Here is a 52,732-nt window from a genome sequence, read left to right as displayed (position 1 = left end):
ATATCTTGTTTCCTAGCTGAGGTCTGTAAGGAACTGCAGCGCTTCTTAGTTGTAATCATACTTGCCAACCTTGAGACATCCGAATTCGGGAGATTGGGGAGGGCGGGGTTTGGTGGTAGCGGGGGGTGTATATTGTAGCGTCCCGGAAGAGTTAGTGCTGCAAGGGGTTCTGGGTATTTGTTCTGTTGTGTTTATGTTGTCTTACGGTGCGGATGTTCTCCCGAAATGTGTTTGTCATTCTTGTTTGGTGTGGGTTCACAGTGTGGCGCATATTTGTAACAGTGTTAAAGTTGTTTATACGGCCACCCTCAGTGTGACCTGTATGGCTGTTGACCAAGTATGATTTGCATTCATTTGTGTGTGTGTCTAAGCCGCATATATTATGTGACTGGGCCGGCACGCTGTTTGTATAGAGGAAAAGCGGACGTGACGACAGGTAGTAGAGGACGCTAAAGGCAGTGCCTCTAAGGCACGCCCCCAATATTGTTGTCCGGGTGGAAATCGGGAGAAATTCGGGAGAATGTTTGCCCCGGGAGATTTTCGGGAGGGGCACTGAAATTCGGGAGTCTCCCGGGAAAATCGGGATGGTTGGCAAGTATGGTTGTAATACACTTTCCCGCCACTTGTGGCGGGTAATGACAATCTCAAACAAACAGAAGAAGTCTGGAGTTATAGTCTTCCAAAACTTGTTTCCGCTAAAATGTCGTAAGGAGACCCTTGATCAAACATTTTTTTTTAAACGGTCTTGCTCCAATGCCACAATACTGGTCTCAAAACCTCATCTGGAGGCCCGACAAAACCCAAAAATGGCCAAAAATGTATATTTTTCCAAAACTTAATTTGCTCAAATGTAAAGGGGGACCCTTACCCAACAAATTTTAAAAACTGTCTTGCTTCAACGGCACAATACTGGTCCTGTAGCTGTTGGAGACGTCTCAAAACCTCATCATGAGTCCCGACAATGGCAGTAAATTTATATTTTTCCAAAACTTTTTTTCGCTTAAATGTCTAAAGCAGGGGTCCCCAAACTTTTTGACTCGGGGGCCGCATTGGGTTAAAACAATGGGGTGGTAGCGGGGGTGTATATTGTAGCGTCCCGGAAGAGTTAGTGCTGCAAGGGGTTCTGGGTATTTGTTCTGTTGCGCTTATGTTGTGTTACGGTGCGGATGTTCTCCCGAAATGTGTTTGTCATTCTTGTTTGGTGTGGCGCATATTTGCAACAGTGTTAAAGTTGTTTATACGGCCACCCTCAGTGTGACCTGTATGGCTGTTGACCAAATATGCTTTGCATTCATTTGTGTGTGTGTATAAGCCGCATATATTATGTGACTGGGCCGGCACGCTGTTTGTATAGAGGAAAAGCGGACGTGACGACAGGTAGTAGAGGACGCTAAAGGCAGGCCTGACAAAACCCAAAAATGGCCAAAAATGTATATTTTTCCAAAACTTTTTTTGCTCAAATGTAAAGGGGGACCCTTACCCAACAAATTTTAAAAACTATCTTGCTTCCACGGCACAATACCGGTCCTGTAGCTGTTGGAGACGTCCCAAAACCTCATCAGGAGTCCCGACAATGGCAGTAAATTAATATTTTTCCAAAACTTTTTTTCGCTTAAATGTCTAAAGCAGGGTGTGGAGAGGCGGGGCCAGCGGTCCGACACCGGGGCCCGCTCAAAGATGGCGGCGAGGGGGCGTGGCCTGCGGACCCGCGTCCAAATGGACTACAGGTGCGTGGGTCGGGCAGCTGGGCACAATCAGATAATCTGTCTGTGTATAAAAGGGTGACAGCCGAGAGAGACGGGAGGAGAGGTGGAGAGCCAGAGGCAAGACGCGGAGCACAGTACACCGCGAGAGCGAGACGGAGAAAAGGCAGCTGCTGAAAAGCACGCCAAAGGCGACGTGCTGCTGAAAAGCAGACGGCGGACGGGAGGAAACCATCCTCTGCTACCACGCGAACGACGGCGACGTGCTGCTGAAAAGTAGACGGCGAACGACGGCGACGTGCTGCTGAAAAGCAGACGGCGGACGGGAGGAAACCATCCTCTGCTACCACGCGAACGACGGCGACGTGCTGCTGAAAAGCAGACGGCGGACGGGAGGAAACCATCCTCTGCTACCACGCGAACGACGGCGACGTGCTGCTGAAAAGTAGACGGCGAACGACGGCGACGTGCGGCTGAAAAGCAGACGGCGGATGGAAGGAAACCATTCGTGTGCTCACGTAAGAAAAGGCAGCTGCTGAAAATCACGCCAAAGACTCTGTTCCCGAAAAATAAAGACGTCTAAACCATCTCACGGCAATGTCTTCCCTGGAATGGTCCTGAGAACTCACCTGGAAGCAAGGGTCGTCCACACAGGGGTCCCCAAACTTTTTGACTCGGGGGCCGCATTGGGTTAAAACAATTTGGCCGGGGGCCGGGCTGTATATATATATATATATATATATATATATATATATATATATATATAGATATATATAGATATGTATTGTATCGATGACGTCACGTTATCGATGAGAAAATTCATTTTTAGACAATATGATTTGCCTGAGCGGCTAGGAGACACCGTGAGTAGCAAGCGGTACAAAGTGAATAAGAAAAGACAGAAGAAAAAAAAATATATATATATTTTTTTATATACTTGGGACTTCCCGCGGGCCTAATTTTGGACGCTGGCGGGCTGGATGCGGCCCGCGGGCCGTAGTTTGGAGACCCCTGGTCTAAAGGGTTGTAGGAGATGTGCCAAAACCTCATCGGGAGGCACGACAAAACCCAAAAATGGCATAAAAATTATATATTTCCAAAACTTTTCTTGGCTTAAATTTTGTAAGGGGGAACCCTTACCCCCCAAAATTTTAAAAACTGTCTTGCTTCAACGGCACAATACTGGTCCTGTAGCTGTTGGAGACGTCTCAAAACCTCATTAGGAGTCCCGACAATGGCAGTAAATTAATATTTTTCCAAAACCTTTTTCGCTTAAATGTCTAAAGCAGGGGTCCCCAAACTTTTTGACTCGGGGGCCGCATTGGGTTAAAACAATTTGGCCGGGGGCCGGGCTGTATATACAGTGCCCTCCAAAAGTATTGGAACACTGAGTCCAATTCGTTTATTTTTGTTGTAGACTGAAAACATTTGGGTTTGACATCAAAAGATGAATATGGGACAAGAGATCAACATTTCAGCTTTCATTTCCAGGTATTTACATCTGGATCTGATACACAACTTAGAAGATAGCATCTTTTGTTTGAACCTACCCATTTTTTTAGGAGAGCAAAAGTATTGGAACATGTGACTGACAGGTGTGTTTTGTTGCCCAGGTGTCTCCAAATTACATTGATTATTCAAACAATAAATAGCACTGAATGTCTGAGCTCAGTTTCACATTGGGTAGGATAGGTTTGCCTGTGCAGACTGCATTTAGAGGTGGAACCAACATGAAAACCAGAGAGCTGTCTATGGGTGAAAAAGAAGCAATTGTGAATCTGAGAGAAGATGGACAATCAATCAGAGCCATTGCACAAACATTGGCCATAGCCAGTACAACCATTCGGAATGTCCTGAAGAAGAAAGAACCCACTGGTGTACTAAGCAACATACGTGGAACAGGTAGACCAAGGAAAACATCAGCACTTGATGACAGAAACATTGTGAGAGCTATAAAGAACAACTGTTAGTGACATCAGCAACGACCTCCAGAGGGCAGGAGTGAAGGTATCACAATCTAATGTTGGCAGAAGACTATCAACAGAAGTACAAAGGCTACACCAGAAGATGCAAACCACTCATTAGCAAAAAGAACAGGAAGGCCAGGCTGGAAATTGCCAAAAGGTACAGAGATGAGCCTCAAAAAGTCTGGAAAAAGTTTTATGGGACTGATGAGACAAAGATTAACTTCTTTCAAAGTGATGGAAAGGCGAACGTTTGGAGAAAGAAAAAATCTGCTCATGATCCCAAACATACAAGCTCATCTGTGAAACATGATGTCATGGCTTGGCCTTGCATGGCTTCTTCTGGTCATCTTCATTGATGATGTAACACATGATGGCAGCAGCAAAATGAACTCAGAAGTCTACAGAAACATTTTGTCTGCTAATTTAAAGAAAAATGCAACCAAATTGATTGGGAGATCCTTCATCATGCAGCAAGATAACGACCAAAACAACAAAGGAGTTCATCGGGGCAAGAAGTGGAAGGTTTTAGACTGGCCAAGTCAGTCTCCAGACTTAAACCCAATAGAGCATGCATTTTACCTGCTGAAGAGGAAACTGAAGGGAGTAACCCCCCAAAACAAACAACAACTGAAAGAGGCTGCGGTGAAAGCCTGGAAAAGCATCACAAAAGAAGAATGCAAAGGTTTGGTGATGTCAATGCTCACAGGCTTGATGCACTTATTGAAAGTAAAGGATTTGCAACTAAATATTAAGTCTTATTCATTTTAATCTATTTTAACTTTATATGTTCCAATACTTTTGCTCACCTAAAAATGTTGTGTTCCATTACAAATAATGCTATCTTCTAAGTTGTGTATCAGATTCAGATGCAAATACCTGGAAATGAAAGCTGAAATGTTGATCTCTTGTCTCATATTCATCTGTTGATGTCAAACCCAAATGTTTTCAGTCTACAACAAAAATAAAGGAACTGGCCTCACTGTTCCAATACTTTTGGAGGGCACTGTATATATATATATATATATATATATATATATATATATATATATATATATATATATATATACATATATATATATATATATATATATATATATATATATATATAGCGCGATGGCTAGGAGACACCGTGAGTAGCAAGTGGTACAAAGTGGATAAGAAAAGACAGAAATTATTTTTTTTTTTTTAAATACTTGGGACTTCCCGCAGGCCTGATTTTGGACGCTGTAGTTTGGGGACCCCTGGTCTAAAGGGTTGTAGGAGACGTGCCAAAACCTCATCGAGAGGCCCGACAAAACCCTAAAATGGCATGAAAATTATATATTTCCAAAACTTTTTTTTGCTTAAATTTTGTAAGGGGGGACCCTTACCCCAAAATTTTTAAAAACTGTCTTGCTTCAACGGCACAATACTGGTCCTTGAGTTGTGGGAGACGTCCCAAAACCTCATCAGGAGTTCACATTGATTCTTCAGGCAGGCCCGGCCACCAGGCGCTTGCCATTGAGCCCCATCTCCAGGTCTGGCTCCTGAGGGGGGCCCCCAGTGACCCGGCGAGGGAAAACTGTGTTCCTGTTCTTGTCTATTCATAAAAGTTTTTGAGCTGCTCTTTGTCTGGTTCCTCACCTAGAACCTGTTTGTCATGAGAGACCCTCCCAGGGGCGTAGAAGGTCCAGACAACATAGCTCCTAGGATCATTGGGACATGCAAAATCCTCTACCACGATAGCAGCTCAGAGAGGAGTAAAAATATACTGTTAACAAAATTTTGCACTTGAGTAAAAATCGCAATCAAAAGCAATAACATAGATTCTGTCTCTGTTAAGGAGTGGTTTGTGGACTCTCAAATATACACAACCGAAATAATAAATAAAATATCTAAATTAAGTATTGACAAACAAATTGTACTTCAATACTAAACATGTAGGCAGAGGTAGAGTTGTTCATTACTTAACTGACAATCAAGTTAGGACCTTTTTAAACAATAATGCAGAGAAACAATATAAACACAGTATAAGCAGATGTATTATCAGGCCATATGCAGAAAAACTTTGGTCTGGCAGATTCCGAGCGACGAACACCATCATAACATGACAATATGACAAATGTATGATAAATGATAAATGGGTTGTACTTATATAGCGCTTTTCTACCTTCAAGGTACTCAAAGCGCTTTGACACTACTTCCACATTTACCCATTCACACACACATTCACACACTGATGGAGGGAGCTGCCATGCAAGGCGCTAACCAGCACCCATCAGGAGCAAGGGTGAAGTGTCTTGCTCAGGACACAACGGACATGACGAGGTTGGTACTAGGTGGGGATTGAACCAGGGACCCTCGGGTCGCGCACGGCCATTCTTCCACTGCGCCACGCCGTTCATGTTAAACGTTTGCAGTGTTTTTCGACAGTATTAAATGGCAGTCTGAACAGTCGAGTTGAGATAGAGTCAATGTCCTGAGTTGGCTCAAAGATACTATATGTAAATATTGATTCGTATTAACAGTATTATGCATTGAAGAATGTTTAGTGTCAGAATAATTGTATCTAAGTTATCACAAAACTTTGTGTTTCAATGAGTTCCCGGCGAGAGGACAAAAGCTGTCTTTGATCTTACCAAGCAAAAGGCTTGTAAAACTCTACTGTGTACGATAGGAGGAGTCAGGAGGGGTTTGGTTTCTTTGATGTATTGTAATCCACAGGAAGATTTTGTCTTGACCCGAGATCTACAAAGCGGAGAGGAAGCAGGACCTGACTCCCCCCCAGGCACCTTTTCTTTGAACTGTTTTTTGATAAGGGCGACAACTGTTTATGACCCCCCTCCCTTAGAAACAGTTGTTGCCATTTAATCAGGGAAAGTCCAAAAAAAGAGGAGGCGTACAACCTTTCATCAGAGCGTGGTGAGACACTGTACAAGGGTACAGGTGTACGCGCTCTCCTCATTGAGCCAATTTTAATTCTGTCTCTGTTTGATTCCTTGCTTCTTGTCTTGTTTAATATATGTCATCAGTGTTTCAACCTGACATTTAGTCTGAGAGGAATTTTGATTTTAAGGTTATCAACTTAAAGGAGAACTGCACTTTGACGTGGCTGTTGTTCCTTTGTAACTCAGTAGTCCAAGCAGGATTAATTATTTGATATATTTCATTATGTCTGACCAAATAATGCTGTTTTGTCATACTCAAAACCTAATTATGTTATCAGCTGTCTAACATAAGGCCTGTGTGTAATCTGGAGCCCAGTCATAATCACATTGTTCATGTAGACTGCTCCAAATCTCAAACATCATTTGAGATACAATCATGCAATCACTTTCAATGTCTTGCTTCTTTAAAGCATGTCATGTTTGCTGCAGGACATACATTTGTATCTCCTATTGTGTGCTTTATTTTTATGCCTCGCTTCCAGATCCTGCACTCGAGGGGACAGAAGCTTTTTTTACGTATGACAAATTTGGACATTAGCGAGTTTAGTTAGCGATTATCAGCAATCAGAACTCTGGCTTTTCAAGAAGTTACAAAACCAGTGACGTTGGAATATTGTGTAAATCGTAAATAAAAACAATACAATGATTTGCAAATCATTTTCAACGTATATTCAATTGAATAGACTGCAAAGACAAGATACTTAACGTTTGAACTGGAAAACTTTGCTATTTTTTGCAAATATTAGCCCATTTGGAATTTGATGCCTGCAACATGTTTCAAAAAAGCTGGTACAAGTGGCAAAAAAGACTGAGAAAGTTGAGGAATGCTCATCAAACACTTTTTTGGTACATCCCACAGGTGAAGAGGCTAATTGGGTGCCATGATGAAATGCTCTGTCATTCACAAACAAGGATGGGGCGAGGGTCACCACTTTGTGAACAAATGCGTGGTGCAAATTGTCCAACAGTTTAAGAACGTTTCTCAACGAGCTATTGCAAAGAATTTAGAGATTTCACCATCTACGGTCCCTATCATCATCAAAAGGTTCAGAGAATCTGGAGAAATCACTGTACGTATGCAATGATATTACGGACCTTTCGATCCCTCAGGCGGTACTGCATCAAAAAGCGACATCAGTGTGTAAAGGATATCACCACATGAGCTCAGGAACACTTCAGAAAACCACTGTCAGTAACTACAGTTGGTCGCTACATTTGTAAGTGCAAGTTAAAACTCTACTATGCAAAGCGAAAGCCATTTATCAACAACACCCAGAAACACCGACGGCTTCGCTGGGCCCGAGCTCATCTAAGATGGACTGATGCAAAGTGGAAATGTGTTCTGTGGTCTGACGAGTCCACATTTCAAATTGTTTTTGGAAACTGTGGACGTTGTGTCCTCCGGAACAAAGAGGAAGAGAACCATCTGGATTGCTATAGGCTCAAAGTTTATAAGCCAGCATCTGTGATGGTATGGGGGTGTATTAGAAAGTATGTATTAAAAGTGCTAAAACAATCCAAAACTTCAAAATTCAGTCGAGAGCTCCTCTAAGTTCGTCCACAAAGTGAATGACATCGCAAAAACAAAGAAAAAAAAAGACATGTCAATAAAGAGCACTTTGTTTATTTCTGTAAAATTTCAACAACATTTGAACACATAAGTAGTACACTAAGGCACTAATGCTGGCCAGGTGTGTGGATGCAAACATGCTATGCTAGCAGCCTTGCCCTTTCACAATAAAGTGACTTCATATCAAGTTGATACACCATCATCAGAGATGTAAAACGCTCATAAAATGACATCTACTTCCTCCCAATAAATCAGGACACGTTTGATAACTTTCTGCCTTCTCACACACTGCAGACCAACATAGTGGTGTTTGCCATGGTGATACCCTTCTTTCAATTAAGTCACATTATGGGGGTTGTGGGTCTTCCTTGTAAGCTTTTCACCTTATTTTTAAAAAAAACTAGTCAATTAGAGCCGTGTGTGTTGTCAGCAGAGCAGGGACTTGAAGTCAGGAAGTCCACTTAGTTTTAAGTCCAGCAACATCTGAGCAAAGGCTTTTCCCTGCAGGAGGTGCACACATCAGGCTTTGACTGACAATCACCTTGTGTGTGTATGTATGTATGTATGTATGTGTGTGTGTGTGCGTGCACTTTACCTGGGGATCACTGCGCAGGGATGCCACTCCTCCCCCACCAAGAGAATTCTTGAGGACAAAGTTGAGAGCGTTGATGCCTGGCAGAGTGTATCTATGACACACACACACACACACACACACACACACACACACACACACACACTATATTGTGTTATGGGCAACCTTGAGCATACAACAAGCCGTTTGAGCCCATTTCCCAACAAATAAAACCCACCTAGAGCCGCAAACTCTGTTCTGTCCCTAAAATTATAATAACACCCCTTATAGTTTAATTACACTTATTCTATAGCAGGGGTGTCAAACTAATTTTAGATCGGGGGCCACACGGAGAAAAATCTACTCCCAAGTGGGCCGGACTGGTAAAATCATGGCACGATAATTAAAAATAAAGACAACTTCAGATTGTTTTCTTTGTTTAAAAATAGAACAAGCACATTCTGAAAATGTACAAATTAAAGTTAAAAGTTAAAGTACCAATGATTGTCACACACACACTAGGTGTGGCGAAATTATTCTCTGCATTTGACCCATCACCCTTGATCACCCCCTGGGAGGTGAGGGGAGCAATGGGCAGCAGCAGTGGCCGCGCCCGGGAATCATTTTTGGTGATTTAACCACCAATTCCAACCCTTGATGCTGAGTGCCAAGCAGGGAGATAATGGCTCCCATTTTTATAGTCTTTGGTATGACTCGGCCGAGGTTTGAACTCACAACCTACCGATCTCAGGGCGGACACACTAATCACTAGGCCACTGAGTAGGTCATAATGTTGGGTTTTTTTACACTCACATGTTGCGTTTAATAGTATTCTATCTTTATTTGTCGTTATTTACACTTTCTGAATAAATTATATGATAATGTTCATCAGTCAACTCATTAGTGTTCATTTTCAATCTATCAAGATAAAAAAAATAATATCAAAATCAAATTACAGGATGTTATTTATGTAGTTTGCTCATTTTCCTTGACTGGTGCACTAACATCATGTGGTTTATTTTTATTTTTTTACATACGTAGTATAATCTATGAAGATACAAAGAATTGCTGTTGCGACATCTAGTGGACACATTTAGAACAGCAGTTTCTTTCATTCAAAAATTTCGGCTAATTTTTATACGTAAAACTCATCCCGCGCGCCGGATAAAACCTGTTCGCGGGCCGTACGTTTGACACCCCTGTTCTATAGCATTTATGAAATCAAACACTAGACAAAAAACGACTCACATTTTCCCGTGCTCCTGAGCTGCTCCAAAACTAGCTGACGTACTTAAATTTGTAAACGTCATCCACCTCTTAAAAATATTTTTGCTCTGATCTGATTTCCGCAGCAGTTCCGAAATTGCCCTTTTTGGGTCATCTCCAGCTGGGTAGTTTTCCACTAATGCTGTGTTTATGTTCTAAAAATGTCTGATTTTTGTTTTCGCCGTTTGCTTTTTGCTCTCCACATATTAAGCACACAGGTGAACCAACACCCTCAACAGTAAAAGCAAATTAATCAAGCCATGAAGTAATAAATGTTGTTTTCATTAGAAATGTTTCTTTTTGTGACCTGTCCTTTGCTAACTTACCAGGTGTTGACCGCTAAAAACAATACAATTGCTTGGCAGCAAAAGATGACGCAAGCTATTAAAATACATTTTAATTATATATTAGAAGATCACCAAACCCTCCAAAATAACAACTGTTACATTAAAATAAGCTAACTAAATACAAGACCCAAAACCAGTGAAGTTGGCACGTTGTGTAAATCGTAAATAAAAACAGAATACAATGATTTGCTAATCCTTCTCAACCTATATTCAATTGAATAGACTGCAAAGACAAGATACTTAACGTTCAAACTGGAAAACATTGTTATTTTTTGCAAATATTAGCTCATTTGGAATTTGATGCAAAGTGTAAAAGTGTTCTGTGGTCTGCCACATTTCAAATTGTTTTTGGATACGGTGGACGTCGTGTCCTCCGGAACAAAGAGGAAAAGAACCATCCAGATTGTTATAGGCGCAAAGTTGAAAAGCCAGCATCTGTGATGGTATGGGGGTGTATTAGTGCCCAAGACATGGGTAACTTACACATCTGTGAAAGCACCATTAATGCTGAAAGGTACATACAGGTTTTGGAGCAACATATGTTGCCATCCAAGCAACGTTATCATGGACGCCCCTGCTTATTTCAGCAAGACAACGCCAAGCCACGTGTTACAACAGCGTGGCTTCGTAGTAAAAGAGTGCGGGTACTAGACTGGCCTGCCTGTAGTCCAGAACTGTTTCCCATTGAAAATATGTGGCGCATTATGAAGCCTAAAATACCACAACGGAGACCCCCGGACTGTTGAACTGCTGTACATCAAGCAAGAATGGCAAATAATTCCACCTGAAAAGCTTCAAAAATTGGTCTCCTCAGTTCCCAAACATTTACTGAGTGTTGTTAAAAGGAAAGGCCTTGTAACACAGTGGTAAAAATGCCCCTGTGCCAACTTTTTTGCAACGTGTTGCTGCCGTTAAATTCTAAGTTAATGATTATTTGCAAAAAAAAAATACATACGTTTCTCAGTTGGAACATTAAATATCTTGTCTTTGCAGTCTATTCAATTGAATATAAGTTGAAAAGGATTTGCAAGTCATTGTATTCTCTTTTTATTGATGAATTACACAACATCTTTATATGTTAATATAAAGATGGCACTAATGTCGCTATACTTTGCTGTTCTATGCGCCATGTTTGTTTGTGTTGGCATCACTATGTGACGTCACAGGAAAATGGACGGGTGTATATAACGATGGTTAAAATCAGGCACTTTGAAGCTTTCTTTTAGGGATATTGCGTGATGGGTAACATTTTGAAAAAAACTTCGAAAAATAAAATAAGCCACTGGGAACTGATTTTTAATGGTTTTAACCCTTCTGAAATTGTGATAATGTTCCCCTTTAAAAGATTAGCAAACTCTCCAAAATAAGTTACATTAAAATAAGCTATCCATCCATCTATTTCCTACCGCTTGTCCTAAATAGTCATTGCCCCAAAGGGAGCCAGGATGAAGGCATGCTTGGAACTCAGCATCAAGGGTTGGAATTGGGGGTTAAATCACCAAAAATGATTCCTGGGCGCAGCCACTGCTGCTGCTCACTGCTTCCCTCACCTCCCAGGGGGTGATCAAGGGGGATGGGTCAAATGCAGAGAATAATTTCGCCACACCTAATGTGTGTGTGACAATCATTGGTACTTTAACTTTAATTAACTTAAAGGAGTCGCAATTGACCCCTGTGTTAAACAGTCCTTTTATTAAGCGACTAGATAACATGTGGCTCGATACCTAGCACAGGATTTTGGCGGCGCTCAGAGGTTGTGTGCGGCAGTAAAGATATTTTGGACTACTTAGGCTGCCAGAAAGCTTTGTCTGAGTCATAACGCACTTAGTCATGATGGTTTTCTCTCCCTAATGACAGCGGGGGGCGTGTCTTGAACACCAACCACATAGTGCTATGTAAGCATGTTCACCGTGTGACGGCGCCGCTGAGGCCCGGCGGGAAGACATGGGCCAGGTACTCCTCCACCACAGAAGACGTCAGGTGTTTCTTCAGGTAGGGGAAGATGAGGCCGTGGCGAGCGATGACTCCTGCACAGGAACAGATAGCACAGGATGTTTGATGACACTTGTGATTTAGGGCTATATAAATAAACATTGATTGATTGATTGATAAGTTAATTAGCGAGTGGCCAGTTGCTCACCGATGTTGGCGGAGTCTCCTTTGTCTCCGCTTCTGGCGTAGGCCAGTTCTTCTAGTCTGTAGCAGTGAGAGCCAGCAGGCAGCTCTGCAAATCACAAAACGAATATTCAGGTTCAAAAAGAAAAATGACACAGCAAGCAAACCTGTATCAGGTGTGTCCTCCGTCCAGGTGGGAGGGGCTTCAAGCTCGCCGGCCTCGGGCCCCGTCTCCAAGAGGGACTCCATCAGTTGTCCATCCATGTGAATGTCCACCTGGAGGGAATATTTAGAACTTATGGTGTTGACAGACAGGTCAGGGGTCAGGCTGTCTCACCTTGACTTGACATTTAGGGTGGAAGAAGAAGAGCGGCTTCAGCACAGGTGACCTTGACCGAGAGCAAATGACAAGGTCACGCGAGGCTAAAATGCAGACAAGACGGAGGCGCCGCCGTGTGGGTCACACTCACACTCGGGGACGCCCGCCTACGATGCCGCACAGTCCAGGAGCTGCAAGTTAGGACATGAGTCACATGACACCCCACCATCTCGAACCATTTTATAGATTTTGTTTTTAAAGTCCAGTGCAAAAACAGAAAATTATAAATTGTATTTGGGCATCAATTCTATAACCCATAAATTATGGTTTAGGCACCTTATCAATTACAGGCTTTTAGCAGAGGCCCTTTACACAGTATACAGTGTTGCTGCTGACAAATGGATACACAAGCTTACATGCACGCACAAAGCTTATAGCAGACTGTATTGCTCCTCCACATAGCACAAACTTTCATTATAGAAAGCATTATAGTAAAGTAGGGGTGCAACGGTACACAAAAATTTCGGTTCGTTACGTACCTCGGTTCAGAGGTCACGGTTCGGTTCATTTTCGGTACAGTAAGAAAACAACAAAAGATACATTTTTTGGTTATTTATTTACCAAATTTGTAAACAATGGCTTTATCCTTTTATCATTGGGAACACTATAATAATTCTGCCCACGTTAATCAACATTAAACTGCCTCAAGTTGTTGCTCAGATTAAATAGAATGACAAAACTTTTCTTCTTCATATAAAAAGTGCAACATTAAAGTTTCAAGTCAACCTTTCATGCTTAATTTATTACAGCATTTGGGAAGCCTGTAGTTGAATTATTATGTAAATGTTATATTTTTATCAACATGTGATAGCAGGGACCCTGCCATTCAAAACTAGGCTGCTCCAGTACTAATGATTAATGTAACTAGCTGAAAAAAATAGTACAATAGGAGAGACCACACACACACACACACACACACACACACACACACACACACACACACACACACACACACACACACACACACACACACACACACACACACACACACACACACACACACACACACACACACACACACACACACACACACACACACACACACACACACACACACACACACACACACAGCAAAATGAGCTAACGTTACGCTAAAAGCTAATTAGCCTTCACCTCAAGCCAGGACTGTGAGCGAGCTGAGCTGCAGTTTAAGTTTCTAGAACGTCAACGGGCTCATAGTGATGTTACTAGTAGTTGACTGGGAGGTGTTTATTATAATTTGGGGAGAGTATGCTGCCTTATAATCACCTGCTAAACACCTATCTGCTCGACGCTGAAGCGGTGACTACATGCTATGGCGTCACATTAGTGCCAAAAATCCGAGCGCATAAAAACTGTTATCGCGCGCTGATTCTCCACTACGTGCGCGACACCCTTTTGCGCGCGCGTGGTGCCTTTTTGCGCGCGCACGGTGCCTTTCTGCGCGCGCGCGACGCCTTTCTGTGCGCTCTCTGTGTACTCCTGGCATCTCTCCTCGCGCTGTCATGTTTCTTTTTGGCACTTTGGGGGCGGGTATGCTTAGACGGCCCCTCCTTTCTGATTGGCTGTGAGCATTTTTCATATGACCAATCATTCTCCAGTGTAGCAACGTTGTAGCCATCTTACCTCGGACATCTAGCCTCAATCATTACATTGATGTCAATGGTACATGTACTAATTAAATTACCATAACTTGCTCGATTTTTGACCAATTTACAAACGGTTTGCCTTGTTACAAATCTTATTACATGTAGATATGACATAGGATGCTGTACCTGTTGAAATGACCTCTTTCGCTTAAAAAAAAAAAAAAGACTTAATTGTGCAACATAGTTGTGTAGGGTCTGTGTTAGTCAGTTCTCTGATTATTTTAAACTGTTTCAGAATACATTATTAAAAGCTATTTTTAACATTTTAAAATGTATGTTATTGCTGGTGGACCAGTTCTGGCTGAAAGATGTGATTATGGTGTTTGTTGTCTTATTATTTATTTGGGTCACATTTTGTATTACCCTGTATTGTGTTTATGTGGTATGAAATAACCTTCCTCAGCGCGCAACATTTTTTTTATCCACTTCTTCCTCCGTAAATCTTGATACATATTGACGATGACCCGCCCTGCTATACTTCTGATTGGCTCTGAGCATTTTTCAGCATTTTTCGCCTGACCAATCAGAAAGAAGGGGCCGTCTAAGCATACCCGCCCCCAAAGTGCCAAAAAGAAACATGACAGCGCGAGGAGAGATGCCAGGAGTACACAGAGAGCGTGCAGAAAGGCGTCGCGCGCGCGCAGAAAGGCACCGCGCGCGCGCAAAAAGGCACCACGCGCACGCAAAAGGGTGCCGCGCACGCGCACGAAGTGGAGAATCAGCGCGATAACAGTTTTTATGCGCTCGGATTTTTGGCACTAATGTGACGCCATAACATGCGCTCTGAATATGCACTGCTGATTGGCTGTTACCGCTTTGTGTGTATCAATCAGATGGTTGTGTGGGTGGGACAATGCTGGGTGCTGAGACAGAGGCAGAAGAAGCAAAGCAGCTTGTTAAGACTTTAGCTTAGAAACTCGTTCGGTACACCCCCGTACCGAAATGAAGCCCCCGTACCGAAACGGTTCAATACAAAACACGTACCGTTACACCCCTATAGCATACTTGCCAATCTTGAGACCTCTGATTTCGGGAGGTGGTGGGAGGGGGGCGTGGTTGGGGCGGGGGCGTGGTTAAGAGGGGAGGAGTATATTTACAGCTACAATTCACCAAGTCAAGTATGTCATACATATATATATATATATATATATATATAAGAAATACTTGACTTTCAGTGAATTCTAACTATATATATATATATATTTATTTTATTATATATATATATATATATATATATATATATATATATATATATATATATATATACATACATACATATATATATATATAAATAAGAGAAATACTTGAATTTAGTGTTCATTTATTTACACATATACACACACATAACACTCATCTACTCACTGTTGAGTTAAGGGTTGAATTGTCCATCCTTGTTCTATTCTGTCACTATTTTTCTAACCATGCTGAACACCCTCTCTGATGATGCATTCTGCTTCGTCTCCTTGTGTGCGCAGATGTTATTGTCACATATGCATGTACAGTAGATGGCAGTATTGTCCTGTTTCAGAGTGCCACAACATTGCTGTTTACGGCAGACGAACTGCTTTACGGTACACGAAAACGTGACTGCTGTTGTTGTGTGTTGTTGCCGCGCTGGGAGGACTTTAATGAAACTGCCTAACAATAAACCCACATAAGAAACCAAGAACTCGCCCTCGATCATTCTACAGTTATAACGTGATTGGGCAGGCACGCTGTTTATATTGTGGGAAAGCGGACGTGAAAACAGGCTGTCGACACGTCACTCAGGTTCGCATGGAGCTGGAGGGGGCGTGGCCTCCAGCTCCGCCTGAATTTCGGGAGATTTTCGGGAGAAAATTTGTCCCGGGAAGTTTTCGGAAGAGGCGCTGTATTTCGGGAGTCTCCCGGAAAAACCGAGAGGGTTGGCAAGTAGGCCCTATAGTAAAGACAAAAGTCAACAGGAGAGATGACAAATTGTAAACCATGAAGACAGAAATGGCATGCATGTAAACAAGATAAGGATACAACAGGGAATAGGAGTATTTTAGTTGTTTAGTAAAATGAATTTATATATACACCTTTGCAAATGATTTAAATTAATAAATTATTAAAATAAAATCAATTTGACCTTCTTTGGGGGAGCTGGTTCACTCCTATAATAAATAGTAAATGGGTTACACTTGTATAGCTCTTTGCTACCTTCAAGGTACTCAAAGCACTTTGACACTATTTTCACATTCACCCATTCACACACACATTCACACACTGACGGCGGGAGCTGCCATGCAAGGCCCTAACCACGACCCATCAGGAGCAAGGGTGAAGTGTCTTGCTCAAGGACACAACGGACGTGACGAGGTCGGTAGAAGGTGGGGATTTAACCAGGAACCCTCAGGTTGCTGGCACGGCCACGCTCCCAACCGCGCCACGCCGTCCCTCATAATAAAATGGAGATGAAAAAACAGGTGTGTGTGTGTGTCGTACCCATGCCGGTCCCAGCGGGAGCGACCTCTCTCGAGAATACTTCCAGCGCCTTCTTGTTTTTGTGGTGGACCGCCATCCACAAGACCGCCTCCCTGGCGTCCTGCACAGTTAGCATTGTTAGTAGGGCTGTCTTCGACTAAGGATTTTCATATTCAAATGTGATTGGTTAGATTTTGCCGCTAGTTGCCGATCAGTCGAATCTACGCAGTTGTTTTTTTTCCTTATTTTTAAAGAGAGAAATAAACAGATATGTTGGTAGTGTCACATTGGCAATCAGCATCAAGGGTTGGAATTGGGGGTTAAATCACCAAAAATGATTGACTGCCCACTGCTCCACTCACCTCCCAAGGGGTGATCAAGGGTGATGGGTCAAATGCAAAGATTAATTTCGCCACACCTAGTGTGTGTGAGACAATCTTTGGTACTTTAACTTTAATATAAGGTGAATCTTCCAAAGAAACTAATAAAGAGAATAGTCTTTAATTAAAGTGAGCAAAGCAGAAATCTCATTTGCCACTTTTTCCACCGAGGAAAAATTCTAAAACACCGATAAACAAATAAACATAGTAGAGATTGGAGTGTTTAGTGAGGTCCTCGGCTCTGGCGCAGCACCGAGAAGACATCAAGCTTGACTTAATAGAGGAAGTCAAAGTCGTAACAGAGATTCCGTATGTGAACATGCTGAAGGATCATTAGCTTTGCCAGAGGAGAGCTCCTGCCCTGGAGCAAGGCGGCACGTCCAATTACCGGATAGTTCCACGAGTACTGATAACGGAATTCGGGGGGCTAGAGGCGTGCGGTGTAACGGCGAGCTCCATGTCTGACAGCGGCGTGTCGAATATCCACCCAATACTTTCAATAAAGATTCTTGTGTGCAGACAAATAGATTTTTTGGAGTAAGAGATGTGGGAGGCCAAAACACGGTCAGTTGTTTTCAGACACGGGAAGCAGAAAACAATTTCAAGACTTTTAAAGACTTTAAGACCAATGTTCTCTCTAATTTTTCATGTGTGTGAGCAAACGCAAAAACTCCCTGAGCATTCAGTGGAGCCTATGTGAGCAACATCAGACGTGCACACTGTGGCTACACCAGCAGCACACCTGTCCCAAACCTAACTAAATAACAAGTTAAATCTCCATCCATCCATTTTCTACCACTTGTCCCTTTCGGGGTCGCGGGGGGTGCTGAAGCCTATCTCAGCTGCATTCGGGCGGAAGACGGGGTACACCCTGGACAAGTCCCCACATCATCGCAGGGCCAACACAGATAGAAAACATTCTCTTATTATTATAATCAAATGACAGCAGTCATTTCCATGAGGTTGTTTTCTAATATAAGTGTTTAGGCCCACTTACAATGACAATAACAAAAAATATTGTTTTTCATGAACTGTGTACTTGTATTGTTTGTCTGGGTGGAGGTCCTGCTTTGGAAATAATTTGTACCCCTTTCAGACATTGCATTTAGTTCCCATTAAAACAATGAGATGTAAGCAGGGGATCATGTGTACATTCCTGCAACTTCCTGTTTGTAAAAAATATATTTTTATTAGTATTTATTTAATATACTAACAGCATTTCATGATTAATATTTATAAATTAAGATTCCTAATAAATGACACGAGAATAAGCACACATTTGATTGGTAAATCATAGTGTAACGACCTGGAATGACACTTTATGTGTGGAGTTGGAGTTGTCCGACTTTTTGTGTGGCTGTAAACGCATCACTGGCTAAGTGCTATATGTGCATGTGTTGGTTCAAGTGAGAAAGAGCGAGCGGCTGCTGTTGATATGACAAAGTTGCTTTTGGTCTGGTTTGTACTGCAGAAAATGACCAGTTTTGCTAGATATAATTTTTTTACTAATGTTTTGGTGATGTGTTTATGGCCGACAATAAAGAGTTTTGCTCTAAAGTAATCAATGGAATTCATGTCCTCAAAGCGTCTCGACAGACGTTACAATATTTGAACAATGATGACGAAAACTGTTTTCTCTGTCGTGTCCGTGTGTCGAAAATTGTCATGCGCTTATTTTTTTATTTGATTTTGTGCGTGGCATATATTTGCCGTGCGCAGAGGAGGCTTGAGCAATGCGCAATTGCACAGGCGCGCACCTTAGAGGGAACATTGTTTAAGACCATGATGAATACAATTTATGGCCATTTCGCATCCATACGGACATAAAAGTACAAAGACTTGAAGGAAAATCAGAGGCCTAGAATTAATTGTAACCAATGTTCCCTCTATTTTTTCATGTGTGTGAGCAAACGCACAAACACTCTGAGCATTCAGTGGAATACAGACGTGCACACTGTGGTCTTACCAGCAGCACATTCGTCTCAAACCCGACATAACAATTTAACTGTCTTATTATTATAATCAAGTGACAGTAGTCAATTTCAAGAGATTATTTTCTAATATATGTGATTTGGCCCACTTAGATATTGTTTTTTTTTTAATCAGCTATGCACTATAGTATTTTATGCCTGGGTGGGGGTCCTGCTGGTGTACCCCTTTCAGAGATCACATATAGTTCCCCTTAAAACATTCACATGTTGCATGAGATGTTTATTAACTTTCTGTCCGTAAAATAAATATTTTTATTAGCAATTATGTAGTCCTGTAACATCATTTCATGATTAATATCCAAAAAATAACATTCTTAACAAATGACAGTAGAATAAGCACACTGATTGAAGAGTCATAGTAAAACGACCTGAAATGTACACTTTACGTGTAGTGTTGGAGTTGTCCAACTTTTTGTGTGGCCATAAACGCACCAATGGCTAATTGCCATAGTGTATGTGTTGGTGCAGGTGAGAGAGACAGCAAGCGGCTGCTGTTGATATAACAGATGACAAAGAGTTGCTTTTGGCTTGGTTTGTACGGTAGACAACGACTAGTTTTGCTAGATAAAAGTATTTTACACATTGTTTTGGTGTGGTTATGGCCGACAAACAATTTCGCTAAATAAAAGGGACCGATGGAATTCCTGTCCTCCTTAAAGTGTCTCCACAGACGTTACAATAATTTAAGTGTTGACAAACATTGTTTTTATCTGTTGTGGCCGCCTTTCGTCACCTGTTACTCACAGTTGCATTGCAAAATCATACAAACAAACGATTTGTTTATTTTGTTTAGAGTGGGATTTGATTTTTTGCTCGGCATAGATTTGCTGTGCGCAGAGGACGCGTGAGCGGTGCGCAATTGCGCAGGTGCGCACCTTAGAGGGAACGTTGATTGTAACTCCTGTTAATTTGTTCATTTACTGTTGGAAAACAAAATTGTTAAACAAACTAAAAACATCAGAAGCCTTTCTATTGTAAACTAAGTGGAAAATTATTGCAACAGCCATTTTTCATATTTGCTAAAAATGTGTTTTCTTGCAAAAGGTGCAGTGTGCTTCATATTGTGTGTTTTTATGTAGCAACATAACACCGTGGCATGTCGGCCAGGGTGGAAGAAAGTACAATTGTCTGTGAAAAATACCACATCTGCAAAAGCTAAATGGTTAACTTTTACAGTGTTAACAGCTGTCAGAATTGAGCAAAAATAGTAAGACATCTACAGTACTACTGTCCGCACAAAGTTGTGGAAAAAACAATTGTTTGCAAATACAATTCTAATAAACAAAGACTAGTTCGATCCTGGGCTCGGGATCTTTCTGTGTGGAGTTTGCATGTTCTCCCCGTGACTGCGTGGGTTCCCTCCGGGTACTCCGGCTTCCTCCCACCTCCAAAGACATGCACCTGGGGATAGGTTGATTGGCAACACTAAATTGGCCCTAGTGTGTGAATGTGAGTGTGAATGTTGTCTGTCTATCTGTGTTGGCCCTGTGATGAGGTGGCGACTTGTCCGGGGTGTACCCCGCCTACCGCCCGAATGCAGCTGAGTTAGGCTCCAGCACCCCACGCAACCCCGAAAGGGACAAGCGGTAGTAAATGGATGGATGGATGGATAGTCATTACTTTAGCATGACAAGTTGACAATCACCTAAGTCAATCCTTGTACAGTTGTGCAGGTGTTTGTAGCATTTTAAGACCTGTCAAGGTTGTATTTCAGACATTTTAAGATCTTAAATTGAAATGATTGGGTTTTAGACTTGCTAAGATCCCACCTGCCTCACTCGTTAAAAACTATTTGTCTGGACACGAGCATATTTAGCTAATATTTAAAGAAGAAATGATGAAAGCAATCATTCTCCCCTCCAAGCAGACGATGGGGGGCCTCAGCAGGTACTCAACTCGCCACCCCCCAATTTATAAGAGGGTAAGGGGGTTACTATCCGTCAAATCTTCTGACTATTTTAAGACAGTCGTAGTTGTTAGCAGTATTGCGTGAAAAGTCAATGTCTCACTTTGTTGCAAGCATTGGCGCCGTACGTGTCCTCCGCTCCCAGGACTTGGATGTTGATGGATGTGAAGTCGTCCATACCCAAATGCTTAAACATGCGCCGTGTCCTGCACGTGCACACACATTCTAGTGATACATTCTGTCTTTTTTTTTTTTATACATGCTCACCTTTTGATAATGCTGTCGCCGGTCCTGCGGGCTTTTTCTGATGCTCTCGGACCAGCGAGCGGGCACACAGCAGTGGCACGGAAGCCATCCATGTAGGTGGCGCACACCTGCACATGCAGCAGGAATGGTTTGGACTAGTGCAGCCCCAAACAACCCCTCCCCCACCCGGCCCCAAATGTTCCTCACCTTGTAATCACCTGATGGAGCCAAGCCTTTGGCGCCGCTGACTCTGACGGCGCCGCCCTCGACACCTGCAAACGCACGTGCACATGACGACTGGGAATCATTGGCACTTTTTGCTTGTGCACCTACCAGAAACTTCTTGGATGCGCACATGGCTGAAGTCGCAGACGACGTCAGGCAGCATGTAACGCTGCGGATCGCCAAGTTCATAAACCAGCTGCTCGGCCGCCGTGCCGAAAGAGACCAAGCCGCCCGTTTTGGGCGATTTGGAGAGAATGAAGGAGCCATCAGCGGAACACTCCACCACCGGGAAGCCAATGTTGTCCCTGCCAGAGATCAGCAGAGATCAGTGAAGGTGAGGGAAGGTCGGCAGAGGTTATTTGTTTTTACCAGTCGGGGACGTGGTGCCAGTCTGTGAAGATACCTCCGGTGCTCTGAGCGCCGCACTCAATCAGGTGACCTGCCAGACTTAAAAGCACAACCCACGAGTCAGCGTCTCAACTAGTCAGTGAGCCAACAAGTTCTTACCTGCCAGCTGCCAGAAGGTCCAAGTCACACCTACCCCATCCAAACTGCAACACAAGATGTACACAGGTAGTGAAGTGAAGTGAATTGAATTACATTTATGTAGCGCTTTTTCTCAAGTGACTCAAAGCGCTTTACATAGTGAAACCCAATATCTAAGTTACATTTATACCAGTGTGGGTGGCACTGGGAGCAGGTGGGTAACGTGTCTTGCCCAAGGACACAACGGCAGTGACTAGGGTGGCGGAAGCGGGGATCGAACCTGCAACCCTCAAGTTGCTGGCACGGCCGCTCTACCAACCGAGCTATACCGCCCTTAGGTATAAAAAGATTTTCATATACCATGCATCCATTCATCCATTTTCTACCGCTTGTCCCTCTCGGGGTAACGGGGGTGGCTGGAGCCTATCCCAGCTACATTTGGTCAGAAAGCGGGGTACACCCTGGACAAGTCGCCACCTCATCGCAGGGCCAACACTGATAGACAACATTCTCACACAAGGGCCAATTTAGTGTTGCCAATCAACCTATCCCCAGGTGCATGTCTTTCGTGGGAGGAAGCCGGAGTACCCGGAGGGAACCCACGCAGTCACGGGGAGAACAACTCACACAGAAACCGAACCCAGGACCTTCGTATTGTGAGGCACATGCACTAACCCCTGTTACACCGTACTGCCTATGTATATACAGTATGTATATAAAAATGTTTATATATGTACATATATATATTTGTATATGGAGTACCTGGAGGGAACCCACACAGTCACAGGGAGAACATGCAAACTTCACACAAAAAGAGCCTGAGCCCGGGTATCGAACCCAGGACCTTCATATTGTGAGGCACCAACACTAACCACCTATGTGCTCTATATATATATATATATATATATATATATATATATATATGCCGTCTGTGACGGCATACTGATACAATTTATATGATACAAAGCCTGCGGAATACTACAGAACTCAGCAAACACATTTGGGACCTCAAAGACAGTAATGTTGAATATTCAATAACATGGCAAATTCTTGCATCAGCACACCTTACAACAGTGGTAATAAAAGATGCAACCTACGCTTAAAAGAGAAACTGTTTATTATATACCGCCCAGACCTGTCATCCCTCAACAAGCGCAACGAAATTGTATCAGCATGCCGTCACAGACGGAAACACCTCCTAGGTAACACATGAGCCAATCACCACACCCCTACGCCAGCCTGTACCTACCCGCTCTGTGCCCTATATAAACCATGGTATGTGAATGCTTCTATTAAAATCTCCTGATGATTGAGGGAACCCCTCATGAAACAGGCCTGTAGAGATGAAGTAGTCTTGTGATTTTTTCCCACACATACATACATACATACATACACATATACATACATACACACACATATATATATATATATATATATATATATATATATATATATACACACACACACATATATATATATATATATATATATATATATATATATATATACACATATATGTACATACATATATACATACATACATACACACATATATGTACATATACAGGTAAAACCAGTAAATTAGAATATTTTGAAAAACTTGATTTATTTCAGTAATTGCATTCAAAAGGTGTAACTTGTACATTATATTTATTCATTGCACACAGACTGATGCATTCAAATGTTTATTTCATTTAATTTTGATGATTTGAAGTGGCAACAAATGAAAATCCAAAATTCCGTGTGTCACAAAATTAGAATATTGTGTAAGGCTAATACAAAAAAGGGATTTTTAGAAATGTTGGCCAACTGAAAAGTATGAAAATGAAAAATATGAGCATGTACAATACTCAATACTTGGTTGGAGCTCCTTTTGCCTCAATTACTGCGTTAATGCGGCGTGGCATGGAGTCGATGAGTTTCTGGCACTGCTCAGGTGTTATGAGAGCCCAGGTTGCTCTGATAGTGGCCTTCAACTCTTCTGCGTTTTTGGGTCTGGCATTCTGCATCTTCCTTTTCACAATACCCCACAGATTTTCTATGGGGCTAAGGTCAGGGGAGTTGGCGGGCCAATTTAGAACAGAAATACCATGGTCCGTAAACCAGGCACGGGTAGATTTTGCGCTGTGTGCAGGCGCCAAGTCCTGTTGGAACTTGAAATCTCCATCTCCATGGAGCAGGTCAGCAGCAGGAAGCATGAAGTGCTCTAAAACTTGCTGGTAGACGGCTGCGTTGACCCTGGATCTCAGGAAACAGAGTGGACCGACACCAGCTGGACTGCTGCTGAGTGGTCCAAAGTCATGTTTTCTGACGAAAGCAAATTTTGCATTTCCTTTGGAAATCGAGGTCCCAGAGTCTGGAGGAAGACAGGAGAGGCACAGGATCCACGTTGCCTGAAGTCTAGTGTAAAGTTTCCACCATCAGTGATGGTTTGGGGTGCCATGTCATCTGCTGGTGTCGGTCGACTCTGTTTCCTGAGATCCAGGGTCAACGCAGCCGTCTACCAGCAAGTTTTAGAGCACTTCATGCTTCCTGCTGCTGACCTGCTCTATGGAGATGGAGATTTCAAGTTCCAACAGGACTTGGCGCCTGCACACAGCGCAAAATCTACCCGTGCCTGGTTTACGGACCATGGTATTTCTGTTCTAAATTGGCCCGCCAACTCCCCTGACCTTAGCCCCATAGAAAATCTGTGGGGTATTGTGAAAAGGAAGATGCAGAATGCCAGACCCAAAAACGCAGAAGAGTTGAAGGCCACTATCAGAGCAACCTGGGCTCTCATAACACCTGCGCAGTGCCAGAAACTCATCGACTCCATGCCACTAAGGCTGAAACGACGCGTCGACGTAGTCGACGTCATCGGTTACGTAAATACGTCGACGTCATTTTTGTGCGTCGGCGCGTCGCATATTTACGTCACACCACTGTCATGGCGGAGCGCAGAGCAAACGATGCGAGCGAGGGGAAAAAAACACGCCAAAAGTCGTCAAAAGTGTGGGAGTATTTTAATAAACGGCGTAATAATGTTGTTTTATGCACACTGTGTCGAGCGGAAATGGCGTATCACAGCAGCACAACGGCTATGAACGAGCATCTAAAAAGAAAACATCTGACAGCGTTCTTCCCATCACCATCAACGAGTCAATCATCCGCGTGAGTATACGTTGTCATCATTACAAAAAAACATGAATGTGTCATTTGTATCTGCGTTGTAAATTCATAAACTAAAGCACCGTTTCGCTCTGAGAGGCGCGTTTGGCGTGCCTGTTCAGTGTTTACAAAGACGCGCTCCTCTTTAACGCTAACGTTAATAAGTTGTACAAATACCTTTTACAACATTAACAGTTACATATACTATCTTTAACGCTAACGTTAATAAGTTGTGCAAATACCTTTTACAACATTAACAGTTACATATACTATCTTTAACGCTAACGTTAATAAGTTGTGCAAATACCTTTTACAACATTAACAGTTACATATACTATGTACAAACGAACAATTAACTTCACTTTAATCATACTATCATTGTTGTGTTATTAAACCAATTTAACAAGATAATGTGTGTAGTTTAATTAACCTTTTGTATTAAAGTAAGCTGTATTTGGGTATATTTAAAATTAAAATTAATTGTTGTCTCTTATGTTGCAGCAAACGACAAAGCAGTGTCCAGGATTTTTTTCCAAAGAGGCATGGGACTGAATGCACACCCCAAGTGGCCGCTGACCTGACTGATGGTGTCCTGGAAATGATGGTCATAGACATGAGGCCATTAAATATGGTAGAAGGGGAAGGGTTTCAAAAAAATGATCAAACGGTTTCACTCTGGCTACACACTACCATCAAGAACCCACTTCACTAAGCTTATGGAGCAAAAATACACAAAGAAAATGAAAGAAGTCAAAGCAATCCTGAAAAATGTGAAAGGAAAACTGACACTCACAACTGATGCATGGACAAGTATGGCCACTGAAGCTTACCTTGGTGTCACCATTCACTTTGTTAATGATGAGTGGGAGCTTACCTCAATTAACTTGACAACAATGCCCCTCAATGAAAAGCACACTGCAGAAAACATTGCCTCTTGGATTGAGGATGTTGTCAATAAGTTTGAAATAAACATAAAACTAGTACAAGTCATTGTACATGACAATGCTGCAAATGTTGTTGCAGCTTTAAGAGTTCTTGAGGAAAGACATGGTGTTTCATCCCTCAGATGTGTTGGCCATACTCTACAGCTTGTAGTTAACCATGCTCTAAAGGACAACCACATCAGCAGAGCTTTAGGAGCAGCAAGAAGTTTGGTCGAGCACTTCAGAAAAAGTGAGCTATCCAGTACAAAACTAAAGGTTAAGCAAAAACAAATGGGTTCTCCAGACCACAGCTTCATACAAGATGTGTCTGTGAGATGGAACAGTTCCTTTTACATGATTAGTCGCCTGCTTGAGCAGAGGTGGCCAATAACAGCAACTCTGTCAGATCCGGAGGTCACTCAAAGAGGGAAGCATTTTCTGGATCTTAAGGCTGACCAGTGGAGCTTGCTTGAAGAACTTGAACAAGTTCTGAAACCTTTTGAATGTGCAACTGTGTACCTGAGTGGAGAATCTTATGTAACAGTTTCCGCTGTCCCTCTGCTGGTCAAAGGGCTTCGGAAGGCTACACAAACTGCTTTTGAAAATGCATCAATCAAGTGTTTCCAGGTCACTGCTGCACGTGAGATAACATCCAGGTGGGAAGCCGAGACCACATTCAAAGATGATGGACCAAATGTGTGCATATTAGCAGCTGCACTTGACCCACGATTCAGGAAGCTGAAATTCCTGACTGCAGATGAGTGTTTAAAAGTTCAATACAAGCTGCATGCAATAGTTCTGGAGGAGAAAAGAAGGGAAAAGGAGACACACGCTCAACAGGGCACAGCAATGCAAGTGGAAAGACCAGATGCTGACAGGCGGCCTGTATCTTTACTAGACACACTTCTTGGCTCAGATTCCGATGAACTCAGCAACAAAGAGGAAGACAACAATGACAGTAATGATGCTGAAATGGTCAGAAACGAGTTAGTGTCTTATTTTGGAGAATCCCCCATTTCCAAGGATGAAAACCCATTAAAATGGTGGAAAGAACATCAGGCAAAGTTTCCAATTCTGGCAATGCTGGCTCGGTCTTACCTCTCAGTTCCAGCCACATCGACCCCTTCTGAGCGCCTATTTTCAGCTGCTGGGAATATTGTAAACAAGAAAAGAACCAGCCTCACCCCAGAGCATGTAGACATGCTAACCTTTCTTCATTACAACTGTTAGTCACTCACTGGAATGAGTAGAATTGGTTATAGTGTACTGTGTTGGACTGGATGTTTATTTTGCACATTTTAAAAGCAATACTTAATGTTTACAGTGCTCCAGAATATTTAGATTGGCACAAATGTTTACAGTGTTACAGAATGTTTTGCCATGTTTTCAATGTTGACTGAGTGGCCATACTTTTTTTTTTTGGAAATAAAAGCCATGCCTTTTGAAAAAACTGGCCTAAATTTATTTTTTTCATCTTAATTTTAAATAAAAAAAATAATCGGTAAAAGGAAAAATAATCTATAGATTAATCGGAAAAAAAAATCTATAGATTAACCGATTAATCGAAAAAAATAATCTATAGATTAATCGATAGAAAAATAATCGTTAGCTGCAGCCCTACATGCCACGCCGCATTAACGCAGTAATTGAGGCAAAAGGAGCTCCAACCAAGTATTGAGTATTGTACATGCTCATATTTTTCATTTTCATACTTTTCAGTTGGCCAACATTTCTAAAAATCCATTTTTTGTATTAGCCTTAAGTAATATTCTAATTTTGTGACACACGGAATTTTGGATTTTCATTTGTTGCCACTTCAAATCATCAAAATTAAATGAAATAAACATTTGAATGCATCAGTCTGTGTGCAATGAATAAATATAATGTACAAGTTACACCTTTTGAATGCAATTACTGAAATAAATCAAGTTTTTCAAAATATTCTAATTTACTGGCTTTTACCTGTATATACAAACCCCGTTTCCACATGAGTTGGGAAATTGTGTTAGATGTAAAAATAAACGGAATACAATGATTTGCAAATCATTTTCAACCCTTATTCAGTTGAATATGCTACAAAGACAACATATTTGATGTTCAAACTGATAAACATTTTTTTTTTTGCAAATGATCATTAACTTTAGAATTTGATGCCAGCAACACGTGACAAATAAGTTGGAAAAGGTGGCAATAAATACTGATAAAGTTGAGGAATGCTCATCAAACACTTATTTGTAACATCCCACAGGTGTACAGGCTAATTGGGAACAGGCGGGTGCCATGATTGAATATAAAAACAGCTTCCCAAAAAATGCTTAGTCTTTCACAAGAAAGGATGGGGCGAGGTACACCCCTTTGTCCACAACTGCGTGAGCAAATAGTCAAACAGTTTAAGAACAACGTTTCTCAAAGTGCAATTGCAAGAAATTTAGGGATTTCAACATCTACGGTCCATAATATCATCAAAAGGTTCAGAGAATCTGGAGAAATCACTTCACGTAAGCGGCATGGCCAGAAACCAACATTGAATTACCGTGACCTTTGATCCCTCAGACGGCACTGTATCAAAAACCAACATCAATCTCTGAAGGATATCACCACATGGGCTCAGGAACACTTCAGAAAACCACTGTCACTAAATACAGTTTGTCGCTACATCTGTAAGTGCAAGTTAAAGCTCTATTATGCAAAGCGAAAGCCATTTATCAACAACATCCAGAAACGCCGCCGGCTTCTCTGGGCCCGAGATCATCTAAGATGGACTCATGCAAAGTGAAAAAGTGTTCTGTGGTCTGACGAGTCCACATTTCAAATTGTTTTTGGAAATATTCGACATTTGGAAGCGAACCATCCAAACTGCTATCGGCGCAAAGTTCAAAAGCCAGCATCTGTGATGGTATGGGGGTGTATTAGTGCCCAAGGCATGGGTAACTTACACATCTGTGAAAGCACCATTAATGCTGAAAGGTACATACAGGTTTGGAACAACAACATATGCTGCCATCTAAGCGCCGTTTTTTTAATGGACGCCCCTGCTTATTTCAGCAAGACAATGCCAAGCAACATTCAGCACGTGTTACAACAGCATGGCTTCGTAAAAAAAGAGTGCGGGTACTTTCCTGGCCCGCCTGCAGTCCAGACCTGTCTCCCATTGAAAATGTGTGGCGCATTATGAAACGTAAAATACGACAGCGGAGACCCCGGACTGTTGAACGACTGAAGCTCTACATAAAACAAGAATGGGAAATAATTCCCCTTTCAAAGCTTCAACAATTAGTTTCCTCAGTTCCCAATCGTTTATTGAGTGTTGTTAAAAGAAAAGGTGATGCAACACAGTGGTGAACATGCCCTTTCCCAACTACTTTGGCACGTGTTGCAGCCATGAAATTCTAAGTACATTATTATTTGGGAAAAAAATTAAGTTTATGAGTTTGAACATCAAATATTTTGTCTTTCATTCAATTGAATATGGGTTGAAAAGGATTTGCAAATCATTGTATTCCGTTTATATTTACATCTAACACAATTTCCAAACTCATATGGAAACGGGGTTTGTATATATGTATATATAATAAAGATATCATCTACATTACCCTATATACACTGAGAGAGAGATTTAGATAATTTATAGATAGCTGTATTGATAGTTGTACTGTATAAAGTGAAGCTATCAATAGATGAAAAAAGAAATGGAAATGTAAGACATACAGAATGCATAAGCGGGCCAAGAGCAAGGGCGCTGTCCACGCAGCGTCCCGTCACCACCACATCTGCACCCAGATCCAGACAGCGGCGAATAGGCAGTGCCCTGCAGACACACATTTGTTAGCGTGCCCCGAGCCAAAATATGTCGGTCAGTGTCCACGTACCCGAGGTAGGCGTTCATACTGTGCAGCGTTTGGGGTAACACATTTTTGCTGCTGTCGGCCACCAATTTGACTTCACCGAAACTGCTTCTCTGAGGAGAGACGACGGGAGACGTCAACAGGGCACAAAGGAGGAATTAAGAGGAGGGTCCTCACATGGGGCATGAGGTCGTCACCGGTCACCACGGCGACCTTGAGGTCCAGGCCAGCCTTCTTGATGACTTCCTGTATGGCTGCGGCGCAAGCGAGCGGGTTGACGCCGCCTGCGTTGCTGACCACGCGGACACCTAGGGGAACCAATGTTGTCATGGGAACAAGTGCACGCCACCGATCTAACAGCCCACTCACCTTTCCTGTGGATGTCGTGGATAAATGGGGCCATAGCTGCCTGGACGAAGTCTGGAGCGTAACCCAGATTCTAAGAGAGAAGGCAAGATTGGCGAACATGTGGACGCACGCACATACATACATGTTCAACTTGCAGGCATCTTGGCCTTGGCAGCTGTGAGCAGAGACATTGTGATCTCACTCAGGTAGTCAAACACCAAGAAGTCCAGTCTCCCGCCGTGGATCAGCTGAGGCACTGCGCATGCGCACAATATACAGCATACATATAAAATAAACGATGGTTGCTACCTTAGAATTAAGCGTGGGTGGCAGTGTGTACCTGAAGTGGTCGTGTCTCCCCAGAACCCGGAGGCGCAGCCGATCCGGACCGACTTTATCCCGCCACAGTCGTCCGTGACACGCTTGGTGTTTGCGGACAAGCTCGACCTCCAACGTGACCAAGACACGCACTTGAGAGCATGTCTTCTATGCAGAAAGCACGCATACATCTTCGAAATAGAGAGTATTCTTGTTGTTGTTGTTTTTCTGCGATGAATTTAACTAGTTGGCCTTGGACTGGTCCGTGACTGAAGTGTCCGACGTGAAACACTTCCGGTGTGTCTCGTGCAATGCTTCGGATGTCATACATGAATAGACGCCGCAGTGGGTGCTGGGGCAGCAGGAAATCTGGCCGCCATCTTGAACCGGTCATCTACTCTTCTTTGAGCAGCAGAAAGAACAAGGATGCTAGAGCAGTGCTCCCCAACTACCAGGTCCGTGGATCGATTGGTACCGAGCCGCACAAGAAATAAAAAATAAAAAATATATTTTATTTTAATTTTATTAAATCAACATAAAAAACACAAGATACACTTACAATTAGTGCACCAACCCCCCCAAAAAAAACCTAAAAAAAAAAAAACCTCCCTCACTCATTCACACTCATTCGCACAAAAGGGTTGTTTCTTTCTGTTACTAATATTTCTGGTTCCTACATTATACATCAATATAGATCAATACAGTCTGCGGGGATATAAGTCCGTAAGCACGCATGATTGTATGTTTTAATGACAATCATGCGTAGTCCCCCGGTCCGTGGGACAAATTTTCAAGCGTTGACCGGTCCGCAGTTACAAAAAGGTTGGGGACCACTGTGCTAGAGCGTGGACCCCGACTTAAACAAGTTGAAACACTTTTTTGGGTGTTACCATTTAGTGGTCAATTGAACGGAATAAGTACTGTACTGTGCAATCTACTAATACAAGTCTCAATCAATCAATCAAAACTCAAACAAACTCATGTCTGGCACGCCACCTAATTTTATGTGGCCAGCAAAGGCCTGGAATCACCATGTGTCTATTTGTTTCTAAATGTAGTCAACTTTCTATTTTGACAGAAAAAAAAAAAGTACTGTATGCAATTTCATATATTTTAAACTTAATCTAATCTTGCAACAAATATTATATAATCACACATTCCAAACATCAAAATAAGTACTTAAACATCTGCTTGACTCATGATGACTCATTCAGAACATTCGTTCTCAGGACCGGACTGTGGACCTTACCTACTTTTTCACTATTTTTCTTTTTCTTTCCTTCCTATGTTTTGTTGTCGCACTGATACTGGAGTTGCTTTTAATCTCATTGTACATGTGTATAGTGACAATAAAAGGCATTCTATTCTATTGTATTCTATTTTGAAGCAACTTATCCATCAAATTGTACAATGTAAAAATAATTTTTCAGTATAAACTGGTAGCTCAGTTTTACCGAATTTTACAGAGACAAAACAATGTGTAATATTGTTTTTCCATTTACAGTAATACACCGTAAAAACAACAACTGTAGATATTACAGCAAAACAGTACGCCATTTACATTTACAGTATACATTGTAAAAAACATTGTACATTAAATGCTAAAATTTCAGCAGCTAAACTTTACTCTAAAATCTACAAACCCCATTTCCATATGAGTTGGGTAATTGTGTAAGATGTAAATATAAACGGAATACAATGATTTGAAAATCCTTTTCAACCCGTATTCAATTGAACACACTACAAAGACAAGATATTTGATGTTCAAACTCATAAACGTTATTTTTTTTTTGCAAATAATAATTAACTTAGAATTTCATGGCTGCAACACGTGCCAAAGTAGTTGGGAAAGGGCATGTTCACCACTGTGTTACATGCCCTTTCCTTTTAACAACACTCAGTAAACGTTTGGGAACTGAGGAGACACATTTTTTAAGCTTCTCAGGTGGAATTCTTTCCCATTCTTGCTTGATGTACAGCTTAAGTTGTTCAACAGTCCGGGGGTCTCCGTTGTGGTATTTTAGGCTTCATAATGCGCCACACATTTTCAATGGGAGACAGGTCTGGACTACAGGCAGGCCAGTCTAGTACCCGCACTCTTTTACTATGAAGCCACGTTGATGTAACACGTGGCTTGGCATTGTCTTGCTGAAATAAGCAGGGGCGTCCATGGTAACGTTGCTTGGATGGCAACATATGTTGCTCCAAAACCTGTATGTACCTTTCAGCATTAATGGCACCTTCACAGATGTGTAAGTTACCCATGTATTGGGCACTAATACACCCCCATACCATCACAGATGCTGGCTTTTCAACTTTGCACCTATAACAATCCGGATGGTTCTTTTCCTCTTTGGTCCGGAGGACACGATGTCCACAGTTTCCAAAAACAATTTGAAATGTTGACTCGTCAGACCACAGAACACTTTTTCACTTTGTATCAGTCCATCTTAGATGAGCTCAGGCCCAGCGAAGCTGACGGCATTTCTGGGTGTTGTTGATAAACGGTTTTCGCCTTGCATAGGAGAGTTTTAACTTGCACTTACAGATGTAGCGACCAACTGTAGTTACAGACAGTGGGTTTCTGAAGTGTTCCTGAGCCCATGTGGTGATATCCTTTACACGCTGATGTCGCTTGTTGATGCAGTACAGCCTGAGGGATCGAAGGTCACGGGCTTAGCTGCTTACGTGCAGTGATTTCTACAGATTCTCTGAACCCTTTGATGATATTACGGACCGTAGATGGTGAAATCCCTAAATTCCTTGCAATAGCTGGTTGAGAAAGGTTTTTCTTAAACTGTTCAACAATTTGCTCACACATTTGTTGACAAAGTGGTGACCCTCGCCCCATCCTTGTTTGTGAATGACAGAGCATTTCATGGAATCTACTTTTATACCCAATCATGGCACCCACCTGTTCCCAATTTGCCTGTTCACCTGTGGGATGTTCCAAATAAGTGTTTGATGAGCATTCCTCAACTTTATCAGTATTTATTGCCACCTTTCCCATCTTATTTGTCACATGTAGCTGGCATCAAATTCTAAAGTTAATGATTATTTGCAAAAAAAAAAAAAGTTTATCAGTTTGAACATCAAATATGTTGTCTTTGTAGCATATTCAACTGAATATGGGTTGAAAATAATTTGCGAATCATTGTATTCCGTTTATATTCTAACACAATTTCCCAACTCATATGGAAACGGGGTTTGTACATGTTATTCTTACAGTGTACGTAAAAATACATAACAATAAGTAATTGTGTGATGAAGCAATTTAAAATGTATATATTATTCACTGTTACAAGTGGCCCTCTGAGGGCAGCCATAACTGCCATGTGGCCCCCCCAATGAACACAGGTTTGACACCCTTGTGCAAGAGCATTCTCTTAAATATTATTGCTCAAATCAGTGGACCGTGAAAAACAGGGCATGGAGGATTACTTTTCACAAGTAAGTGACCACATTGGTTGTATTGTTGCCAGCAAAGCTACTGTATGTTTAGTGCCAGTGTTCCGGATATGAACTGAGACTTTATCAGTCACATTCTTTAAAAGCAGCACTTAGTAACTTTTCAACCTTCATAAAATATTTTCATAACTTTTGGGATGATACATGGACTTTCAACCAGTTGAATGATACCTCTGTCATGGGGGGGTCTGTATCGCTTTCACTGGCACTTAGTGACTTTGAGGATGGTGGTAAAATCACTGCCACACAAAAAACTACGAATGTGCTGACTTGTTCATTTCGACTTTTCTAAGAAAATTGCCCTTTGCTTGCGTTGTTTTGGCTGCACGAACCGTTCAAATCGCGAAAAGGATAAAAGCTTCTTCAGAGTTCGTCGAGAAGTAATCAAGAAGAGTGCAAGATTTTACGAAAAGTGGCAGGCTTCGGGAGCAAAGTCAAAGAACGCACGGCTTTGCTGTAACCACTTCGTGAAAGGTTTATTTGATATATTTTTTATGTACTTTACTCAGTATTTCCCATTGAAGCATCTTGATATTGTTTGTATTTTCATTTTTAACAAACAGAAACCAGAAAGTCAGGGTCAATGATACTTTGTCAGGAAAGGTACTTCTACGTTTCCCCTCTTGTTGATTTTGTAGTTTTGAGTACATATGACAACAGGACAACAATCTAATATGGAGATGATTCAGTAGTTGTTAGTTTGTTAAGCGGATATGCGGTAGTGTTGTCCCGATACCAATATTTTGGTACCGGTACCAAAATTATTTTGATACTTTTCGGTACTTTTATAAATAAAGGGGACAACAAAAAATTGCATTATTGGCTTAATTTAAAAAAAAAAAATCTTAGGGTACATTAAACATGTTTCTTATTGCAGTTTTTCCTTAAATAAAATAGTGAACATACAAGACAACTTGTCTTTTAGTAGTAAGTAAACAAAGGCTCCTAATTTAGCTGCTGACATATGCAGTAACATATTGTGTTCTTTTCCATTCTATTATTTTGTCAAAATTATTACGGACAAGTGGTAGAAAAGGAGTTATTAATCTACTTGTTCATTTACTGTTAATATCTGCTTACTTTATCTTTTAACATGTTCTATCTACACTTGTGTTAAAACATACTTGCCAACCTTGAGACCTCCGATTTCGGGAGGTGGGGGGAGGGGGGTGGGGGTGGGCGGGGTCGGGGGCGTGGCTGGGGTCGCGGCTAAAAGGGGAGGAGTATATTTACAGCTAGAATTCACTAAGTCAAGTATTTCATATATATATATCTATATCTATATATATATATATATATATACCTACTCAGTGGCCTAGTGGTTAGAGTGTCCGCCCTGAGATCGGTAGGTTGTGAGTTCAAACCCCGGCCGAGTCATACCAAAGACTATAAAAATGGGACCCATTACCTCCCTGCTTGGCACTCAGCATCAAGGGTTGGAATTGGGGGTTAAATCACCAAAATGATTCCCGGGCGCGGCCACCCCTGCTGCCCACTGCTCCCCTCACCTCCCAGGGGGTGATCAAGGGTGATGGGTCAAATGCAGAGAATAATCTCGCCACACCTAGTGTGTGTGTGACAATCATTGGTACTTTAACTTTAACTTTAACTTTATATATATAAGAAATACTTGATGTTCAGTGAATTCTAGCTATATATATATATATATATATATATATATATATATGTATATATATCTATTTTATTATATATATATATACATATATATAAAATAAATACTTGAATATCAGTGTTCATTTATTTACACATATACACAAACATAACACTCATCTACTCATTGTTGAGTTAAGGGTTGAATTGTCCATCCTTGTTCTATTCTCTGTCACTATTTTTCGAACCATGCTGAACACCCTTCTCTGATGATGCATTGATGTGTGGCACGCACAAAAGTGCTTTCATCAAATGCACTAGATGGCAGTATTGTCCTGTTTAAGAGTGTCACAACATTGCTGTTTACGGCAGACGAACTGCTTTACGGTATACAAAAACGTGACTGCTGTTGTTGTGTGTTGTTGCCGCGCTGGGAGGACGTTAATGAAACTGCCTAACAATAAACCCATGAGGACCTGAGTCTGCCTGAATTTCGGGAGAAAATTTGTCGCGGGAGGTTTTCGGGAGAGGCGCTGAATTTCGGGAGTCTCCCGGAAAATCCGGGACGGTTGGCAAGTATGTGTTAAAATGTAATAATCACTTATTCTTCTGTTGTTTGGATGCTTTACATTAGTTTTGGATGATACCACCAATTTGGGTATCAGTCGGTACTTTTTAGAGGCGGTATAATACCAAATATGATTCATTAGTATCACGGTACTATACTAATACCGGTATACCGTACCATCCTATACGGGTACTGAATGTAATGGACACGCCCACCACTCAGACGGCGGTGCTGTCTGTTATGTCGTGCTAGATGGACGACTTCACACTCACAATGATCATGTTTTTACCATTTAGCTGACAATTAACGCAAATGTTCTTTAGAACTGGCAGCGCGGTGAAACAAGGGTTATTGCTGGCGCCTCACAATAAGAAGGTCCTGGGTTCGATCCCTGGCCTTGGGGTCTTTCTGTGTGGAGTTTGCATGTTCTCACCGTGACTGCGTGGGTTGCCTCCGGGCACTCCGGCTTCCTCCAAAGACATGCACCTGGGGATAGGTTGATTGGCAACACTAAATTGGCCCTAGTGTGTGAATGTGAGTGTGAATGTTGTCTGTCTATCTGTGTTGGCCCTGCGATGAGGTGGTGACTTGTCCAGGGTGTACTCCGCCTTCCGCCCGAGTGCAGCTGAGATAGGCTCCAGCACCCCCCGCGACCCCGAAAGGGACAAGCGGTAAAAAAATAAATGGGATGGAAATTACAGGATGTTATTTATGTAGTTTGCTCATTTTCCTCGACTGGTGCACTAACTGATTTAACGTTCGGGTTTAGATTTAACATTTACATTTACCTTTTAGGTTTAGACTTAACTTTCAGATTTAAATATAGGTTAACATTTGACATGTGTATTTACATTTAGATATAGTATTTAGAGTCAACATTTAGTTTAAACTTAAATGTAATAAAAAGGAGCTAAATGTGAGAAAAGTGTGTTAAATGTGAGCTAACTGTTGGATAGCTATGGATTATGTACTATATAGCTATGTGTAACAATGGATATCTATGGATAGTTATGGATATCTCTGTATAGAAATTGATAGCTGTGTATAGTTATGGATATCTATGTGTAATGGACCCGAGTGGTGGAATATTAAAATCTAGTAAAATTTTGCTTAAAACAAATGTAAATATTAAGAACCCAATGTAGTGAGAGCAGCCGTCCCAAAATAAGGGAAGATAATTATGCTTGTTCACAATTTATTACAATCTGAATTAGGGTACAGTCATGACAGGCGCAGTGGGTCAGTGTCCTGGCTCTGCCCACTTCCACGGCGTCCTCCCCCTGCAAAAAATGTTCTATAGAATTTCTAAAGAATATCTCTATAGAATTTCTAATGAACTTTAGGACCGAAGTTCTATAGAATTTCTAATGAACTTTAGGACCGAAGTTCTATAGAACATGGTTCTAAAGAATGGTTCTATAGAACAGGGTTCTAAAGAATGGTTCTATAGAACAGGGTTCTAAAGAATGGTTCTATAGAACAGGGTTCTAAAGAATGGTTCTATAGAACAGGGTTCTAAAGAATGGTTCTATAGAACAGGGTTCTAAAGAATGGTTCTATAGATCTCCTCTAAAGAATAGTGCTATAGAAGAAAGTTCTAAAGAGTAGTTCTATAGAACAGGCTCCTATGGAATGGCTTTCTGTGGAATACGGTTCAGAATGATGTAGAAATGATTGGGCAGGCATTCTACAAAATCTGTGGTCTAACACTGGCAATGGAGAAAGACAAATATTGCAGTTGAATGAATGTTGACTTGTATTTATTATATACATGTAACTCAAATCTTGACGTAATAAATAAATGTCAGCAGCATAAATCAACATGATCACCGCGCTTCCCCGACTGTTAGAGACGGCTAGACGTCCAGCAGAATTTGTTTCTGAGGCCTTCTTTTTTTCCCATTTTCTGCGCAATGTTCAGTTTCACTCCAATGATTTTCTTTATCACATTTGCTTCACTTGAGGGATGGAGCTTCTTCACAAAATCTGAAAGATCAATAAAATATACCAGAATTAGTGTCTGCAGACACCAAGACACTAGCTGTCATGCAATGAGTTACACTATGGCATTTTTCAGCTCGATAAAGAGAGTGATGTCTATCATTTAATCAATGCAATGGATAGTCAACACACTGCATACATTGCATATCACGCGTTTCTATGCTGTAAGGCACTTGCACTGCTTGACGCACACAAAATCATATGTGGTGCAATCATGCCAGGCTTTACGAACTGCAACAAATCTGTATCAAATTCTGACAGTGCATGTACACTATTCATTAGCTATATAGAAAATCCATTCAGTGTGTGAAATATTTTTCAAATTATTTTCAGGATTTCACTTTCTTGTGAATCTTGTTGTGTACTTGATGGGTGTCCCCAATGGCGTTCGAACAATCACGAAAGTGCATTAATAGAATTCTAATAAAAATATTTAACTTCAATCTGATTGAAACCATATCCACATCGGGAAGGGGATCTGACACATTCCCTATCTAAAAGTCGTTCACTTCTCAACTTGCAGCAGAACTCACGGAAATTCCCGACGCTAGTTGTTAAATAGTAAGGCGGAGAATGCCGATATAAGATATCAAACGAGAAAAAGGTGTAGATATCCGTGCGCTGCGGTTTTTGCTTTGTCACTTGATGTTGGTTTCCGACGAGATCAAAGCTAATGTGACCACCCATGCCTATAAATCTGTCAAAACGAACATCTCGCAGTCAATTCATGGACCAAGCAGACTGGAAGCTATGGATATCTATACTTCATGCCAAACGATCACGGAACGACTTGGAGATAGGAAAAGGGTCAGATCCACTTCCCTGATGTGGATATGGTTTTAATCAGATTGATTTAACTTATACTCACCAATAATAGCAGACACTTTCTTGTCATCCAGTTTTGGTTTCTCATGCTTATCCTTAAAAGCATTGGATTTTTTTCCTGTCAAGCTGCTGTTGGCCAGCTCCTCTCTGGCAGAGCGACAGCAGGACGTCGAGCTGATAGTATTGTTGCCTGACGTGATAAGTCGTCCATCTTCATTAGCAGGCCAGGAAGTCCTTTAATAGAAAAAAGTACATTGTGATGCAGACACAATAAAAAAAAAATACATTAATAACATGAAGCTGGCGATATCCAAACCGCTCGGCTCTAACCCCAGCTATCATAATGTAAGGGTATTTTGATAGGAATCTTGTTCAAGTCAAGGGAAACATGGTAAGGAAGCAATCAAAGATGAAAAATATATATAACCATATATATTAATTCATCCTGACCACGCGAAGATTTAATATTTGTCGGTCAAGTATTAATCAGATATCCAGCTGAGACAAAATATCAAGAAGGAAGGGACGTAACTCTTGCTAATATAAGAGAAACACACAAAAACGGACGGACAGACAGACAAACAAACAAGTACCATATGTCCTCCCCTTATTTAGAGGGGAGGACATCACAACTTAGGATGTTGTATATGCAACAGTTCTGAAATTATCCCAAATCATAAATGGATTTTTATTGGAAAAAAGGGGCATAACTCTGGAAAATATTGTCCGAGACGACTCATTTTCGATAGGCTTCTTGTTACACTAAGATAAATAGATGTAACAAGTTTGGTTTCCGTACATGAAACGATTCTGTAAATATTGCGGTGACGGATGGACAGCCGTACATGACGACAATACCCGTAGGCCAAAGTTAGATGAAAATACAGTAATAAGAAAGTTATTTCATACATCGACATGTAAGCATATTTTCCATCAACCTATGATAATTACAATAACATACTTCTAGAATAAGAAAACCTACCTTCAACAACCCTCAATGCATCTCGAAGGGATTTGTTTTCCTCTCTCAACTGGAGGACTTCCTTCTTCAGGGATTCCATTTCTGTACATGTATCTTTCGGTGAAGTTCTTCCCAGCTGAAAATGTCAAAATAGTAAATCAAATGAAATAATTTGTATTATGATTAATTTGGGCGCTCATATGTTTTCCGGAAGCAATTTGTCCTGGATACGGCCCTGACAGCACCATATAAGTTTTACATGTATAAGCAACCTTGTAGGCACATTAATTTGAATATGCTACATGTACATGTAGCAGTAAGCCATTCACACAGTAGGCACTGTTCATCAGGTATTTGTAGTGTTATTTTCATATAAGTAAAAGTATAAACTTGTGTTTTAAACCAGTTGCCAGGGATGCAATTTTTACGTACTCGATTTCAAATGAATGCTAGGCACTTGTGATTGTTTGCCTCGAGAGGGTGCTTTGATTAACCAATAAAATCCTATTCTATTCTATTCATGTACTCACAGCAGCAAGTTGGGCCTTCAATTGTGCCCGAGCATCATATCCCACAGCTGTACGGCTTACTTTCCTCTTTTTCTTCTGAAAAATCAAGATTAACAAGAAAACGTGTTCAGTTCTTTTATATGCCATTGAAGTGAAGAAATATGTTTGCAGAAATGATAGATTTTCGAGTACATGCAGAAAGTCTGTCAACACCTCAATTTGTCTTGAATATTATTCTGTCTGAGTTGGTCGAATTGAATCAAAATATTCAATAACTTTAAAGCCTACAATGAAACATGATTTGATTAACTTTTATGATAAAGAAAAACTGACAAGGTACTTCAAAAGTATGGGATTGAATCCTACAAAACCTCACACAGTTGAAACACCACTGAAATAGTGAGTGAGTGAATTAACGTTTAACGTTGCTTTCAACACTATTTCGGTCATATCGCGACAACACCACTGAAATAAAAGTACCTGCTGTCTGTCAGATAGAGTCTCCTCAACACTTTCATCCTTGCTCTCACTGTCTGATGACCAAGACTTTGGCTGTTTGTTTCTCTTGCCTCTGCCATATTCCAAATCACCAGTAAGGGGTACATCCTTGCCATCCTGAGCGGCTTTCAAATATGGCGTCAGTTCACGTGTGTCTTCTGTGTAAAAACAAATATGTGCCACATTAAGCTAAATTAAACTGTACAGTTAGTCATACATTTCAGCAGCAGATTGTTATCACTAAATTACTTTGGTATACCTACAGTTCTGATGATTCAGAAATTCACCTCAGCGAGAAACAAATTTCACCTTACTTTCCCTTATTTACAGGCTTACAGCCATATTAAAAAATTGTCAAGGTTAAGTCTGTACTATCATGACAATCACCTCAGCATTGCAGATTGAAACATTCAGTATACCAGGGCTGCACTGATGAGAAATTACTATCAATCATGGAAGAAAAAAAATTATATTAATTAAATTTAACTTTACATAAACAAAGTCGAAAGTTCAAGGTGTAAAATCAGAAGTACATTAAATATATCTATATTAAATATATCTATATTTATATGTACTTCTGGTAAAACGTATACTTTTTACTGAATTGAATTGAAAAGTTTTCAACTGTTTATTAATTACCACCAAATCTCAGAATTCTTGCCACGTATTTGGTTTGTGACTGCTTCCTTCCTCCTGCTTTGTTGAGTGGCCATGGAACTTGGACTTCTTCATCACTGTCCCAATTTTCTCCATTCATCTTCTCTCGAGAACCGCGTGGTTAATATACTATATTTCGTCTCGATGATCATCCTCCCCTTGCTTCCGTTTGGCGACCTGACTGGGGGCCAAACTCCTTCTCTGTGTGATCACACAAGCCTGACGTTACAAACAATGGAGGGATGATAATAATAATAATAATAATAATAATAAATTAGGCTAGTTTTGCTAGCTCACCATTTCCGCCCGTGCCTCGAAGCTGCTGTTTGGCTCAACGTTAGCCCGCTTGTGACGTCTCGCATCGCGCCTAGAAGACCCTAAACCTAAATGTGATGTTTAAGCCAACAAAGTTACCGTCAATGAACTCCGACGTGACTTGGGCAGCTTAGAAAGAGCGAGTGAAGTCAACATGGACGTTGTGGCCGCCATCACCAACTCAAACTGCCCGCGAAATCTGCTTTGCAACTACGGCAAGCGCGAAGGGGAAAAATAAATAATTTTTAAAAAAAAAGTTGATTTGAAACATATTCGCACTTATTAGTGTCGGATATGAGAAACATTGATACAACGCGATTATTACCAACTATACATGAATTTGGTTGTGATTGCAGCCTTAAAACAGTTTTGTTATTTTATAACAAAACGAGAGCAGTTCTATCTATCGTGTTTGGGGGGGGTGGGGGGGGGGGGTTTGTAATGTTACGGCGGGAAAAGTAGTAAACTAAATATAACATTGAACCATGCTTTTGAAAATGTATACATTTAAATCCTGGCAAATACTGACTTTTAACAATATAAATTGTTACTTACATGAGTTCGGTAAAGTGTTTTCCTATTGGGCTCCGTGAAGAAACGTGTCTGGGCTTGTTCTTCCACAGCTGCATGCAGGTACGTGGGCGGGTCCTGACGTTTTAGGTCTGATTTAAACCTTTGAACTGAGTTTTGCTAAATCAATTTATGTTGGAAGTCCAATAAAATTAATTTTATCACATAAAAAAGTAAGTTACGAAAATATTCACACTTTTTACTTATAGATAACTCAAAAACTCTAAAAATAAAAATAAATTGATTTATTGGAATAAATATACTTTTAAAAATAAAGTCTGCCGAATTAAGTTCTGGGTGTCCGCCTTGAAATGACACCTCACAATTTTAAATGATACAAAATTAACATTTTCATAATTGAGGGAGACATCCTGCATTGTTCAAAAAACAAGCTCAAGTCTGGTGAATCAACTTAATGAGATTAATCAATGCTATGGTGATAGCGCTGCTGCCATTTTATAGAATTTTATTCCATGGAACAATCTATAGACCTTTCAGCAGATAAAGGATAATGTCTATAGAATTTCTGTTAGACATTCTATAGAATGCCCAGTTCTATAGAACAATCTATGGACTTTTCATCAGATAATGTAATGTCTATAGAATTTCTATAGGATATTCTATAGAATTCCCAGCTCTATAGAACAGTGAAAAGACCTTCCAGCACATGAAGCTGATGTCTATAGAATTTCTATAGAATTTTGAATACATATTCTATAGAATCTTCAGTTCTAAAGAAATTCCGACGAAATTCTATAGCGTTCTATATATTTCTATAGAGATTCTATAGAACATTTTTTGCAGGGCCTGCACACAAATTAAATCGGAGGCAGGCCACGGGGATAAAATAATCTAAAAACACGGAGACGCTCTCAGGGCTGACGTCACACTTACACGCAAGGCAGGGTTCCCCCTGCCTCTGCTGTAGTTCCGCGTAGAAATATTGTGTACGCCCACTCTCCTCACCAGTCTCCGGTGGGACCAACGTGGCCGTACACGTCCCGTCTCTTGGTCGCTCCCGGGAGTCACCGCAGGTCTCTGGGTCCCGACCGCTCCTGCCCACAGGACCACACAGCCAGCATACAACGCACGAGCCCTCAAGCCCACAGCCAAAGGCAGTTTGATCACCCCCCACATGTCCACAATCCACGACACTTACTTCGGAGGCAGAGTTTCCTCTGTCCCTGCGTGTTGTGGGCTTCTTGGGGTTCACTCCGGTAGCTTGTGGGGTCTGCTCCGTAGTCCTGGATTCCTTCCCAGCCTGCGGGCGTCCACCTGGACGCTCTTGGCAAAGCCTGTCGATACTCTACGGTCGCTCTTCCTTCCGTTCGCTTCCTCCTCCTGTCGCTTCCCTTGGCCGCTCTTCCTTTCCTGAAGTCTGTTGGATGCTTCCCTTTTAAATGTGTGCAGTCCTAACGCTCCACAGGTGCGTCTGATCTCAGGTGCCGTTTGATTGGGCACTTTGGTTGTCAGTGGCAACAAGCTAAAAGGGGCAAGTCTTAAAATGCCAGCAAAGTCCACAAGAAGTAAAAACATGCCATTAAAAAGACAATCAAATTCCAAAGTGTAAAAACATGCAATTAAAATCCACAGCAATAAAAACACTAAGACATTCATGGCAATGAAACATAAAAAAATAAAATCCCCTACTTGTGTCCCATCAAATATGGATAGTTATGATAACTACCTATGGATATCTACAGATATATAAAGTAATGGCCGATCACTATCTTATAAATTACACTATATGCTACTAATAACCATTGTTATAGCCAGTGTTGGGACTAACGCGTTACAAAGTAACGCGTTACTGTAACGCCGTTACTATCGGCGGTAACTAGTAATCTAACGCGTTATTTTTTTATATTCAGTAACTCAGTTACCGTTACTACATGATGCGTTACTGCGTTATTTTGCGTTATTTTTTATGTAGTATCGGCTAGAAACTGAGAAGATCTGAGTGTTGCAGCGCTGCTGAAGAGGCGACAAAAAAGAGGCGCGCCGCGCGCTGTCTGTGTGTGTGTGTGTGTGTGTGTGTGTGTGTGTGTGTGTGTGTGGGAGGGGGCGTGTCTGTGTCTACTATCAAGACGTCATGGCGAACCCCGAAGCCGAGTTTCTTAAAATGGAGATATTTTCAGTACGTTTCTTTTATCGACCACAAAGAAAAGAACATTTTAGTTGAATGTAAGTTTCAAATATGCTGAAACCGCTACAAAAACAACATGCTTCGACGAAGCTAGTAAAGAGACACACACTTCACCTCCACCTCCAACAGCGGCTGGATTTTAATGAGGCACTGCACACTGAAGGTACACACACTCTGTCAATTCTCTTATATACTCTTTCATTTTAGACTTTTAGAGTGTTTGATTATCACATCACTCTAAATGTTTAGACTATAAAGTTCACAAACCTAAAGAGGGATACTAGTGGGCCAGGCTAATATTTCCTTTTCTCTAAACTAAGTGGGGAAATGTGTAGAGTGTTCTGGGCTTCAGACATGATTTTATTTCAGAATTCCTTGAGATAAAAAAAACGCCTGGTTAGGCTTTATGTATGTAGTGTGTGCCTTTCTTGTTTTACAGCTATGTTGTTATTATGCTGTTTGTTACTTATGTATGTTAAGTTGCAGCTATTTAAAATATTTTTGTCAATTTGTTCTGGTCTGAAACAAATTGGCCCTTTAAAACATATCTTTGTCTTTGTGTGTTGTATGTCGACCACATCGCTTAGCAGAGTTCAGTGATGCAAATGCATGTCAAGTTGATCAACAGATTGTATTATTCTCCAGTGCAATAACAGTACTAAAATGAAGGCTAAAAGGGCATTAAATGGGGCCTTAAAAAAAAATAAAAAATATAAGTAACTAAATAGTTACTTTTCACAGTAACGCATTACTTTTTGGTTTAAGTAACTGAGTTAGTAACTGAGTTACTTTTGAAATAAAGTAACTAGTAACTGTAACTAGTTACTGGTTTTCAGTAACTAACCCAACACTGGTTATAGCGGCCGTAACATTAATGCTGCCATAACTACAGCTCTCGCTGGCCTCCTGCCCTCGTTAATGGCACCATTCTCAAATTATGTGGGCTCTATTAATAACCTCACTAACAACTTTGATGATGCCCTGCACCTTGCCATTGATAGTATAGCACCGCTAAAGCTTAAAAAGGACCCGACAAGGCATACCCCCTGGTTCCCGGAAGAAACCAGAGCTCTTAAACTATCATGCATGCTTTCTGAGCTCAATATGTTCACAGCTCGCTGTACATATCCTACGAAGTCAGACCTACACTGTTTCAATGTCCATTTCTCAGATGATATTATTGTTGATGACTGAAGTGCTGATATCAACAAACCTAACCCCCCCGCCCCAACCCCCTCCACATCCCACCCCCCGGATTGTAAATAATTCAATGTATATACTCGGATGATTAACTTGTGTTATGACTGTATTATGCTGATAGTATATATTTGTACCATGAATTGATTAACGTGAACCCCGACTTAGACAAGTTGAAAAACTTATTGGGGTGTTACCATTTAGTGGTCAATTGTACGGAATACGTACTGTACCGTGCAATCTACTAATAAAAGTCCCAATCAATCAATCAATGCAAAAAGCTGGAACGCTAATGGCGTGCGACTAAACTTGAGGTTTTCCATCAAGCATGGCGCGATATTTTAATAACTTATAAACACGCTCTTCCCTTAGCTAAAACCAATTAGTATTCTACAAACCCCGTTTCCATATGAGTTGGGAAATTGTGTTAGATGTAAATATAAACGGAATACAATGATTTGCAAATCATTTTTAACCCATATTCAATTGAATATGCTACAAAGACAACATATTTGATGTTCAAACTGATACACTTTTTTTTTTTTGCAAATAATCATTAACTTTAGAATTTGATGCCAGCAACACGTGACAAAGAAGTTGGGAAAGGTGGCAATAAATACTGATAAAGTTGAGGAATGCTCATCAAACACTTATTTGGAACATCCCACAGGTGAACAGGCAAATTGGGAACAGGTGGGTGCCATGATTGGGTATAAAAGTAGATTCCATGAAACGCTCAGTCATTCACAAACAAGTATGGGGCGAGGGTCACCACTTTGTCAACAAATGTGTGAGTAAATTGTTGAACAGTTTAAGAAAAACCTTTCTCAACCAGCTATTGCAAGGAATTTAGCGATTTCACCATCTACGGTCCGTAATATCATCAAAGGGTTCAGAGAATCTGGAGAAATCACTGCACGTAAGCAGCTAAGCCCGTGACCTTCGATCCCTCAGGCTGTACTGCATCAACAAGCGACATCAGTGTGTAAAGGATATCACCACATGGGCTCAGGAACACTTCAGAAACCCACTGTCAGTAACTACAGTTGGTCGCTACATCTGTAAGTGCAAGTTAAAACTCTCCTATGCAAGGCGAAAACCGTTTATCAACAACACCCAGAAACGCCGTCGGCCTCGCTGGGCCTGAGATCATCTAAGATGGACTGATACAAAGTGGAAAAGAGTTCTGTGGTCTGACGAGTCCACATTTCAAATTGTTTTTGGAAACTGTGGACGTCTTGTCCTCCGGACCAAAGAGGAGAAGAACCATCCGGATTGCTATAGGCGCAAATTTGAAAAGCCAGCATCTGTGATGGTATGGGGGTGTATTAGTTTCCAAGACATGGGTAACTTACACATCTGTGAAGGCGCCATTATGGCTGAAAGGTACATACAGGTTTTATATGTTGCCATCCAAGCAACGTTACCATGGACGCCCCTGCTTATTTCAGCAAGACATATTATAGTAAATATTTGTTTAGTGCAGTAGCATCGCTAACCCAACAAGGGACTTCTCCCAGTAGCTCCACCCACTCAGTTGATGTCTTTATGCAATTTTTTACTAAGAAAAATGACCTCTTTAGAAAGGAGATTAAAGATAATACGTCCCAGCTCTCAGGGTTTTATTAATGCAGATACGTACTATGTACTACGACAAGTGCTCTCCAAAATAATCTCTCTCTTTTTGAAGAAATAACATGAGAGGAACTCTTGTGACTCGTAAATGAGACAAAATAAACATCGCGTTTAATTGACCCACTTCCTCGGAAACTTATCAAGGAGCTGTTTGTAATATTAGGACCATCAGTGCTAAATATTATTGCCTTAAAACTTTCCTCTGGTACTGTTCCCCGAGCATTCTATTTATCCTCTGCTCAAAAATTATGTCACACTTCTCCTTTATCTCTGAAATCCTTGAAAAAACTGTTGCACGGCAGCTAAATGAACAATTCACATCTAACAATCTCTGTGAAACCTTTCAGTCCGGTTTTAGGGCAAATCACTCCACTGAGACAGCCCTCGCAAAGTGACTCATGATTGCTGCTTTCGATACCGTCAATCATAACATTATATTAGAACGTATCAAAACACGTAACAGACTTAGCCTTTTTTTTGGTTTAACTCCTATCTTACAATAGCTGGTTGAGAAAGGTTTTTCTTAAACTGTTTGCATGCAGTGCGTCTCCCATAACAATGTGACCTCTCGTATGTTAAGGTAAGGTGCGGAGTGCAGTATTTACATGCTACTGCTAGGCGACATCATACGCAAATATGGTGTTAGCTCCATACAAGTTATTATGTTATTATGAATTTGCCTGCTACTACTATAGTATAGTATGTATAAACGTTGATGGAGGTTTGTTGGATGTTTTTTTTTTGTCATAGGCGAAATAGAATGATCCCCATTAGTTCCATTGTTAGCTGAATTTTGCTAGCATTTGTTTACAAGTTCAAATGCATAAAAAAAGAAACAATATGTGTGCTTGTCTGACATAAGTATGTTAGATCAGGGGTCCCCAACCTGTTTTTGCACCAGGGACCGGTTTAATGTAGGCATTATTTTCACGGACCGGCCTTCCATGTGTGGCAGACAAATATAGCAAATAAGTGCATGAAAAATGAATACATGAAAAAACTCATCATAACGTTGAATTACTCGGAGGCCCTGGTCTTTTCCCTTTGCAAAAAAGCTCTCCTTTGGACTTTTATTTTTTATTCATTTTTGCTAGTAGTCTGCTTTTTTTGGCTTTAGTATCTAATGAGTTATAGGTGATACATCACATTCAAGGACAAGAGCATGGATATATATAATAAAGATGGAAATACTTGCCATTAGTTCCAATTGATTCCTGAAGATTTTCTATTTCCATTCCAAAAGTAATGGGCTCACCACCCATAGCAGGGGCCATAGAGGTCGGGTGCAGTGTGAGCTGGGCGGCAGCCGAGGGCAGGGCACATGGCGGTCCGATCCTCGGCTACATAAGCTGGCTCTTGGGACGTGGAACGTCACCTCGCTGGGGGGGAAGGAGCCTGAGCTAGTGCGTGAGGTGGAGAAGTTCCGGCTAGATATAGTCGGACTCACTTCGACGCACAGCAAGGTCTCTGGAACCACTTCTCTTGAGAGGGGCTGGACTCTCTTCCACTCTGGCGTTGCCGGCAATGAGAGGCGACGGGCTGGGGTGGCAATTCTTGTTGCCCCTCGGCTCAAAGCCTGCACGTTGGAGTTCAACCCGGTGGACGAGAGGGTAGCTTCCCTCCGCCTTCGGGTGGGGGGACAGGTCCTGACTGTTGTTTGCGTTTACGCGCCAAACGGCAGCTCAGAGTACCCACCCTTTTTGGATTCACTCGAGGGAGTACTTGAGAGTGCTCCCCCGGGTGATTCCCTCGTTCTACTGGGGGACTTCAACGCTCATGTTGGCAGCGACAGTGAAACCTGGAGAGGTGTGATTGGGAAGAATGGCCGCCCGGATCTGAACCCGAGTGGTGTTCTGTTATTGGAATTTTGTGCTCGTCACAGATTGTCGATAACAAACACCATGTTCAAACATAAGGGTGTTCCTATGTGCACTTGGCACCAGGACGCCCTAGGCCGCAGTTCCATGATCGACTTTGTAGTTGTGTCATCGGATTTGCGGTCTCATGTTTTGGACACTTGGGTGAAGAGAGGGGCGGAGCTTTCAACCGATCACCACGTGGTGGTGAGTTGGCTGCGATGGTGGGGGAGGATGCCGGACAGACCTGGCAGGCCCAAACGCATTGTGAGGGTTTGCTGGGAACGCCTGGCAGAGTCTCCTGTCAGAGAGAGTTTCAATTCCCACCTCCGGAAGAACTTTGAAAATGTCACGAGGGAGGCGCTGGACATTGAGTCCGAGTGGACGATGTTCCGTGCCTCTGTTGTCGAGGCGGCCGATTGGAGCTGTGGCCGCAAGGTGGTTGGTGCCTGTCGTGGCGGTAATCCTAGAACCCGTTGGTGGACGCCGGCGGTGAGGGATGCCGTCAGGCTGAAGAAGGAGTCCTATCGGGTTCTTTTGGCTCATGGGACTCCTGAGGCAGCAGACAGGTACCGACAGGCCAAGCGGTGTGTGGCTTCAGCGGTCGCGGAGGCAAAAACTCGGACATGGGAGGAGTTCGGAGAGGCCATGGAAAAAGACTTCCGGACGGCTTCGAAGCAATTCTGGACCACCATCCGCCGCCTCAAGAAGGGGAAGCAGTGCAGTGTCAACACCGTGTATGGTGGGGATGGTGCTCTGCTGACCTCGACTGCGGATGTTGTGGATCGGTGGAGAGAATACTTCGAAGACCTCCTCAATCCTACCAGCACGTCTTCCTATGAGGAAGCAGGGCCTGGGGAATCTGTGGTGGGCTCTCCTATTTCTGGGGCTGAGGTTGCCGAGGTAGTTAAAAAGCTCCTCGGTGGCAAGGCCCTGGGGGTGGATGAGATCCGCCCGGAGTTCCTTAAGGCTCTGGATGTTGTGGGGCTGTCTTGGTTGACAAGACTCTGCAACATCGCGTGGACATCGGGGGCGGTACCTCTGGATTGGCAGACCGGTGTGGTGGTTCCTCTCTTTAAGAAGGGGAACCGGAGGGTGTGTTCCAACTATCGTGGGATCACACTCCTTAGCCTTCCCGGTAAGGTCTATTCAGGTGTACTGGAGAGGAGGCTACGCCGGATAGTCGAACCTCGGATTCAGGAGGAACAGTGTGCTTTTCGTCCTGGTCGTGGAACTGTGGACCAGCTCTATACTCTCGGCAGGGTCCTTGAGGGTGCATGGGAGTTTGCCCAACCAGTCTACATGTGCTTTGTGGACTTGGAGAAGGCATTCGACCGTGTACCCCGGGAAGTCCTGTGGGAAGTGCTCAGAGAGTATGGGGTAACGGACTGTCTTATTGTGGCAGTTCGCTCCCTGTATAATCAGTGTCAGAGCTTGGTCCGCATTGCCGGCAGTAAGTCGGACACATTTCCAGTGAGGGTTGGACTCCGCCAAGGCTGCCCTTTGTCACCGATTCTGTTCATAACCTTTATGGACAGAATTTCTAGGCGCAGTCAGGGTGTTGAGGGTATCTGGTTTGGTGGCTGCAGGATTAGGTCTCTGCTATTTGCAGATGATGTGGTCCTGATGGCTTCCTCCGGCCAAGATCTTCAGCTCTCACTGGATCGGTTCGCAGCCGAGTGTGAAGCGACTGGGATGGGAATCAGCAACTCCAAGTCCGAGTCCATGGTTCTCTCCCGGAAAAGGGTGGAGTGCCATCTCCGGGTTGGGGAGGAGACCCTGCCCCAAGTGGAGGAGTTCAAGTACCTCGGAGTCTTGTTCACGAGTGGGGGAAGAGTGGATCGTGAGATCGACAGGCGGATCGGTGCGGCGTCTTCAGTAATGCGGACGCTGTATCGATCCGTTGTGGTGAAGAAGGAGCTGAGCCGGAAGGCAAAGCTCTCGATTTACCGGTCGATCTACGTTCCCATCCTCACCTATGGCCATGAGCTTTGGGTCATGACCGAAAGGACAAGATCACGGGTACAAGCGGCCGAAATGAGTTTCCTCCGCCGAGTGGCGGGGCTCTCCCTTAGAGATAGGGTGAGAAGCTCTGTCATTCGGGGGCAGCTCAAAGTAAAACCGCTGCTCCTCCACATCGAGAGGAGCCAGATGAGGTGGTTCGGGCATCTGGTCAGGATGCCACCCGAACGCCTCCCTAGGAAGGTGTTTCGGGCACGTCCGACCGGTAGGAGGCCACGGGGAAGACCCAGGACACGCTGGGAAGACTATCTCTCCCGGCTGGCCTGGGAACGCCTCGGGATCCCCCGGGAGGAGCTGGACGAAGTGGCTGGGGAGAGGGAAGTCTGGGCTTCCCTGCTTAAGCTGCTGCCCCCGCGACCCGACCTCGGATAAGCGGAAGAAGATGGATGGATAGATGGCATTCCAAAAGTTATGTATACATATTTTGTGCAATATTTCATACGTAGATACACTAATGTTAGCGTTTTTTTGGTGCAATTTTCCATGTGAAAATACATTTGTTATTGCAACCTACTTGTGTAATAGGACTATGTGCAATAATACCAACACTTTAACTTACTAGGCCAAAAGAGATGTGTATTTTCTTCCTTCAGCACAATTATTATATGCAGCAATTTAGCAATTCTCCATTAACTATTGTCACTTTGTTCCTGATCTGCCCTGATCTGATCTTAGGTCATCAACCTGCCGCGGACTGCAGATGGAAGCTAGCTTTTGGCTACGATTTGGCACCTTTACATTTTATATGTTTATTAAAGTGCATTGTACCATGTAACAAAGATTTAACAAATATAGCAAATGGTAACATTCTATCAGGAGTTTTATAGTACATCTATGAACAAGCTTATTGGTGTGTCTGGTGGGACTGGCGAAAGTTAAGTGGGAGAAAATGCGGTAGGTTATCAATTTTTTAATATTTCTGAGCGGCCCGGTAGCAAATGTGTGTCGGATCGGTGGTTGGGGACACCTGTGTTAGATCAGTGATTTCCAACCTTTTCTGAGCCTATAGGCACATTTTTTTCATTGAAAAAAATCCAGAGGCACACTACCAGCAGAAAATATTTAAAAAATGAAACTCAGCAGCCCATATTGACGGTAAAAAGTCATTCTCACAATTGTTGGATATGAATTCAAACCATAACCAACCATGCACCACT

General features: G+C 42.0%; 1 protein-coding gene across 1 annotated transcript; it reads right to left on the bottom strand.

Annotated features, from left to right (window-relative positions):
- Positions 1 to 8,205: 8,205 nt before the first annotated feature.
- On the bottom strand, positions 8,206 to 31,023 carry lratb.1 (lecithin retinol acyltransferase b, tandem duplicate 1). Its single transcript, XM_061959074.1, has 20 exons — positions 30,759 to 31,023; positions 30,574 to 30,674; positions 30,440 to 30,509; positions 30,248 to 30,378; positions 30,095 to 30,183; positions 29,934 to 30,033; positions 22,174 to 22,217; positions 22,036 to 22,113; positions 21,775 to 21,971; positions 21,649 to 21,713; positions 21,463 to 21,569; positions 21,299 to 21,401; positions 16,940 to 17,039; positions 12,937 to 12,976; positions 12,804 to 12,855; positions 12,634 to 12,742; positions 12,492 to 12,575; positions 12,261 to 12,378; positions 8,763 to 8,853; positions 8,206 to 8,668 (listed from the first exon to the last, which is right to left on the bottom strand). The coding sequence occupies exons 1-20, from the start codon at positions 30,925 to 30,927 to the stop codon at positions 8,594 to 8,596; spliced, it is 1,923 nt and encodes a 640-aa protein (XP_061815058.1). The 5' UTR covers positions 30,928 to 31,023; the 3' UTR covers positions 8,206 to 8,593.
- Positions 31,024 to 52,732: the final 21,709 nt, after the last annotated feature.

This window comes from Nerophis lumbriciformis, linkage group LG05 (genome assembly GCF_033978685.3).
Source record: "Nerophis lumbriciformis linkage group LG05, RoL_Nlum_v2.1, whole genome shotgun sequence".
Lineage (NCBI taxonomy): Eukaryota > Metazoa > Chordata > Actinopteri > Syngnathiformes > Syngnathidae > Nerophis > Nerophis lumbriciformis.
Note: the sequence above shows the minus strand (reverse complement) of the source record. Positions and strands in the feature narration are given on the sequence as shown.

What these genes read in the sequence shown, in the direction of transcription:
- lratb.1 (XM_061959074.1), bottom strand. Translation starts at nt 30,927, where the DNA reads ATGTATGCGTGCTTTCTGCATAGAAGACATGCTCTCAAGTGCGTGTCT. An exon ending in CTGCCAAGGCCAAGATGCCT is followed by an intron (nt 30,510 to 30,573) that starts GCAAGTTGAACA and finishes CTTCTCTCTTAG; the next exon opens with AATCTGGGTTACGCTCCAGA. An exon ending in AGTATGAACGCCTACCTCGG is followed by an intron (nt 30,034 to 30,094) that starts GTACGTGGACAC and finishes GTGTGTCTGCAG; the next exon opens with GGCACTGCCTATTCGCCGCT.